Source organism: Phalacrocorax aristotelis, unplaced genomic scaffold (assembly GCF_949628215.1).
Source record: "Phalacrocorax aristotelis unplaced genomic scaffold, bGulAri2.1 scaffold_57, whole genome shotgun sequence".
Classification (NCBI taxonomy): Eukaryota; Metazoa; Chordata; class Aves; order Suliformes; family Phalacrocoracidae; genus Phalacrocorax; species Phalacrocorax aristotelis.
Genome location: NW_027441133.1, coordinates 320699 through 390844, shown reverse-complemented (window position 1 = coordinate 390844; position 70146 = coordinate 320699). Strand labels below are relative to the sequence as shown.

Below are 70146 nucleotides of genomic sequence, written 5' to 3'. Positions count from 1 at the left end.
AGGTAGTGCTGGGGCTGCTCGTTGGCTGAGCCTGCTGACCGAGGAGGAGGTCCTTTTGACTGCTTACCCCTTGCTTTGTGAGGGAGGTGGGCAAGGGAACCCACACAGTGAGAGTAAATGGTTATTCCGTTTTATCATGGCCCTTCCAAGTGAAAATAGAGGGACGCAGTCACCTACTGTGTGTTTTTATAATCCTTAGCTTCCGAACCTGGTACATTACCACCTACAACAATGAGCAAAGCTACAGTTGGATGAGATTTGATCAGATCTGATGTGTAGCCATAGGGCAGTCCTAATTCTTGTGTTGTTTCCTGCAGCCTTCCATGCTGTTAGGACAGAGCCATCTTTTCTGCCCTGCTCTCCTACCTCTATCAGCCACTGCCGAAAGGCTTCTAGGATTTATGCAGAAGGAATTAGTTTCATCCAGTAAAAGGCTTTATCAAGCCTGTGTGATGAAGTTGCATATCTGCAAAGTGAGTTAATCCTCACTTTGCACTTCCTCCAGCACATGGCAGTTTTCAAAATGCCTCGGTCTAGTTCATGTTGTCACTGAGTGGGTGCAGGTATCAGATCTTTTGTTAGCAGGTCACCTTTGTCTCAATTCCGAGCCTAGCAACTGTTCGGCCAGAGTGTTTTGGCCTACAATGCTATCCAAATAGCAGTGCTTCCCACGAATTACGCGAAGTGCATCGTAATTTGTAATGTACTGCGAAAGACCATCCAGGTCTCTCTTCTACATAGAGGACTATGTAGAGCCAGTCTACCAACACATACTCTACAACACCTCTTCTAACATGGTTTGGGGACATCTGGACACAGATCACGTAGCAGATGTACATCTGAGTGCTTGGAGACCCTTTAATGCCCTTTCGATGAAAGCAGCAAGGAGAAGATCCTGGACCCCAGAAAGCCTCAAATACCCTGTACCCTTCTTGCAGCCCAAAAATGAGGCAATAGCAGAAGGTAGCCTGTAAGTCAGATGAATTGTTTCTCTGAATTGTTCCGCATGCTTAGCGGCAGCCATTCCAGCTTCACAGAAACAACACGGGAAGCTCAGCTCAGCCTCTACCGAACCACCGAGCTGTCCCTCTTCACATACCCTCCAGATGTCATTCAGTCCTACATACTTTTGCCGTCATTTTATTTTTATCATTGGTTGCCGCAACAGTCAGTGAGCGTGCACACCCCACTGCTAAGAACTCTGGTGTGTGACACTTCCTAGGATACAACATTCCACAAGAAAAAAATAAAAAATTAAAGGTGCCCACCACAAAATATAGTGTTTGCAAGTCATTGACATAGGCTGAAACCATAAAGCCCCGAACACAGCTTGTTTATTACATGGAAATAAGACATAACTGATGGTTTGGAGAACCAATGAGTGTTGCACTGATGAAATGCAAAAAGCTCTCTAAAAATTAATTATGATTATATTGCCCCTGTGTCCTGATTTTGAAGCTAGATGAATCTGGGCTTTTTGTAAACTTCCGTGCACAGACTAAGGGTTTCTGCTTTCTAATCGGAACGACAACTTCTATTAGTCCCCTCCAAGTTTTGTGGTTGTTAGGTATGAAAATAATTAGCACGTTATAGCACACGTGAAAATCTTTAAAGAACTGTAATTAAACATTCAACATGAAAGGGTTTTGTCTTGCCTTGATGTACAGGCTAAACTCCCGTTAGAATTAATAGAACCTACATGTGTTTGATGAAAAGAAGACGGGACCACAGTCTGTACGGGAAAAACTTGAAAGGAAGTAAGTTCCTTAATTATAAATAAGACGTTACATTAATAGATGTTACAGATATGCCATGAGAAAAAAAATCTGAAGCTCACGTTTTATACTAAGTAAACAAATTATTTTCAATTAACTACTTAGATAGTAGTAGCTTGTTTCTAATGTTTTCATTTTCATGTATTCATCTGTTTTGTAGTACCCACAGATCTTATCTAGGTGGAGTCTTTATACAGCAGCCTCAAGTATAACAAATATGTAATGAAATTACTGCCCCAAAGATATTGCAGTCTTCATGTTATTTATAGCCCAAGCAATCCCTAAAGATGACTAGAACACTGAGTTCCTAAATAAGTATTTGCTATCGATTCCTTATAAGCTTCAGTGAAACATTCAATAAACTAATTTTCCTTACTGGGTCTGCTTATATGAGTTAGCCACTAACATTTGTCCCTGTTTATTAATCAATATTACTAACGTGCCCTTGGATAATCCTGTATAGGGGGAATAGCATCTATCATTTAGCTCAAGGACGTCTATTACATATTAAAAGGTAAAGTGGAGAAAACAAATGCAGTTATTCTAATTGTCAGGGAAATAACCATTTTGATTCTTGCCATTTTTCCGTTCTGTGCTGCCAGAGTAAAACACTTCTTTCTCATCTAACTAAAACTAGCTGAGCAGCACTAATTTCAAGAGTAGGATTTCAAGAGTAAAGAGAATCTGTAGTGTATTTTGCAGGACGTGACAAAATAAAATTCTGGCCCTGAACAATTCTAAGTCATGAATTTCTAGAATCTGAAAATATTTTTCCATGATTGGAATCAAAATCTTGTAAAGATGGAACATTTCTGAGCAGTAAAAAACTGCTTGTCAATAGGTGATGACTAAAAGGACACTTTACTTCTGTAGTATGGAATACTTTTGATTTTTACTATCTTGTGGAACAGCAATTCTTTTATTGCTTCAAATGCAAATGTTTTAATGCCACTACGGTTAATGTTGCCATTTGTGTGTGTATATGCTGATTTACATAATCCATGGAAGGACATCAAACCCGGACCCATAATCCACATGAAATAACGTACCAATTAGCAACACGATTTACCACGGTGGGACGTAAACGTATGATCCCACTTCGATTTTTGTATCAAAGGATGGCGCGGTGGCTTGATCTCTCTGGTGGGGCTTATCGGTGAGTTCCAGCTGGGCAGCGCTGACCCTCCGGACGCACCGAGGCGGCCCCTGCAGGGACGGGACAGGCGCGGTCTGTGCCAGATGCGGGACTTCCACACGTGTTTGCGAAAGACTCTGTAAGGGTCTAGAAACGTGTCCCGAGAGGGCCGGCAGGAGAAGTTTCACCACCACAGCTCAATCACCGCGGCAACCGAGCGGGACGGGCAGGCCCCCGCAGCCGCCCGGCGAGCCCTGCCCGGCGAGCCCCGCCCCGCAGCAGCGCGCGCGTCCCGCGGCCTCTGGAGCGCGCGCCCTCCGCGCGTGCGCCGGGCCCAGCGCCGGCTGAGCGCGGCCCGGACCCTCTAGAACTTTCCAGCCCCCTCTGGTGGCGGTACTGGGCATGCGCGGCACCGCCGGGCGGGAGGCGGGGGAGGGAAACCAGTCACTGACTGTGCAAGAGGGCAACGCTGTAAAAAGGGGAAACCAGCGGCGACCATGAGGAGTGTTCTGGGATGTCCCTCTGCTGCTGGATTTGGAGATACATCGGGCGGACCGCGCGGGGGGGCGGACCGCGCGGGGGGGCGGACCGCGCGGGGGGGCGGACCGCGCGGGGGGGCGGACCGCGCGGGGGGGCGGACCGCGCGGGGGGGCGGACCGCGCGGGGGGGCGGACCGCGCGGGGGGGCGGACCGCGCGGGGGGGCGGACCGCGCGGGGGGGCGGACCGCGCGGAGGGACGGACCGCGCGGAGGGACGGACCGCCCCAGGTCCGTGGTGGTAGCTATTGCAGCGCTCTCGTGCTCGCTTTTTCTCTCTTTTTTTTCTCTCTTTCTCTGCTTTTCTCTCGTGTATTTCTCTTTGGCCAAATGAAGTGACTTGGCACTTTGATTCCGTTTTGAGTCTTAATTCTGTTCCCGAGAATGTAAAAGGAGACTGGTCACGATAACACATTGGAGTCAGTGAGAAGTTAAGCCCAGCCGCCCCCAACCTCCCAGAACTACCTGAGGTCGGTTGGAAAGCAAGGGGGTTTAACCTCTGCCAAATTGTTCAGCCCGACAGTGGATCGTGACAGACTGGTGGGAGCAGCAACAAAGAAGCGGTTTTAGCAGCTTCTCTCCAGCAGGTATGCCCTGCTGCAAGGCCTGGCCTCTCTGCCCAGCGACTGGACTAGAGGCAAATAAAGAGGAAGCCTTCAGCTGCTTCTGTTTTTAAGAAATACCAGGTCAACAGTTGCTAAGCTCTTCCTGTTTCTGTCTCAGGGTCTTTCAGAGAGCTTGACATCTCCGCGTGATGCACGCGTGGCTTTGGCTACCACACTTGCTGTGCCTCACAGCCTCGCAGTTAAATTCCCCTTTCTGCGCTGCAGCTGCTTTGTGCAGTGGCCATAAGCTGCTCTGTTCCTCCTGCGTTTTGCTGGCAAGACGGCTGTATGAGGGCGATGCTGGCGGCACACACCAGCTACGGGGCTGCTCCAGTCCTCCTCTACACCCTTCCCTGTTCCCTCTTGCTCCTTCTAGCAAGAGGTTATAAAAGGAGCAAGTTACTTGAGCAACTCTTCTCTAGCATGCAAGTCCTATCAAACCAGTAATATGATACACCTTAAAGTCTCTGTTCCCTTATGGATTATAGAGCTGAGACAGATCACCAGCAACACCACCATCACCACCCCCCAGCCATGACAAAAAAGATTCGATTTCTTTACAGCCAGCCGCCAGATCAGCCAGTAAGAGGAGTGTGTGCCACTGGGTCACTGAGGCCAGCAGTGGTCCATTTCTGAGCAACTCTGTCCTGTATAGAACCAAACCCGTTCCTGTTTTTCAAAAGCTTTCAATATTAGACATGAAAAAAGTGGTCAGCAAGATATCTAAAAAAGAGGTTCTCTCTAAAAGTGCTCAAGGAACTGAGCTTCTAAAATGTTAGTATTCGTGCCCTTCCTGCTGCTGGTTGTTGACCAGAATCAAGAGAAGCTAATTTGCCCAGTATTTGCTGGAGACAGAAAGTAGTACATGTAAAGTGAGAAGTCCCACCAACCATTCCTGAATTCCCACCAGAGTAGATATTTTTTGCACCTTGTTTATGCTGTTAATTCTGATGCCAATTAACTGAACTGCATAATTCCTATTGATGCTGTTTTAAGTAATATTTTCCCCTCCGGGTATGCACATCTCGGTGTTGTGAGCCTTGGCCATTGCTTTTTTTGGTCTTATTCCATGGGATGACTCGCGTATTTATTTAACACCGTTTGGGATTTTTTTGCTCACACTGTGAGCATGTTTGCATTTAGCTAGACGTACAGATGGTGAAGTGCAAGTTAAACTGAGCTTTTTTTAAAAAAAAAAAAAAAATTGGGCCTAAATCATTGTGATGCAGAGATTCCCTGTCAGTACCATATGGTTAATGAATCTATATAGGTGTCAATTTTCAGTATGGCTATTGAAATCACAGCTCACTAGCTGACCTGCTTACAAGAACTGGCTCTTTAAAAGACAAAACTTCAAAAATGGATTTGGATGATGAACAAAAAGGGTTTCAAAAACATTATTTTAGCAAATGGATTCATGACCCGAGGTACCACAGAGACCTTTTACGCTTCTACAAAAGCAGTTCTTATAAAAATTGCAAGCAAAACAAGCTGAAATTAAAAATGAAAAAAAAAAAAAAAAAGTGGTGGTGGTGACTCAATGTTCACTACTCACTGCAGAGCAGGCTGTCAGAAAGCATTTCTTTCGAATCATATTCGGGTGCTACTTTTCTGGCTCACTGTGCCTTGTAAATGAAGAAGGAAACATGCGCTATATTCATAAGTGCCATGTTATTTAATTCCAGCAATGTCTGGAGTATTTGCTCAGCGACTGAGCCCTTTGAAGTGTTAGACCCTTGCTTAGTAGTAATAGTAGTAACGCATGAGAAAGTTGCTGGTGTTTTAGATATAACTGTGGGAACAAGTGGCACGCTTGAGCAATAATAACAATAACAGCAAAAGTAGTAGTTTATTATAACAGAAATGAAATATATGGCTCCTTTACATAGCTTTCAGACAACTAGAGAAGCACATACACAACACAAAAAAGGGTTTTAGTAGAAGGCTTGCCATGAAAATAATTTCAATCTGGTGCCATTGTGAGTGCTTGGCTAAATGAACAGGGCAACACGTAACTAGCCACCCAGTGAGCAAACATTAAATGTTATTTGTTGTGAGGAATGCCATTTGTTTCAGTACCAATGTTAGCTTTTTTCTAAAGCAACTTGATCGATATCACCTTTTTACATCAGAAAAAGAGAGTTGTAGTTCTGTGGTAGACATTTGTTGAGACGAAATCTAACCTCTTCACATGTAACTCAGGCTTTAGCTATGAAAGTTTTTCCTGGTGGCTATCATTGCAACGTCTGCTCACACCTGGGGGATGTTGAGCATGGCAAGAAGCATCACCCATGTGGAGCAGAGAGAATTCAGAGCTCCTCCAGAGGAGGATCTGGGCCTCCTCAGATCAATTTTGCAGTGTCCTGCCTAGAGTAACAGGGAACTTCTTTGCTCTAGTTTCAGAAACTGCTTATCATTTTACCACAGAATTGTCGGAGATAATGTGCGGAATTTCCACTTTGCTTTTGAAAACTGGCTAGTTTTTTACATTGGTGTTTGAAACAAAATGGCTCTGCTAACGACTTGTATGTTATGTTGGAGAGACAGTCAATGCCTGGGTAGTAATTGATACGTATTTCTTTAAAATTTTCCCCCGAGAACCCTATCAGTTTTTCTCAAGAGCCTTTTCTTTTTCCCCCACACAAACTCTCCACCTCACTTGAATGTTTTTGTCCAAAGTTTAGACTGTTGTCCACAATAGCCAACATGCTGGAAGACAAATTTTTAGGCAGTTTATTTCATTTTGTAAATTCAGCGTATAGATGGAAACTGCAGAACAGATGGAAGAAATGCTCTTACGGATTTGTAAACAGTGCAATCAAAGACATAGCTAGTTAGTGCCTGGCAAGGTTTTGGCTATGACTCTTGTCATTTGAGAGTTCTCTTGCTAAGGATGGGTGAACTGGTTTTAAAAGTGAGAGAAGAACTAGCTCATATAAGATTCTTCGTAAGAGCTCTTAAATTCTTTTCTTGTTTGTTGCCTATTGTCCGTTACACCCTACTGAAGTTCGGTGCAGTGGTTTGGTAACAGATAGCAACGTGCCACAATACAGACCAGCTCCATGAATGGAGTAATTTAGCACAGCCTGTTTACTACAGCGGAGGATGCAGCTCTGAGGACCTTTGGTCTGTTTTCTGTTTGCTTTAGTATTCCCCTGGTGGTGAACTGGGCTCCAGACCGAACATTTCAGAGGCTAATCTTCTCAGCCTCCCCTTCAGCACTATGGATGGTTGGGGTTTGGTAGGTTTTATTTAATTTTGTTTTCCAGTAATTTAAGATAAGTAAATTTAAATCTGGGTAATGCATGTGTGTGTGTATATATATCTATAGCTATTTATATTCAAAAAATACTAATTTGGGAGCTGTATTTTAGCCTAAGACAAGACTAGCATGCAAAGTGGAACCTGAAAGGTAGTATAGGTTAACCTTAAATTTGTTTGAATCTCATTAAGACTGAATGCACATTTTTTAAAGTGCTCTTGAACTTTGGAAATTGACTCTGCCCAATTCTCAGCCAGTAACTTCCACACACAATGTACTCAGTTTAAAATTAAGGCATATTTTTAGTTTGTAGCTTCCAGGTTCTTTACAGTCGCTTCAGCACAAAAAAGTCCATCCGTCTTATTTTGTTTTTATTAATTATTACCGATAATCATCATGTCCCTGGTTAACTGTGGAGCTACGTTGTCTTCTGGTCTCAGTCCCTTCTTATCAGTCTGTTCTCTTTAACGAAAAAGCATTGATGTAATTAACAGGGATTTAGGAAAAATAATTCTACAGCTCACACATGCAGACCCCCCCCCCCCCCCCCCCAAGAAGCTAGCTCTGAGCAATATTGGTTCTACAGACATAAAGGCAATAATAAGAGGCAGCAATCAGCCATTTCAGGCTGAGCAAGCAATTGTGAGAGATTGGAATTGGGACTCTAAAATATGTGTGTTCTTAGCAGAATGCAAGGGCTTCCTGAGGATAGATAATAACAACTGCAGATGTGGAGCTGCAGAAGAATAAGTTTTCTACAAAGATGTTCCAGAAGAGCAAAACTAAAATTCCTGGAGGTGAAATACTTCTCCTCAGACAGTTTGCCTGACATGTTCATAAAGCATTGTTTACTCATTGAAGTTCCTTTAGCTTAGCATTGGAGGCTGGTTTAGTTCCCCAACACTTCTCTTGAGATTAAATAAATATATTTTGCAGAGTGGTTTTTAAATACCTGAGCAGCAGGATCTCAAGAAGTTGTTTCACTTATTTACTTAACTGAAGTTGCTTCAGTTACTTAGTTTTGCTTTTGCATTACTTAATTTCATAAGTTTACTTCTCCCCAAATCCTTCTTTGCCTGCTTCTGTTTCTGTTAAGAATATATGCAAATGGAGCACATCTAGGATGTTTCATGGTGAGAACCTCATAGGGACTAGTCTCTTATTTACCTGGCACAAAGCATGATTTAATCATAATCTATGAAAACAATAGTTTAAAGAAAAGCCTTAGTGCTAGTGTGGAATTTAGCAAAAAATCTATTCTTTTGGTTTGAGAACTGATGCCTTTTTTCATGAAGAGTGTGGTTTAAAGTATTCATCTAGTGCTTAAAGAATTTCAGCTCCCTTGGTCTGTGTCATTGCTCTAAATACATGGATATTTCTTTGGTATGATGGTGAACTTTGTTCCTTATGGATTACAATGAACTCTGTATGAAAATTAAGTGAAAGAGCCTTTTTACTGGTGTAACCATTTAACTTTTTACAAAAGGCTTTACCATTCTTTTCAGCAAACACTTAAAAAATTTGGTAGAAGCCTGTGCCTTCAGACAGTCAATGTTCATGGCCTGTTTTCTCCAATAGTGATTGAATTGTGGTTGTTTGTGGTTTTTTTTTTAACCGTTGATGCCAGTTCTTTTGGTTTCAGGAACAGTTATGCATTACTTCAATCTAAACCACAGATTCTGATACATGGCACATAGGTATAACCTGTAATGTGAATTCTCTGTGGTTATAGGAATGTCTCATAATGGGGAACTTGCCCTTTGAGAGGATAATTTTAATCTTCCTTCCAACCAAATTCCTATTCTAGGTCTCCAGAACGGTTGCACACTGATGGTCTTAAAATGATTCTTCTCCCCCCATATTGGGGAAGTGGCTTTCCCTGTGAAATCTACCTCCTCTTCAACATACTTGCAGACTCATTTTGTCTCTTAAAAAAAAAAACAACACTGAAACAAACCCCAAGCACCCACCACAACCAACAAACCACAGCCCCCACCGGCAACAAAAAAGCAACAAACCATGCAAAACCACCTCCCCACAAAAAACCAACCAAACAAAAAAACCACGCACCCACCCACCATTAGCTTCTCCTTTGGCAAGGTACTCTTCATAGAAGGTTAGTGCTTGCTGATAAAAGGCAAGCAGAAGCTGCTTATGATGCATCTTCAGTGCCTGGGCTTCAGAAGTTGCTTTGACTCTCAGCTTCTTCCTTTGGGCTCTGCAAATAATGGAGCAGTTATTGCTGTGCTAGGGCTGTCTATATTCCACACTGGATATGTGGAAGGCCATGGATGCATAGCCTTTGCCCATGGAAGCAAAAATGCCAGCATTGCTACTGTCAGTAGTCTTTTATGCTGAAATAAATCTTTGGTTCTACCACTCTGACACCTGAGCTTTGGCTTTCTAGTTTTATCTGACTTCACCACTGACTCTGAGACTTCCTCTCATAAGGGGTGAACTGTGTGGGACCACACTCTGTTTTCTGCTGCTGAAAAAGTTCATAGTAAAATGTCACAGTGGAGGTTTTTAACAGAAGTATCGTTCAATGTGATGAATAATAGAAACATCACCGCTGGGAAGACAACAGCACTAGAAAGGGTGCTCATGTTTAAAATGGAAAAAAAATCACAGTGAATGCAAATAGCATTTATTGGAAACAGGGAGTCTTAGCTGTCTTGTTAGGCATTTCTTAAACATGAGAATGAAATAACTTTGTCATTGTTGGTCTTAAGATGTGAAGGTTGAAAATAATTGAGATAGAAAAATATCCTAATACAATAACTCTGGTATTTTCAGCACTTGTCATAGTTACAAAGAATTAGACCAAGTGAGGAATTAAAGCTCATAACTAACAAGCAAGAACACCCAAAAGGCAGGAGCAGAGTTGAGAGATGCGGGAAGCTTGGAGAGAGATGTACTAGGACAGAACAGGTCCGGATGGCAGTTTTGTACTCTCTGGGATGGAAGTACAGCTAAAATGGTTGGCTAGGGACAGGAGACAGAACTATTCAAGGACAGAAAGGTAGGTCAGACAGAATTATTCCAGAATGTGAGAATTCTAACAGCCAGGGGAAGCAGTGCTGCTTCTCGAGTAATTACTCTTTGGTCACTGAGCAGCACTGCCAGGCATCCTGCAGCAGGGGTATGTAGATTACTTTATTTTGTCTTGGGATTAGATGAAGTCATCAACAGCACAGAAAACCTTTTCATGTTGGAAACAGTGGTGCTCTTTCCTCAAAAACTCCCGTCTAGTGCCCCCCACATCCCACATATTGCACGGGTTTTTTATTATTATTTTGGTCAGCTCTTCATAATTTGTGCTACAGTGGAAAATCAACAGCTCAGATTGCTGTCTGTAAGAGAAAGGGGGGTCAGCTCATGGTCAAAAGTTGCTTATTTACTCAGCATTTCAATTTAGAAGTGTTATTGCTGCCAAGAGAGTGAGTTTTCTAAGAATATTCACATTTTCTTTTATGATTCAATTCTTCTAACACCTCTGTGGCTTAACCCCAGCTGGCAGCTAAGCTCCACCTAGCCACTCGCTCGCTTCCCCCTGGTGGGATGGGGAAGAGAATCAGAAGAGGAAAAGTGAGAAACCTTATGGGTTGAGACAAAGACAGTGTAACAGGGAACGCAAAAGCCGCGCACACAAGCAGAGCAAACCAAGGAATCCATCCCCTCCCCCCGACGGGCAGGCGTGGCTCAGCCACCCCCAGGGCAGCAGGGCTCCATCACGCCTAAAGGTGACTGGGGAAGGCAAACGCCATCCCTGCCAACGTCCCCCCTTCCTGCTTCTCCCCCAGCTCCGTGTGCCGAGCATGACGCCGTGTGGTGTGGGAGAGCCCTGAGGGCAGTGGGGGTCACTGTCCTTGCCTGTGTCCCCCCAACCCCTTGTGCCCCCCAGCCCCTTGCTGGTGGGTGGGGTGAGGAGCAGGAAAGGCCTTGGCTCTGTGCAAGCCCTGCTCAGCAGGAGTGAAACCACCCCTGGGTTATCAGTGCTGTTCCCAGCACAAATCCAAACCACAGCCCCATCCTAGCTGGTGTGGAGGAAATTCTCTCTATCCCAGCCGAAATCAGCACACCTTGAACATGTGAGGCTTTTCACAGGTACAAACCAATGGACAAGATCCCCATTTGTCTACTGGCTGAAACATGCCTGGCGCTTTAAGAATTATTTGCAAAAAAATGTAACTGGCAAAATACAGATTTCTTGCAAAATGTCCTTTTTAAGCTGAGGACTAGTTTGGGAATGGAAGAGTGGTTTTCACTGCCAATTTCTATTGGTTTTTAAACACACTAGGGGTGGTTATTCTTCCCTCGGTGGATATTGAGTGAGAAGCAGTGGCAAGTAACACAAGGTAAAAATGTCTGTGTGACACCACGCCAAAAGTGCGTGTGCATATATATCTTAAGCTGCCTTCTGCTCTGCGAGGTTAACTCTTCTTGCCTTTCCTCCAGAGAAAACCTGTGCCATTTAGAAGGTCTGTCCAATGCTATTGCAGGAAAATTTTAATGGATAGATCTCTTTTTCCTGCTTCCCCCTTTCCCTGTGCAACCCCCACCCCCAGGAGTAACTACCGTAGCTTTTCAAATCTGTGGCCACAAAAGTACCATATTGCATACTGCGAAAGCATACTACATTTATAAAAGTATAATGTTAAATTTACCTTGCAATATCCATGGAATTTTCTCTTATACTTTGTTATTCCTCATACTGGAAAATTCCATGGTATATCTTCAAAGACTCCTGTTAAGAGAGAGGACATTGATATAATTTCTGGTTAGGTGACAACCAGCGGTCAGTCAACACAGTGACATTACTAACCTAATGTCACTCTGTAGAGATAATCCTCATGGAGTGTGTCATTAGAGACAAGTTTTGCCTGTAGAAGTGTTTTTACAAAGAATGCTTTTGTGTGCTGTGAATAAGTGACATAAACACATCACTGGTGGGTGACTTAACAGTTGACATGGTAATAAATAATGTGGAAATCACTGTCAGGGAATTCTGCATCATTTGTTGCAGTCATGTATGTGACACTGTGTTAGTTTGTTACCCTCTGGCAGGAGTAACTTAGAGACCTCTCTGCGTCTAGCTTTGTGACTACCCTCAGTCGTCTTATTAATTGTGCGTTCCTTGTTTCGTGCTGCATCTTAAGCTGGACAGATACAGTTACACGGCGAGATTTTTAATCCCACTTGTGCTGTATTATCAGTATTTTTTCATTGTTGAGGATTCTTAATTTTAGGTCAAAGACCGTGTTACTCTGACTTGGTCAACGGTTAGCTAGTCAATTTTTGACAGCAAAAATGATTACCTAGACTGAAGGTCAATACTACAGAAGTAGTGGAGCTCACATTGCCCTGTCCTAATCAATTGAACTATACTAGACAATTCAAGGTTGTAATAATACTCAATCATGTTTAAGATGTAAACAAAGTGGAATTTGGGAATTAAGCTACATAACTGTGATGGGATAGATAATTCTGTGTTTTATTCAGGGGTGTGAAGAAAGTGCAAGTAGACTGCCACTGCACCCTGCTGTAGACTGTAATTGCACACAGGCATTGGCCAAAGACTGACAGCCCTGCCAGTATGTCGGTGTGTCGCCACCGGCTGCGGTGGAATTCCTACTAATTTGCACCGGCACGAGTAAAGGGGAATTTGACCCACATTTCTTGGTTAGTTAACTAGTCTGCTACTTAAAGGCTGTCACCTGCCCTGTTGAATTCGTTGCTGCTGCACAACAGTAAGAACTGCTGTTATATTTTGTTCCCGCGGTCTTTCATGACTAGTTGCTTGTTACTGCTCTTGGGTGTTAATCTACGGTGGGCCTCAGTTAACTTCACAGCTGCCAAGGTGAAAATATTGCTTGCAAAAGCAATTCTGATGGTTATGAAAGAGCAGTCACTTCTTTTAAATATATTTAAAACTTTTAATTTCAGTGCAAGTACAGCAATTTACTTCAGCTGAGAATGTGGCTAATTGTTGTATTTGTGTTCTATTTGTACAGTCAGAAATGATGCTGCAGTACCGTGTCTCGGGGAGAAAAGCCATCCACGGGAAACTTCCATGCAATATTCCTTGAAACATTGTCAGAACATTGTTTCAACTGTTCTGTTCTTTAAGAACCACATGTTTCAAAGACCTCTCTAAACTTTCTAATCTCCTTATGTGGAGCTTTGTAGCACTTTACATTACCTGACTTTTGTGTAGAAGATTCATTTAAAGCACACAAAAATAGAGGGGGTTTCCCTTTTTTTACCAGTGACTTTCTTCAGGATCCTGTGTTTCACTAGTTTTAATACTGTCTAGGCATCGCTGTTTATCTCTTAAAGCTGGCTCTGATAGATAGCTTGCTGCAGACAGATGTAGATTACTTAAACTTTTCCCTACTAGTATTTTCTTACAGCTTTTTATGTTCACTGCGAAGTCTGACTTGGACTCAAACCTAGAAATTACAAGAGTCAAGGAAGTCATCAGCTGACTGTCAGTTTTACGTATGTGTTTGCTGAAGCTCGCTCTCAAAATGAAAAACAAATTCTTTTCCAGGTATCCTGCTTAATAGTCATTTGCAAAGCAGTAAAAATAGATGCCCTGTTTAGAAATTAAATAGCTCCAGAGTCTGGCCTGGCTTTACAGACCAGCCTGCACATGAATCTTCAGGTAAACAGAATAACTTAAGTAAACATACTTCTCTGAATGGGTAAACTTCAAAAAATTAATTATAACCACAATGTGATTTAAAATTTTTTCATGTTGTTAAAATAGTTGATATTCATACCTTAAACAATGATACTTGCTCCAATCTCTTGCCCAGTTTGCTGTTACTCAGGGACTCACTTAATTGTGTTGCTTTGTCAAGTGTTTTCTCCCAGTTTGTTCTGTAAATGAAACCTATAGTGTACAGCCGTGCTTATGTCTGTAGTGTCTTGCCTATATGTGAGGCTTTATTTATATTATACTTTTCTTTCCTCTGAGAGATTAAATCTGTGACAATTAAAACTGATGCCAGCTTTGGTCTGTGGGTTAGCTGAGGTGTTTGAAGTATGCAAGGGGAGGTGATACACCAAATGGCCAAGCTGCCAGGTAGCCTGTTCATTGGATGCTGTGGGCCTGGGTTCCAGCACCCATCAGAGGAATCAGAGGTCTCTTAATCCCACTCTTCCCCACCCCACCTACTTTTTGTGGAAGTGATGGGGAATGTTTGCTGGCATGAGTTTCATGTGGGAGGCATATATCGTAAAATATCACTTTAAATTGTATAAGAAATTAAACGGGAACAATTACTCGTGAAGTCAACATCGATTTTAGATTTAAGTCTGCCATAATTTTGAGGAACTCAGGTTTTTTTGTTTGTTTCCTTCAATATGGACTGGAGGTGGAGTGATAAATGTGAACTCGTCTGTTATTGGGGAGGGTAATGTCATATTGCCTTGAAACTACGTAATGTTCTTTAATTTGAATTATAAGCAGATATTATTTCTGTAGCTATGATTTGGTCTCCTTCCCACTATGGATGCAGTATGTGAAGACCCTGAATCTACCTGGAAAATCACATTATAGATCAGAGTTAAGTGCTTTGTTACCTTTCACAGAGACTTCTGCATTACATTCAGTCGTCGTTCTTCATTGTGTTGCTGTGGGTTGTGGTTTTTTTTTAGTGCTGTGAAAGATTCCAGCATGCTTTTTAGCCACTGGTGAAACTGGTTAAGGTAATTAGCGATGAGTGGTTTTGGTTACTTGGATTATTTATATCTTTCACTTATTGTACAGATATAAACATAAAAGCCTTTAAGCCTAACACCTCTGTAATAAAAGGATCTTGATTTAAGTAATATTTTTAAGATGGGGCCTCCGTAGTTATAAAGGAACTCAGGGGTAAGAATTGCAGATGATTCTTTTCTGTTCTAATAGGAGCTCTTCTAATTTTTTTGACACGGTTGTGGTGTAATCATGCAGGCAGGTGCAGAGTATGCTGGCATGTACATAAGGAACCCATTTACTGAGTCACTGTCACTTTAACAGCAGGGAGCTTGACTCCCTGAGGTGCCTCTAAAGCATTTCGGGATCACTGAGTCAGGACTAAATAACACCCAGCTGCGTAAGAACAAACACCTGTCAGATAATGCAGCTAATAGCTGGCTTAGTTATCAGTGCCCTTCTCTATCTGCCTCCTCTTCCCCCTGTCTTTCTGAATGTATGATGCATTTCCCACAACGTCATGTTTAAAAGCCTCAATAATCCTGTAATGGCAGCTGATGGACACCTTTTATATGTTGATTCCTTCTTGCCGCGGTTTCAGAAAGATGGTGAAAGTTTGCATGATGAAATCTTTGTTTCAAGTGAGAGACCTCAAAAGACCCCCCCTGCAGCGCTGCGTCCAGCTCTGGGGTCCTCAGCACAAGAAGGACGTGGACCTGCTGGAGCGGGTCCAGAGGAGGGCACAAAAATGCTCCGAGGGCTGGAGCCCCTCTGCTGTGAGGCCAGGCCGAGGCAGCTGGGGTTGCTCAGCCTGGAGAAGAGAAGGCTGCGGGAAGACCTTGTTGCAGCCTTTCCGTACTTAAAGGGGGCTAATACGAAAGACGGGGACAGACTTTTTAGTAGGGCCTGTGGTAATAGGACAAGGGGTAACGGTTTTAAACTAGAAGAGGGTAGATTTAGACTAGATATAAGGAAGAAATTTTTTTATAATGAGGGTGGTGAGCCACTGGCACACGTTGCTCAGAGAAGTGGGAGATGCCCCATCCCTGATGATGAGGCCGGGGCTTTCCGACTGCTGGAGCAGAGCAGCCACTGCTGCTGTTCGCACCCTTACTTTGGCACCCTTGCTGCCTTGCTGTGAGCGCTGTCACGTGCACAGTTGCCGACAGACAGAGCCCTCGGCAACAGGGAACGGCCATGACCATCTATGACCACAGGTCAGATTCGATTAGGATATAGCGGAGTCCTGCCGGGGGGCCGATGAAGTCGGTCCTCCTCGAGCAGTGGTTCCTGCAGTCAGGGGCTCTCCCGTTACATCGGGATGCCACCTAAGGCAACTCCTTGAGGTGGAGACCCCTCAGCTGCTTTGGTGAGTGACTGCGCATTCTGGATCCTCATTCTTAAGAATAACCTTAAAAATTCCCAAGTCAGATGAGCAGTGATAGTTCCCGCCTGGCGTCCTGACCCTGTGATTACCTAATGTTTCCTGGAGAGTTAAATCGCCTCATCCTGCCCTAGCAGCTACTTGGCCGCCTGGGACATCACAGGTGCCTGCACATGCTGGGCTCCCGTTCCACTCCTGCCTTCAAAGCCACTCAGCTACAAGTGGCATCACAAGCCAGGCTCAGAGTCCTGCCCTAGCACCTACTCAGCCACCTGGGACTTCGCCTCCACCGGAGAGACCAGGTGCCCTCGAGGTTACACGCTGCACTACTAAGTGTTGTACAGCCAGAGCTACTTCTAGGTTTCTAGCTTTGAACTTGTTTGCAGTAAGAACAATGATGGTAATTACAATAATGATGATGCAAAGAAGAACCCGGGTTTTAATAAATGGGCTGATATGGCTATCAAAGAAAAGGCCAAAGTCCCAGACCCGTGAGCTCTCCCAGCGTAATGTATTCCTCCTCCTTACCAACCCTGCCGACTGCATTCTTGCCACTGGCGCAGTCTCTCCAGGAGACTCGGAATGGATCTAAAAATAAAGAGTTATCATTCTTTTTTAAGTAAATTGGGCAGAGCCAGGTTCTGCCTTAGCACCTAGGTTTGTCACAGCTCTTGGCCATTCCTGGATGCTGCAACACACAGGTAATGCCATTCCGGCAAGGCCTGGTGGGGTGGTGGGATGCCCCGACGGTCAAGGAGCGACCTACGCTGCTTGTACTTGGCGGGGAATGTGCTGGGATTTCCGCAATATCTGTGCCCCACTGCTAGGAGGAAGCCCTGTGGTCTGCTCTGAGGGCACAGGGGTGCAGTTCATTTCCACTGTGAGGATGCTAAAGGCAGCGTTTGTGACGGATGCATGTCCCAAGGGTCCTTAAACACGCGTTTGGGGGGGGCAAGGGTGCTCTGCCCTGGGCGTGGATGGCAAGGGGTGAGCAGCGGGAGCTGCAGCGGGACCTGCGTGGGAGCAGCACAGGTGCTGCTGGGGCCGGTTGGAGACGGTTCCCACCAGCTCCAAAAGAGATGTGAACAGCCATCGCCTGCCAAACCTCTGCCAGTCGGGGCAGCCCGCTGCCCCCCGCTCCAGACATGTTGGGTGAGAGAGGCAGGAAGAAGCAGGGAAGGGCAGAAGGAAGCCCCTAAGCACTTACAGCCTGGTGTCGCCATGTGGGGAGATGGCGGGGGTGAGCCCCAGCGTGGGGAACCCCCTCCTGGTCAGGAGACAGTGAGGTGGGGGCAGCCCCCTGGAGCCCCTGCCCACTGCAAAGCCCCCTGGCAGGGCCTGGGCGGGTGGGGAGGGGGTGGGCTGTGTGCAGCCCCTCTGTGACACGGTCTGGGGTCACAATGGGAAAGCCCCCTTTTCCCGGGTCGTGACCAGCATCCACCCCACACACCCCGGCGAGGCAGAGGTGACTCCAGGTGCTGGGAGCTGCTCTCGCCACCGCGCTGCTCCGGAGGAGCTGCTCTGCAGCGAGGAGGAGAAGGCGGAGAGAGGCAGTGCCACAGCACTGGGGCTGGTGAAGGGCACACGAGGAAGAGGAGGAGAGCAGAGAGGAGGCGGCTTTTTGCAGGAAGCAAGAACGCCACTGGCCAGCCACCTGCTGCAGTTGTTGACCTGGAGCAAGGGTGGAACTAAGATGGCAGACGACCGCTTCTTGCGGCCTCACTTGTGTCCAACGATTAAGAAGCTCAAGAGTTCTGGTAAGGCCTTCGGACCCAATTGCGTAAGCGTTGCCGGGTCAAGGCCATCTCTGAAAACAGGCGTGGAAAGCCCGAGGGCTGTGGGGGTGTCTGCTCAGGGCTGGTGACTGCAAGGAGGGACCAGCCTGACCATGCCTAAGGGCTGGGGGGCTGATCCGGCAGCTCCTGGTTCTCTTCCTGACGTGGCCCCTGCCTTCCTGGGGCACCCCGGGCAGAAGTCCGTGGCCCCAAAGGGCTGCTCCTTGCCGGGTGGTGGGCGGTGCCACCCTGAGCTCGTGTGTGAACGGGAGAGCTGAAGGTGCTCGTGGGCCGTGTGGAGTTGGTCTGTTTGGAGGTGCGACACAGGGAAACTGGCCCCTGCTGGGGAGCCACCAGGGCCTGCCCTGAGTGTCTGAGGTTCTGTGGAGCACAGCACCCTGCCCTCGCTGACGTGGCAATGCGCTGCTGGTTTCCCATGGCAGCGGGTCACAGCCTGGAGAGCTGCGCCTGAAAGGAAAGGAGCCATCTTGGAGGCAGGCTGAGGTGTCCTTTGGTTCTTGCCGGGCTCTAGAGAGGCCATCTGAAATGCCTGTGCTCAAACTGCTTCGGTCCCTGGGCAGGAGCGGGCTGAATGGTTTTGAGGTTGCTGCTTCAGAGCATGACATATCTTCCCCTTGTTTTTCCAGAGTTTGCTAAGATTTGGGCCAGCTCCTCATGGTACCTCAGCCAACAGCTGGCTCTCCACCAGGTGGGGCTTACCTCCTTCTCCTCCCCTCACATCCTGATGAAGGCCAATGAAGTCCTGACAGCCCTTTAAAGGCCTTGGAGTGCAATTTTTCTTGCCCTTCCTTGAAAGCAGAAACGATGCCCCAGCGTGATGCTGCGATGCGCAGATGTGCCACGCACCGACACCTCTGCCTATTCAGCTGTGCAATAAGGTCCAGGCCTAGGGTCAGAAAAAGCGCTAGGCTTCTGGAGTCCCCATGGTCAGAGTTGCATGACAAAACCTGGGAGACTTCAGGGTTTATTCCAAGTGTGGGAATTCCCCGCCCCGCCTTTCGTCTTCTTGAGCCAAAGGATGGCTGTCAGCTTTTCCTGCACTATTGGGTTCTTCGTGAAGGTGAAGGTGAAGGGGAGTGAGAGGGAAAAGTGCAGATGCAGTTTGTCCTCTCCCAGGGTTTCCAAAGAGCCCGTCTCGCTCCTTTGTGCCTAGGCCTGGCCAGGGCGCTAAGCACCATCCCCATTCTCTGACAAGTCATCCCTCTGTCCCTCCAAGACTTCTTCTGATCCGCCATGTCACCTGTTTCAGGCTGTCCGCATTCCTGGACTTGGGACTTTTGTGGTTGTCAGACAGCGAGTAGCCAGCAAGGAGAAGGGCCTGGTGGTTGTGGAGAGACCCGTGTTTCATCTTGCAAACACTCTGGCGCGGGATCATGACCTCCGATACGGCTGCGTAGACATTCCTGGTAAGCAGACAGACTGAAAGGGGGGAAAGCAGGGGAAACCCAGGGCAGAAAGAGGGGTTGTTCCAAAACCCAGCAACCACGATGCCTGTGCTTTCCAGTCACTGCTGCCATTGCAGCAGCTGTCGTAGGAGCCTGGGGGGCACCGAGAGCTTGGGTCTGTGCCTGGGGTGCATTTCTCTGATGTCCAAGAGAGCACCGAATGTGGGCACGGCTCCAATGGCCTGGCAGCCTCCAGCTTGCCGTGAGGCCTGTCACCTGTCTCCCCACCTTGTCCTGCGTCATGGCTCTTCTTCCTGCCAAGCACCTAAGACTCTCCCTTCCCCTGTCTGTATTGGAGAAGCCAGAGCCGCCTGTATCGCAGAAACCAGAGCTGTCCGTCCCGCACCTCACTTTCCACTTGGAACAGGAAGGGACGATGCGAGCTTCTCCTCGGAGCGCTGTCCCAGCTAGGCAACTCAGCAGCAATGTATTGCCTGAGGGCCTGGAAGCTGCAGACCTTTGACGGCAGCCTGCCTGGCAGCTCTGCAAGCTGGTGTGTTCCTCTTCTCTTGTTTTTCAGGTCATCAACATTTTGAGCAGCTGCCGTACGCTCGGATAGCGTCCGACAACGCTGTCTCTGAGGGCACGGTGCAGCTTTGCATGGAAAGGACCATCTTTCTTCTCCGTGCCTGCCTAGAGAAGAGCAAGAACGTTGCCCTCATTTGGAGCGACGTGGGCATGCTGATCATAGAGGGAAAAGACGTAAAAATGAGATTTTACAGAGACTTTTTGAGAAGGCTGAATGGGACTGGGCAGATGTTCCAGGCTCTTCTTGAGGTAGGATTTTCATTTTCCCAGGGCCACCCCTGGTTCTTCTGGAACGTGTCCTGGGGACTGGGGGGCTGCTTTCTCCCGCCCTGCCACGCCTTGTTCAGCCCCTTGGGCTCCTCGCGGTGCACAGTATAGCACGCTCTCTGTGGAGCGCTTCCCTTGCGTGCAATGGTCTGGCTTTGCAAGAGATACCCCCAGAGGGGCCTCACTGTGTGGCAAAAGGCCAGCGCTGATGGTGGGTGGGGAGTGCCGCTCGCCCCACTCTTCGGGGTAGGGAGCAGAGGCACAGGCAGAGCAAGGCTTGCAGAGGCCAGAGCCCTTTGCCTGCTCTGGCCCTGTGCTTGCGTTGGCCTAAGGTGGGCTGAGCAGCCAGCCCTTCCCAGCGGCCCCATCTCCCGCCATCTGTCTCCGTCCTCGTTGCAGATGTCGGAGGTGAGGGACTCGGTCATCTCACGCCATGACACCGCTGCTGCCCAGACCTCTTCTGGACGTGTTATCGTCCTACCACGGTATGTTTGCTCCTGCAGCCCTTGGCGGAGCAGGCGAGCAGCTTCTCACCTCGTGCTTGGGACGCCTGCCTTGCCGGGCACTGAGAACTGTACTCGTGATGGCATTGAGGAGGGAGTGTTTCAGAGGCCTCGTTGGCAGGGAGCTCCCTGCTTGCTCTCGTTCAGCTTGACTTCATTTGGAGGAAGACGGGACAGCGACAACGCTTTATGCCTCTGTCCTACTGTGGCCCAAGAGAGGCATTTAGGCAACATTTTCCAGCAGGCTTCTCCAGCTCTTTCTCGTTCCCATGCATGAGAGTGCCTTCTGCTTGGGGCCAAGGGGCAGAGGGGTCCAAACGGGAGCTTGCGTCTGGTGGGATTCTGCAGAGCTCTGTCTGGTACCAACATTGCTGTGCAGTGCCATCGACGACTGAGGGGAGGGAGGTGACTCCTTAAGAGCAGGAATCTGTGAGGCTCTACAAGAAACTTGGAGGACAAGATTCGCAATCTAGAGATTAGTCTGCTTGCCACGTGCACTAGGAGTAGGAGAGGTCTCATTTTCCCCAGAAGCAGCAAGGGCGTTTTGTGGGAAGACGACCATTCTCAGAGGGAGGATGGAAACACTGGCACGGGCCGACGGGGCGTCGCCTGCCCCTCCAGGCACTGGAGTTCCTGCTATGGTCCTCGTGGTTGGGCTGTCGTGGGAAACCACGCGGTGTCCTTTCTTCAGCCCGGTGCTTTCTTCCTCTTTCCAGGTACAAGCTTGAGACCGTGCCTAAAACGCCAACAGCAAAAGTGGAGCTGAGCGCACCTGTGAAGGCCACCCCAGAGCAGGGCTGGGGAAAAGGTGAAGGCACTGGAAAGAAAGGTAAGGGACCAGCGGGTTGCTGGCAGGGGGCTGTAGGTTTTCCTTCCTCCGTGTCTGCAGGGGATTAGGGCGGAGGCTACCCAGGATGCCTGGAAGAGGGAGAGGCACTTCCTGTGACTCTCTGTACCCATGACGGTAAAACTCCAGCAACCCATGGTGGAACAAGGCCTCAGGACAGCCCTGCCCCACAAACGGCCACTGGGACTGCTGACGGGCCCCTTCCCGGAGGCCTCCGCTCCCCAGCCTGTGCTGCAAACGGTGCAAGGCTCTGACCCTGCTGCTGTCCCAGGAAACACGGCTTTCATCCAAAGGGGTGAAAAGGACCACCTTCAGCAGTGTTACCACAGGCCTGAGCAGACCTGCACGTTGCTCTCGTTGCAACTGGGACATGAGAGGCACCCAGTTCCCCGACCAACACCAGGTTAATGTTCTGAAGAATCGTCTCATTTCCTCTCTCTAGAGGCTCTTGCTGAGAAGCGCCTCCTCCACCGAGCAAGGCTTTCCCCACAGCGGTTACCTGCAGTGACTGTGAAGTCAGAGCAGAGTCACAAAACTGAGAGGAGTGAGCCTCGTGCCAGGTGAGACACTTGCACAACGCGATGAGGGTGACCCCGTGCTCCCACCTCTCTGGGAGCGAGGCGCTTCTCCTGGACACAGAGGCTAGATGACCTCAACGCGTGGTTATCCCACGTTCCACTAACTCATGGTTTCTTGGTGCATGGCAAGCCTCTCGTAGCTCCTTGGGACGCTGCTGGCAGCATCGTTTCTTTCCTTGCTCCTAGCGTGCAGATCTGTTGAGGAACTAACTGCCAATGCTCACTCCAGGAGCGGAAGGCCTGTGTGGCTTTCCCTTCAGATGGAAATGACCCCGACCTTTCTGTTGGCTGAGAATAGTGTTCTGCAGTTAGGTTCTGCAGAGGGTTCCTCTGATTAACCAGAAGCCTCTTCTATGCTAACACCAGGCTTATGGCCTTGCAAAAGGGAAGGGCCCAGGAGAGCTCAGTGGCACGATTGCTTTTCACATGGGGTCGTGTCCTCCCCCTTTTTGACGCTGCATCCCCAGCACCCAACCTGCCTGTCCAGCCCGTGAGCACTCTGGATTTGGACCACTGAGCAGACTTCAGTGCGCTGACCCGGAGGGCGGAGCGGTATCTCCGGGCATAGGACGCTGTTCCTCTCATTGGTCCAGCAAGAGAGGGCCTAGACCTGGGCATCCTGAGTTACAGCGGGGCTGTTGGGCACATCTGAGCCTGACAGCCTGGGGGGTCTTCTCTGTCTCTGCGCACTTGATCACAAGGCGGCAAGCAGAGCGCATGCTGCTGCAGAAGCAGGTGCGCCACTCGGAAGCACAAGACGCAGAAGCAGCTCCTCCTGCGCTCCTGCCAACGCACCCTGTTGTGTCTTTGCAGGCAGCTGCCGCCCATCCAGGGGAGCTCCTTGAAGGAAATAGAGGCGAAAGAGAAAGTAATTCCTCTGGTTCAACCCAGAACAGTCGACTTCATTGCCAGAACGATTGAGAGCAGAGAAAAGGTACCTGACACAGGCTGCTGCAGTGAGTGTGTCGTAGCGGGCTGTAGAGAGGCCTCGCTCCATGCCTGCCGATTCTCCCAGGAGTCACTTAGCTCCCTCTTACTGGAGACGGGCTCTTGGGTGGAGCCTGCAGAAGCCCGGGAGCAAACCGATGTGGATAGATAGGCAGAAGAGAAGGGGCAGAAGGGAGGGCGGGAATGAGAAGAGCTCAGCCCTCTGCAGGGCAGACTAACGCTGCCTGCTGTTGCATTTTGGTCGCCCTGCAGAATAACCACTTGCAGAGCAAGGAGAGGCTTCCAAAACACATCAGGAAATTCTTGGGTGAAGAGGAAAAGAAGAAAAAGGAGCTGGCGAAGGCAAAAACAAGTCGAGGGCAAACCCCACCAGCAACTGAATTGAAGGCCAAGAGACAAAAGGAGACGCCCGAGGCGAAAGCTGAGCGAGAAAAGGAGACACAGAGGAGCCAGGTATTTTGAATTTGTGCCGAGAAAGAGCACTTTCTCCTCCAGGTGGGGCTGAGATTGCACGGTACCTCCAGCACCCCAGCCGTCATAGCAGCGTTGCTGCAGCGGAGCTGGGCGGGTGACGGCTGCCTTTCCTGAGCAAGAGGGGTGCCAGGGGGTTGTAGTGAAACCCTGGTGACAAGCAGGCGTCACCCCAAGGGTGTGCTGAGGTCCTGCTCCTGGTTTTCCCCATCGCACTAGGGTCCCTGCCAGAAGTGGTCTGGGGGTTTGCACGCTGGGAAGCAGCACCCTCCGGGTGTGGGGCCGTTGCATGAGAGTCTCTTCCTGTGCAGGAATCCAGTTCCTCTGACGAATTATCAGCCAGCGACCTGACGAGCACAGAGACGGAGGAGTCCAGCCTCGACCTCCTGGAAATGATGACGATGCAGGAGTGGGAAGGGGATAGCGAAGGTCCACCCACAGTCCACGAGGGTGACACTGTTCCCCCTAAGCGGTAAGAGTGCACCAGCTCCAGCCAGGGCCTGGGGCAGGGGGGTGGTGGTGGTGAGCCACCGGCAGTGGGTCAGGGAAGCCAACCCCTGAGAGCCAAGGGGCCGCAGAGCGTGCCCAGAGATTTCTCCAGCCATGGGAATGAGCTGGGCTGGAGCCCGACAGCAGGGAGCAAAGCAGGGCTTGAAACTCCTCCTGCCTCAAAGGGGCTGTGGGGCCGAATGGGGCCATGTATGTGTGGGTCTGGGTGCAGGAAGAGGCAGGAGGGTCAGAGAAACTTTGTCCTTGCTGTTGCAGGAGCTTGTCCCCACGGACACACCGGTCCCTGCAGGAGGTGGTGACGTGCATCCTGGGGCAGGTTGAGCGCAAGCGCAGCGGGCAGTGGGACGAGGAGGTGGATCTGCAGGACAAGCTCAAGTGGTAAATCTCTCCAGAGGCGGGCAGTGCTTCCTCTCCTGCAGTGCCCTTCCTCCTGCCCCCCGAAGCACCCGGGCAGAGAGGCGCTTTTCCTGGCACCCGCCTCTCGGCAGAGCCGCCTTCAGCGGCTGCGGTGGGCGCCCAGCTTGGGAGCCCCGGCTGGAGAGCAGTCTGCCCGCGCTCACACCACCTCCTCCTACTGTGTTTCTGCAGCGAGCTGGCAGTGCTGCGGTGGCATCGCTCGCGGAAAGAGGAACGCAGCAGCCAACAGCTGCGGGAAGCTGGACTCCAGCCTGCACCCCCTGCTAGGCCAGGGAAGAGGAGGGCACGACCGGTACGTGAGCTCCTGGAGGGACGGCGTCATAGCCGCCTGTAGAAAAGCAATGTTATATGGATGTCACGTCTTGCAAGACCCCCTACCGTGTGCTCAGCTGAAGGCTGAAGCACTTCTCCCATGGCTTTCTCGAGAGGCCGCGGGTTGTTCTGTCCACTTAGAAGGCAGCCTTCACTTGTGTCATCTCCAGAAACACCCCAAGGCTTGATTGGCGGTGTTTCTGATGACGATGGCACTGCCAGGCTTCTTTGGGATAGCAGGCATCTGGGTCGCTTTCAGTCCCATGGTCACTTGTCTCAGGGGTCATTGCAAAAAGGCTCTGCAGTCAGGCCTGAGAGGGCTGTGAGGGAACCGGGGCTGGTGGAGATGCTGAGAAGAAGGGGCAGGAGGGAGGGGGAGAGCTAAAATTGCACCAGCCCTGCCTGCTATGGCATTGCCGTGGTCCTGCAGGCACAGTCCCGCGTGTGCACAGAGGAGGAACGATGCAAGCTCTGGGACTCCTTGCGCAAGAAGTACCAGCAGAAGGCAAGGGCCAAAAGTGGCACCCAAGAAGCCTTGGCAAGAAGAGCGAGACCAGTGGAGGCCCAGGTACCACAGGCAGGGAAAAACAATTAGGAAACAAGCATTGCTTTCCTGCCAGGGAGCCAGGGTGGGACGGTCCCCAAACCCGAGGAGCGTGGGGGCTGACTGTCCTTGTGTGGGGCCGTCACAGCTCGAGGCGCCTTCCCTGCTGCCCAGCAACATCTCCTGTGCTCACCCCTCTCTCTCTGTGCAGGCCTCCTGCATTTGTGGCACTGCAGAGTGGTGGGGAGAGGGCAGAGAAGAGCCCTCCGTGGATCCTGAGGAGAGCCCAGAGCACAAGTGGAGGCTTTGCCTTTGGGAGTCCTCAGCTCTGAAAAGGTGAGTGTGAGCCAGGTTCGGGGCAGACCCAGGCCAGCTGGGCCAGGCTGGTGACCCAGCTGTGGGCGGGGGAAGGAAGTCCCGGCGCGACGGGGCTGGACACGGACAGCGTCCTCTCCTATCTCATGCCATGGGAATGGCATGGGTCAGTCCTCGATGCCAGGTGCCTCTCTGCAGCCCCAAGCACAGCTGGCCCTGAGCAGTCTGTGGGGTTGAATGGGACCGTGGGGGTGACTGGGAGAGGGGAGAGGCAGGTCGAGATGTGAGGCTTTGTCCTTGCCGCGGTAGGAGCCTTTCCCCAGGAGGATTCCCCCAGCTAAGGATCTCCAAACATGCCCCGTGTTTACCCCTGCCCGGCAGCACCCTCCCTCCCTCCCTCCCTCCCTTCGACTCCCCGCAGCCCCTGGGCAAAGAGGGTGTCTTCCTGGCAGCCCTCGTGGCGTGGAGAGCAGCAGGCTGGGATTGCATTACAGGGACCATGGGGGCTGCTCTCTCCGGGCAGCAGCAGATCCCACCACACGTATCCTGTCTAGCCTTGTAGTGTTGCTCTGCCCCAATCTGTGCATACAAGACTACAGAGCTTTGTATTCCACTCCGCAGCTCTGGGGAAGCCGATGCAGTCCACGTTGGCATAGTCCCAGGAGAGCTTCTCGGGCACAGAATATTCCGAGAGAGGGGTCCAGCAAGAGCCTCCTCCAGCATGACGAGCACCAGTGCCGGCCAGCCAGGCCGCTAACACCAGTGCTTCCTTCTGTTCCATAAAGCTCCATCTGCAAACCACTGTGTCTGACACTGTGGGTCTCTTCTTGGTGGCTGTGAAAGCTGCACTGGGCAGTGGGTGAGTGTTGGTGGGGCAGGGAAAGGCCAGTGCAGGAAAGAGGGCTGCAGATCCCTGCTGGGCAGGGGATTATCGCTGGGGAGAGAGGAGGGAGGAGGAGGAAGAGTAGTGCTGGGCACCCAGGGGAGCAGACCTGAAGGGGGAAGCATCTGGAGGCTCGCACAGCCCGGGCACTGCGGGGTGCCCAGGCCAGAGCTGTGCAGGCACCACCGTGTGCCGTGGGGACACTGAAACCCCAGGCAGGACCCGTGCCGGGGGAGAGGGAAGTTATGGGGGGCAGCCTTCCAGGTGCATAGGCTGACTGTGCCAAAGCTGTGCCTGGGCTCCCGAGCCATTTATTCAACACCTCCTGGTTAGAAAGGAGGGGTGAAGCTGAGGTGAGATGGGGACACCTCCAAAAGCTCCTCTCCACACACCTGAGCTGGCATAACGCATGCTATAGGGGCCAGAAAGCAGGTTACGCATAGGAGGGAGGGAAGCCCGAGCTGCTGCTCTTGGGCACCCACACCTTGCCCAGCCTCCACGGGGACTCCATGCAGGTGGTGGCAGCGATGTTTCCAGAGCCCAGGCAGGCTTAACAGTGCTAAAGGAGGTTGGGTCAGTCAGTTAATCCCCTGTGGGCTACTTTTTCCTGAAAAGCCCTGAGTCTGTGGAGACCTGACTTTGCCCACATTGAAATATACCATTTCCTTTTTACCATGCAGGATTGTGGTGCCATCTCATGGCACCCAGGGAGCTCCCCATGCCTTTCTGTGTGTCCCAGGGCCTCCGAGGGCCGGCAGCAGGCAGCCAGCGGCCTCTCCTTGGGCACTGCCACCCCTGAGGAGCAGCAGGGTCTCCTGATGGGCAGGGGGCGTCAGGCACACTCATTCCTCCTTTGCAGCTCCCAGCACTGCCCTACAAAGCACCTCTGCACCCACCTCTCCCTTTGTCCTGGCCAGGAAAGCTCTTTCCCTTGGTCCCGAACATTGATGCGCCAGCAGGGCGGGGTAGGGACTAGCTGGGCTGCAAGCAGAACGAAAGGCTGGGTGAGATGCCAAGCCGCTGCTGTGCCTCACCACGTCTGATGCCCCAGCGCAGGGGCAGAAGCCTTCCGGAGGCATCCATGGCCCCAGGCAGACATAGCCAGGATGGAGGCAATTTAGCTATGTTGGCTATTCAATCGTCGGATTCAAGGTCCTTGAAGCCTTTTGTCTGGAAGTTGCTTGTGCCTGAGAACAGATAAAACTCATTACGCCTCTCGGGCTGCCTCAGCAGGAGGAAGCCTCTTCTCTTGGGCACCGGCCATCTTGGCCTCTTCCTCCACATCTGGTGGGGAGTTTGGACGGACTTGCTAGATCGGAGCGTCTTCCAGTTACTTCCAGCTCCTCCCTTTAAAAAGCAAACAACTGACAACTTGACAAACCTCTGTCACCGTTCTCCAGCTTGTTGGAATATATTTTTCTGAAGTCATCGGTGGTGCTGCCCTGGGCGCTCCTGCCCCAGGCAGGATGGGTGGCGGGAGGGTGAGGAGGTGCGGGGCCAGCCCCCGCATCGCATCGGCTGATGCCTCCTGGGCCAGCAGCAGGGCCGGCTGGCCTCCGGCTGGTGGGGCCGTACTCCACAGCGTGCTGGGAGCTGTACTCCCTGCCCTGGGGCTTGCCGGGGGGGTGTAGTCCTCCACCGCCAGTGGCATGCGGGCAGCTGTAGTCCCCATCCCAGCAGCTGGCCGGGTGTGCTGCTCTGGGCTGTGACAGAGTGGATTTCCTTGATCGTAGCTGGTCTGGGACTGTGCTTTGGATTTGTGCTGAAAACAGCGTTGATAACGCAGGGATGTTTCAGTTATCGCTGAGCAGCGCTGACACGGTGTCGAGGCCTTTTCTGCTCCTCACGGTGCTGTGCCAGGGAGGAGGCTGTGGGTGCCCCAGAACCTGGCAGGGGACCCTGCTGGGACAGCTGACCCCAGCTGACCAAAGGGATATTCCATACCGCATGACGTCGTGCTCAGCAACACCAGCCAGAGCATGTCAGAGGTGGCCACGTCTGCACACCAGGATGAAACCTCCAGGCTTTGCAGCCCAGCAGGGCAGCCGGGCCTTTCTTGCAAGGACACCCTGGCTCAGTGTGTGCTGTGCTGCCATGGGCTGCTGGAAAGCCTGGCCATCCGGCAGCTCTCAGGGCTGTTCTGAGAGGCTCTGCCTTTTCCCTTTTGCCCTCTGCCTGCCCAGAGAGAGAAGACTTCCATGGGAGGTGAACAAACAGGCCTTCTTCTGAGGGAAAGCCTAACAGAGGGGTGACATGCTAAACCGATAATGGGGCCAGGGTGTGCCGAGGGGCGAGCTGTCCCGCACATAGTGGTAGAGGCCCAGAGGAATGCTGTCTGCTCAGCATGCTCACGGTGGTTCCCCTGTGAAGGACACCATGGCCTTGGGCTTGTGGTTCCAGCTTGAGGCAAAGACATCAATTTTCTTGAAGAGAGTTTCACCGCTGCCTGGCTGTGCAGAGCCATCAGCACAGCGCCCACAGGGTCCATCCCGATGTTGGCTGCTCCCTTGGAGATCTCAGGATCAGCACGGTCTGAGCTGCCAGGGACGAGACTGAGGGTTCGGCGTCTTTCTCCAAGAGCTGAAGGGCTGCAAGAGAAGGAAAGAGAGCAGAGCTGATACCCACCTATCTGCAGAGACCCCAGGCATCCCCTCCAGAGTATGCCAGACCTACCTATCCCCTTCCCTGGCCAGGAGGAGCAGGTGGGACAAATGAATTACTTGAAGGCTGCTGCTCAGGAATGCCCCAAATGGCCCTGACCTGTTCCTCTGCCCCTGAAGCGTTTCTCAGGAGCAAGGGGCAAGGCATAGCTGTACCCAGCCCACGCTCTGCCCCCTGCCCTACCACCCCGGTGCAGGGAAGGCCAGGAGGGGAGCTCTGCCCTGTCCTCAGTGACTCAAGCACCTGGACCCCAAGGTGACAGAACTCTCTGTCACCTAGATTCTTGAAGAATCTAGGTAAGAATCTAGGCAAGAAGTTAACTAATTTCAAGTTCATTGCACGGATCTCTCGGTGCTATTTCAAGTTAGTGAATACGTTTCCTCTACAGGTGCAGCAAAATACACCCACTGCACAGAACAGCAGCAGGTTCTGCCCATTAGCGCACACCAGCTTTACCCGGAATTTTTAGCCAAGTGGGAGCAAGACTAGAATAATAACAGAACCTACAACTTTAAGTTAAAACCATTCCCGCACTCTGCAGAACCTCATTCTGACACACTTGTCAGCACCCACAAGTTTCACGTGGCTGACAAAACAGCAGCCTTGCCCTTGTTTTTCCTGAAACGCCACTGCCCCAGGTGACTGAATCTCCAGGGCAACGGCGGGTTACGTTGGACAAAAGGAAGTGCGTATTAAAATGAGGAAGAGAAAGCTACCTACACACCCCTTCCCCCTGGATTAAAGCTTTCAAATGCAGGCCCTAACCTTCCAAAATCACCCTATAAGTTTGCTTCCCTGGAAAAATCTGGTTCCGGAAAACAGCAAATGTATCACAGAACCACAACAGAAGTTCACATAACGCAAAATTTGACCTGGCTATTTTGAGATACAGAAGTTAGGTAGGAATTTCTGTCCTAAAAGTGGTAGAATGAAAGCTGTGGAATTGCAGACCTCGCGCTATAACTTCAGGAAATAATAAAAAGAACACCCCACGGTGCAAATTTTGCCTGTGGATTGGCACCCAGAGCTGCGTGCGAGATACAAGAGATGACATACAACACACTCTTCATTCCACAGTGACCCAAACAACATCCAATAATCCAAACCCTACATAATGTAGGTCTGTGGATAACTGAATGGCAAGAGTAGCTGACAGGAAAGATACTTATTTAATCCTCAGACACAAACAAACAAATTGAAGTGGAGTCAACAACAGCCTGTAACATTGAATTTCCAACTTCAAAGGGTAGCTTTGGAGTAGTGACGTCTTTTGTTCAGCTTTTAGGTTCAGCTGTAATGTAAGGTATAGAGGCTTATTCCAAGTGTTTCAAAGAATGGTGTGATAAAGAAAGCAGGATTCTTATTGAGTACTGGTAAAACCAGTTAGTAACCCCTGAGAGAAACTGGCACACTTGGCAGAACTTTTACACTTAGCATGAGATGAACGTTCATCGCCTGGTTCAGCCGTAGTGCTGCCATACAGCTGGCACGCTGCAGATGCTGGACTAAAAGAATTTCATGAGTCCGTAAAAATTTCTCCAAACACTTCTACGAGAAATAACACATTTTAAAACATATATGATGATACTGCTTCTTCTCTTGGCAAAGAGGGGAATAAGATTTTTTTCTTGCCCACACTTACTTGTTTGGCATCTGTGAAAGGCAGCTTCAGGAAGTCTTCCACTAGTCCCATCCCCTGAGAGATGTCATACATGTCTTTTAATAGCTCTTCCACCTTTAACTTAGTGGTGTGTTCCTGCAGCAGACCTCAAGCCTCCACCATGCACCTGTAATTCATTTTTTGAGACATAAAGGCATATTAATAGTATCACCAAAAAGATGCCCCACAAATGTTGTATTCAAAGTTTAAAGGAAATTTAGGGGATTGTGATTTCTAGTGTTTGTTCTCCACCTCTCACAGTATTTGGATGCCAAAATGGTGGCAGATATTTCTTTACCTATTGGACAACAGCACAGTGAGGAAAAGCTGCACTTCGCTACAGCTGGAGACCGATAGCTTCATAACCTGTGTGTATCTGAGGGCTCGCCTATGCTCTCCTTGGCACATGAGGGACTGAAGAATTCTCACGTCTTGCCACGACACAGGTTTGATTGCAGCTGGTTCAATGCGCAGGGCCAGGGAGTTCTGCAGAAGGTAGAGATCAGGTTTATTAAAATATATAGACACACACACAAAACTATTCAAAAGTGTCTTCAGTAAGGGTGAATGTCTGTTAAATAAACTTAGATGATGACTAATGAAGGACTTGATACAGGACAGGTAAATATAAATCCTGAAGTATCTGCAGGAAAAAAAATTCAGTGAGCCGTACAGAACAAAGGGAGTCTTTTGAAAAGAGTGATTCTCACTTTTCTAGGATCACCAAATCTCCATATGCAAACATCACCTTTTATAAATGCAAGTTATTCTCCCAGGCAAACAGGTTATACTGACATCGTGACAGGCAACAAACAACCTTTAGCATCAGAAGGAACATGAATTAGATTGAAAAGTCACTTTTGCGGTCTTCTGTCTCAAATCTTGCTGCCAGGATGGTAGTTTAATATTTAAAGTACCCAAACCACTGCTTTTGAGAAAGTGCTCGACTGCTCTGCTGAAAACAACCTGAACAGACGGATTTGGCAATTCATGTGTCAAGCATTATTAATGTTGACTTCTTCATTGTCTTAATCCATTTCCTGTCAACGTAATTAAAACCAAATTGCAGATCGTCACGTATTGCTGAAGGTGCTGCTGAAGCAGGATTACAAAAAAAGCTTCCAATGTTTTATCACCATTATTAGCTAAGCACCGATTTTTTGAAGTCATTTTATAGATCATAGCGTTGTACTGCAATGTTTGCCTAACTAAACTGTCACATACTTACTTCATAGTCCTTGTGGTCTAGAAGCCAAAAACCTTGAATAAACTTAACGAGACTCCAAGGGATGGCAAAGGCAGCTGTGAAGGAGTCGGCTGAAGTTTCTGTTTTATTTGGAAAGGAATGTATGACGTCTAGCAGCAAGTAAATTGTCTGATATCAGGTATCTAATTAAGGCTAATAAATTTGCAAGACCAACAATTTATCACATGAAATAATAATATTACTCTTATTAATATAATATTAATAAATAATAAAGTGAAATAAGAATATAATAGTGGTAGGACGCAGAAAATACTCATGGACTAGTCTTGCCATTTTATGCTGTTGCAACCTGAAGATAGTCAGGCCCTAACAACAAAATTGCATTCTGAATAAATAACCAGAAAGACAGACTCTCTGATTTCTCTAAGGCATTCAGGAAGGTTGCCTTTCGATATTTAAACAGTTCCGTTGGAAACTCAGGCTCCCTCTTTAGTCACTGGAGCCACCGGCTGGACATTCAAAACACGGGAACGGCCAATGCTCGATTATTAAAGCAAACAAGTTCTACAGCTGGTTTTTCCTCTCCTTTCCAGTGAATACAAAACAATTGAAATTAGGGCGTCCTTACAACACAGCTTAGCTCTGAATGATTAAAACTGGATTTAAACCAGTATGTGGATCACTCATCGGCAGTGTCCCCTTCTCTTTCTGACAGCTGGTTTGGGGGGTGTATTCTCATCAGAGAGCTCCGGGGTGCAACAGCTTTTCAAACCCTTGCTCTCTAGGCTCCCCTCTCGGGTCAGGCAACAAACAACCAAAGTAGCACAGGGTATTTCGGCAGCTTAAAAATTCAGTTTCTGCCCAATTACTTTTCTCTTCTCTCTGTTTATTATTCTGTGTGCCTGCACTTTTAAGAGAACAAATGCAAGCCCTCTTAGCTGTCCTGGAAAATGGATGATTTCAGCAAAATCAGGTCCTGGTAAACCGCTGTCAGAAATCCTTTTGCTCTGAAGCAGCACGTTTTAGTGCATTGCTCTAGGAAGCAGCCGTTTGCTACAGCTGTGGGTGCTTCAAAAATGAAAAACAGTTTACATTTTGAGAAGATCTCAGGGAGCTTTCTACCTTTAACATTGCTTAGTAAACCTGTTCTCTCATATCAGAAAAGACTTTGCAACAAAACATTTTAAAAATTCCTAAAAAATCTACAGTACAAAGAAATAAAACAATGCTTCTGTCTATGACTTAATTCTTAACTAAACGTGTTCACCTGCAGTGTGTTTGAAGCATAAATTAGAAAATGTATGGAACACATAGGTGACAAACATTTCAGAACACCGATGCGCGTATACTGAAGGTGTAATAGAAATAACTCAGAGGGATACAATTGCATGTTTGTAGATTTCTTCAACGGCTTCTAGCAAATAGAGCTCCCGCAGTGCCTGGAATGAAAAGGTAAAAGTTTTTTAAAAACTCCTCCCTTTGAGAAATCATTGGCTTTGGGGGAGGGCTGGGCTGGGGCTGGGGTTTGTGGTGGTTGTTGTTGTCTTCAGCGAACACAACACTCACACGTAAACTAGGAAGTGGATATTTCCCAGCTCCTCCTTCCTCTCTCCGCCACAACTTCTCAGCCTGGTCTCCTAACTGGGAAACCATCCCATCGACCGTCAGGCAGTCAGAATCCCATTTTCCTCAGGAACAAAACGTAGCAAGGATTTGGACAGAGGAAAACACTAATTCCACCCTCTCAGTGTCACAGATTTCCTCCAGCCAAAACAAAACAAAATGAAACAAAACGAAACCAAACAAAATGCTCACGAGTCCAAGAAAGTAACAAACATACAAAGGCACGATCGTGACTTGGAGTAGACTTGAAAGAAATTTCTGAGTCAGATGAAAGGTGTTCATTAGATCATTATGAATTATTAAAGGAGTTCTTGTGCTTGGCGGTTGCCAGAGGTAATTTTTGCATGTTTTAAGAGACCAGCCTACAGCAAGAACTTGATTGCCTAAAACAGATGTTTTTGTACCTGCTATTACAAATATTATTACCCTTTGTATTAATTACCTGATTTAGCAAGTTTTGGGTGTGGGAATGGCAGTTACAGTTCGATGCTGAAAAAAAAACCCGTTTGTGATTTTTTCATTTATTTGGCTTCTCTGTTCAGTGTCTTCTTTCCTACTTCTCAGGCATCGAGCAAAATGCCTGGGAAGCGTGGAACATTGCGTACACAGGAGTGCCACGTTGGCTATAATTCTTAGTATCGTAATATTCTTCTGGGTATTGAATCATTTTGATGTGCAGGAATTTGCATGCGTAACTCCTTACACATGATGTTGAGAATATACCCCTAAATTTTAGTGACAGATGGATGGCTCAGATTGATCCAATTTGCATGATGATGATGATGTGCTAATTTGAATAAAATGCATCATGCATGATGCAGAAAGGGTATGTTATATTTGTTGCTGGAGAGGAAATAGTCACATGGATGGTATCTCAAATACATTTCTTATGCAGGAGTATGCTTTGTGAGGTGAAAATCTGCAGGAATGACAACACGTTGGTATGTAAGAGTTGTGTTAATAACCCGTTCACAGTCCTTATGTGTATCTTGGATGGGTAAACCCTTTGCCTCAGTTTCTTTATTTGCAAAAAATATATCTAATTATTCAGTTAGACTTAATAACAGAGTGCAAATGCAAACCAACGTTAAATACCTTGCCATTAAACAAAACGCAGCCTGTGGGGTTTTGATACTGATAAAATGGATAAATCACGTCATCCAAAGTTTAGTATATTTCTAGCTGAATTTATTTAATTTCTGGATAGATTTTTGGAGCTTTGTGTAACTAGGGAAGCGCACCACTGGCATGAAGATTTATTGCATCGCTTAACTCTTAAATGTCTGGCAGCGTAGTAAAGTCCACAGAGGGGAAAGAAGCGTAGCCAGCCCATAGGGAGGAGCTGAGGTGCCCACCCGGTGCGTGGGAGACCCGTGCGCTGTGACTTTTGCCATTCCCCCGAGTCCCCGACAAGCACCCTGCCCACGCCCCACTGATACCCTTGGAGCTCTCCTACGTCCCGGGTTAACCCCAGTCTCCCAGGTGTCACATGGATGTCAACCACCACTCCATTTTATTTTGTTCTAAGGAGAAAAAAGCAAAATTTCCACTTTCTGCACAAGTGGGCAAGGTGCTGCAGGTCCGTACAGAAAATTTGTCATAACGCTCTGATTCCTTGGACAGGATTAGAGCGGACTCCTTTTGTCATGACTGGTGCTTGTGATCTGGGAACAAAAGCTCTTTTGTACTTAGGCTGTGTTAGAAGTTTGTTGGGCCACGGTTGCAAACGTGTAGGTCAGGGAATAAAGCTAACCGTGCAATAGCTGTGCACCCATCAGAAGCGCCTGTTAACACCACCTGGAACATCAATGAAGTGTAAAATTGAGGATGTGGCTGTTTGTAAATTGAGAGGTCACGGAAGTTTTTGTAGTGACAGCTTTTATTCTCCTCTCCTTCTCTTGTAGGTGACAAGGGAGCGGTAAAATATGTTTAAGCAATAAGAGCAAAGATAAATAAGTAGTAAACATGAAGTGGAAATAATTTTATAAAAAATACTGAAATAGAAATACAATTAGATGTTGGGATGTGTCTACCTTAGATGACTTATAAGTGGTGATCTAGAAGCAACCTTTTTGAATCCTAACGCATTATACGTGCTTAGGTTCCTCCTTTTCTAATTTCAATTAAAGCTTGTGTTAATCTGAAAGATCTTAACATTGTGCTTCAATGTTACATCAAAAATATGGTAACACTGCACATTTCACTAATGTGCCTTCTCAAATAGGAGTTGTATTTTGTCATATGGTGTTTTCTGTCAGGAAATAGTAGGTTTCAACAGATGAACAAAATGTTTTAAAATGTTTGCTTAAAAGAAATCCCAACAGAGGTAAAAAAATATACACATAAGGAGCCCATTTCAAGTTACTGAAATGCAGACAGGAGGGAAAAAAATCCTATGGGAAATCTACTTTTCAGGTATTCATGAATAGTATCTCAGCTTCTGAAATGGTTAGTAACATTGGTTTCCCATTGCAAAGATGTGAATCACAGCCCTGTTTCTGTTGACAAATGGAAATGATATGCTGATGATATCAGCCTTCCTTTCCTTTGCTCAGCTATGGAAATCAGATCTGTCATACCTGCCGGTATGGACAAGTGATTACAGCACAAGTGTGGGATGTGGTGTATTTTCTGAGCTGTGGGGAACATTGTGCCACTACTTACAGTCTAGTGTTTCCTAACTTTGCTGATCACAGGGGAAGTATTTTTTCATGGGGAAAAAAATGAAAAGCCGTTTGTCTTCAACTGACTTGGCATAGTGAAGTTGGCAGGATCAGACATTTTTGCCTCACCAAGGAAGATGTTTTAGGCTGAATTGGAAAGAGCGAAGGTTAATGCTTGGAAGCAAAAGGAAATGCAGCAGCGGATTTGGTTTGATCTTCATTTGTGTAACATGTTTATTTGGTCCTCAGAAGTTGTTCTGTTCAGCTTGAATGATTTTGTGCTGAAATAGACAGGCTATTTCATACGCGGGCTTGATGGGTCCAGAAGGAGGAGAAAGGAGTAATGTTTTCTGAGAGTGTGTTTCCCAGTGGAAGAGCACTTCTGGTCCTGCTTAAATCCATGAGACTTGACTTGGTGTGGCAGGAATCATGTTCTTGAGTTGTACGGGCTGCCCAGTGCACTTAGTCTGCCTTTCACCAAGTTGGAGAGGAGGAACTCCATTTAGTAATACTTGCAGCAGGCAAAGGTATAATTTTAATTGTGATTTCTTTGAGAATAAACAGCTAATTTCAAAAATTAATCAGATCCTATGATCATTCTTCCAACCTTTGAAAATCTTGGGACTAAATGAAAGATAGTCTGCATGTTAACATCTGTTTTCTGGAAGCCAGTGTTATCACTTACTGAGCAAATTGGTTTGGTCAGGATGTGTAACTTATGTAAACAGACACAAAATAAGGAAAATAAATATATTTGAACTGGTGATACTCTTAACCTAAATAATTAATGTGTCAGTTTTGAGGAACTGTGGTGGGAAGTGTCAGTAAAACCAAGCATCTCGGTAGAGCCCAGCAGATATTCATACCAAACACATGACTTTTCCTAGGATTGTTTTATTTCCCTTTTGTTTAAGTATTAGACCTATTGTTTGATATGTTGCACAATTAAGATAAAAAGGAAGACAAATATTCAATGTTCAGGTAACATATGAATGTTGTCCTCTATTCTAGTGAGTTGAGAATGAATTTTATATTAGTAACATGCATGTCTCCATTCTCAGGATCCGGTATGACGGTTCTCTAAGTAGCCTGATCCAAACCAGAAAAAAACAGCCTAGCCTACCTCCTGAAGTAATTTCACATTATTCTCAAATTATCCGTAACCTTATAATCCCTGCTTTATGACTGCTGTGCACAATTACTGGTGTAGCTGTGAAGTCTGTTTCATTCCTTCATTTCAATTCAACAATGAAAAAATTTAAATTGTATGATTAATCAAGATACATTACCCAATCTATTTTGTTGTTATATCCTGCTTTACTGGCAGCTTAATGAGTGTTGTTAAGCATTTGCTTAAGTTATCCGATCAAAGCGTCTCTTGTTAGATTTTCAGCATCAGTGCTGTGCCAATATCTGGTCAAGCACTAATGCTTTGCTGTTTGAACTAGCAACAGAACTGCAACAGATGTTTATTTTCCTTTAACTGCCAAGTGCATGGAGAAGGGCTGAACTTATTAACTAAATGGTTTAAGTATAAGTTAACTCACCTACAAAGCGGTTTGGGTTCTTCTCAGGTCTTTCAGATTTGAATGCAAACAAGATGTTCTCTTGCACTTGAAAGGCAGGCTGGTGGGTAGATACGGCACGGTCAGATGCCTGGAGGAACAGGAATTATCCCCCTAGTATTGTTTTGCACAGGCTGTTTTCTAACACGATAGCAGAAAATGAAATCTGTTCTCGTTATATTTTTGTCACTACAATTTGAAACACTCATCTCATGCGCTTCTCCACATAAAACCATCAAGCATTTTAAAATGTTAATCTTAAAAGGGATAATTTGATATAACCTATTTGTGGTTTCTTTGAAAATTAACTATCGTTGGGTTCTGTAGATTGCTTGTATTGTTTGCTTTGGCAAGTGCCTTATACCGAGCCTACAGCTAATAATACCACTTTTAGTTCTTCATCCTGTTACAAGGAGTTTTTCTGATATTGACCTAAATCTGCATCCTTTCCAGGTGGTGAAAATTGCCTTCTGCTCCCTGTTTGTCTCCCTCACTAGAGACCTGAGATTTTGAGTTTGGTAAATTTGCATATTGCTCTTTTATTCCTTTGACATTTGATGGCTTGATCACCTTTTGGATAGAGGAGGAACATGCAAATTCTATGAAAGTATTTGCTATTCTGCTAGGTAGGCCCTTACAAACACCCGATCTCCTGTGCTTTCCCCACCAGGGCATGATTCTAAGCAAGCACGTGGGGTATTCTCTGTGTTTTCTGTGCTAAAATAGACTTGTGGTTTCTGTCAAGGAAAATGCTATACATTGATGCTGTTATGTATCTGAACATCAAACTCTCATCAGCTGTCTCTTCTGTTGCAATTTTTTTTTTAAGGAAAGGAGAAAAGATACTGCAAATCATGCTAAAAAGGGTTTCCATTTTCTTTCTGCTATTATGTCTCTGGCAGAGTGTTTCTGCTGTCCGCTTTGTATACATGCTTTTGGGCATATCCTGTCACATGAAATGTTAACGTTTGGTAGAGTGTTGTAAATTTAATCTGGTTTTCCCATGGGATGTGGAAATTAATAGGGAAATATATCTGTGTTTACCTAAAACGTTTTAGCATCAAATAACAAAGGTCTACTGATAGGGGAAATGCAGGGCAAATTCAATAAGAAATGCAGAAGGGTAGGATAAGGATTTGAAAACATTCTCATGTTGCACAATGCTGCGTTAAATCCTATTTCATAATGAAAGAGTAATGCAATGATAGCTGCAGTTGATGTCCCACAAGGTAGGCGATTTAGAAGCAAGTACTAGCAAGGCTGTCTTGTCAATACTATTTCGTCCTACTGCCAGTTCTGAGGAGAAAATATAAGCCAGGTTAGGGTGTATGTACGATTGGTATTTGGCAAACGAATATTTTGCTGGTTTTAGCTGGGAGACAGTTAATGTTCTTCCCTGCAGCTGGTGCGGTGCTGTGCTTTGGACTTAGTATTAAAACAATGCTGATAACACACCGATGTTTTGGTTGTTGCTGGGCAGTGCTTGTACTAGTCAAGGGCTTTTCCAGCTTCCCAGGCTCTGCTGGGAGCACAAGCAGCCGGGAGGGGAGGGGGCACAGCTAAGAGAGCAGATTCAAACTGGCCAGAGGGACATTCCATATCATGTAACGTCATGCCCAGTAGGTTAACTGGGAGGATCTGGCCGGGGGAGGGAAGGGGCAATCATGGCTCGGGGACCAGCAGCGTCAGTTGGCGGGTGGCGAGTGGTTGTGTCATTTGTGTTTCTGGTTTTTTTTCCCCTTATTATTATCATTATTATTTTATTTTAATTATTAAACTGTTCTTATCTCAACCCACAAGTTTTTTTCCTTTTGCTTTTGCTCTTCCGATTCTCTCCCCCGTCCCACAGGGGTGGGGGGAGTGAGCGAGTGGCTGCGTGGTGTTTAGTTGCCGACTGGGGCTGAACCACGACACAGGTATAACTCTTCTTCTGTTACTTGCTGCCAAGCTTACAGTCGTTTCATTTCTGGATTTGATAGAACTGCTGTAGGAAATAACAGATCGGCTATGATGTTATATTCCAATTTTACGCTTCGTTTTCTCTGTCCATTACAATGACTGCAGTTGAAGTTTATGGGCATCCTAAGGATGCATAGGTAGGAAAGGTGAAGATAAGCAGTACAACAGGGACAAATGAGAACTTAACTCCATCACATGCTGCTTTTCTGATTTAAACAGAAAAATAAAACAAGAATTGCAAGCAATATCATTTTAGTTACTTCAGTTGTTCTTCCCCTGTAAAATGCCTTTATCCCTTTTCTTCTCCCAGCCAGTTCCATTTCTTTACTGAGGATCAGATTTGAGCTTTGCGAACGCCTAAATCTTCCTTCTTGAGTCTTCAAATGTTTTCTTGTAGCTGTAAGTGTCTGTTCAGATACACACTCAGGCAGAGAGCGTTATGAAAGTGAAACTCCTTCATAAAGTGAAATTAAACTGTTTTGTGCAAATGCTTGGAATGATCATGGTCCACTTGGATCCAAGCTGGGAACGAAACTGCACATTATTGGCAGTGCTCTCTTGCTCTTTTTATTTGCTTTGTTTGATTTAGTCTTTTGTTCCATTTATTTGTGTTTGGTTATACTGAACTGTGCCATAAAAGAGAAAATGAGTTTCAATATTGAGCAGCTATGTTTCTGGCAGTCAGAACTACAGCAACATAATGAGACTCTCGTATATTATGTAATACCTTTGATTTCACATGTTCCCCCAGTGCTTTAGTAACTTAAACTTTAGAATAGGGTTGGTTCGGCTCCTCCTGGATAAAGCTTCCACTAGGACTGAATAAATAATATCCTTACAGGTTTAAAACAAAAAAGGAAAACATATATTATTCAGATGGGAACTTACCAGGGAATTTAGAGGAGAAAGGGAATTTATTTCATTATTTAAAATTCAAGTAAGATGTTGCTCTCAGCGCACACACTCTGAAAATGCCACAGACAGTTTTTAACGATCATGGAAGCGCACGTTCTCATGGGATGTCTTTCCCAGCAACTGCGCAGAGCACCCATCCCAGCTGTGGGGCACCCAGCTGCTTGGCACCGGGGAGCAGGGAGGACTGCAGCCTGGCTACCTTGTGCTTCTGTTCAGTCCTTTAAAAGAGTGATATACAAACCTATTTGAGCATCAACTTCAAAGTAGAGATGTGCAAGCTGATACAGGTTGGGCTGAGAAGCGTAATAGCCGCAAAAAGGCAATGTATTACAGAAAGTGCTAATACTTAAGTATACAGAGGAGATGCCAACCTAAAATTAGGCTGAATTATAAAAGAATAGCAAATCTTTCTAAAGCTTCACATAGATTATTTTTCAATTTCTGACTCTTTCAGAACTGGAGACTGTACAACAGCCAGATCCCCAGCTTGACCTGCTATTATTTCCTTAAGAGCATTCTATTTGAACACAGCATCCTTCAACCATTCAACAGAAGACCTTGAACTCTGCTCCTTCTCATAGCAGGGGTTATGCTGAGAACACTTTTAATAACACTTCTTTTCATCTAGGGATGCTTCTGGAATATATATGCTACTAGTTTCCTTGGAGACTGACATGCAGTCAGCACAATGGCTTTATAGCACCTGTAAATCAAACTTCAAAAGAAGGGACTGTCCTTGCTAGTGGAAATGGCAGGCATGGTGGTGAAAGAAGAGTGTTTTGCTTTCTACTTGTCTTCCAGAGGATGAGATGGCAGTGGTCCCATGTAGAGGTGGAGGTCTAGGGACTGTGAGATGGCGTCAGATGGTGAAGGCTGGCCAGACTGTCTGTGTAGCAGAGTTCAGACTGCCCAGAGATTTTATCAAAACATAGCACAGGGCCTCATTTAATTTGTGGACTACAAGGCCTTGTTTTGCAAATGGTTTTGTGGATGCAGCAGTTACAGAGTAACTACTGTCTAGATATGAAAAGATATTTTAGTAATTCTAATCAGCTCGAGCATCCCTTTAGCAATTTCTTTCATGCTATCACAGATCTTGCAGTCTTCCGAAGTCCCTTGTATCTAGCCTTCCTGCGTGAAGAGATAAGGCCCATTCACTGTGAGGAGAGGAGTTTGGATCTGTTTTCTGCAACCCAAACGCTTTCCAGCATGGTTAAGGGGTATGTCCTGATGGTTTCCTATTCCTTTCCCTTATGTCGATGTTTTAAAATGTTATGAGTTTTGGCAGTTAAAAATCTGGTCAACATTTAGCTTCCCAGATTTGCTCTCACACAGAAACAAAATCAAAGGATATATTTGCTTTTAGATTAGCTACAGATTCCAAAAGGCTGAAAATAAATAATTGGAGCCTCAACTGGGGAAGAGACGAGGTACTACAGGTGAGGGGAAAAGGCTTCCCATTGGGACAGACACATGGGAATTCAGTCTAACAACACTTGGTCAAATAACAATAATATATATAATCCTTACTATTCCCGCTTTAGAACCAGTGCTGTTCCTGCCGATGTCAACGTGCAAATTTCCTGTGACTTCACTCTGAGGGACAAGTTCTCTAGAGCAAATCCACAGCTAAAAATTGCCAGCTGTAGGTACAAGCAATTTCACAAACATAACAAATGCCCTTCACAGTCTGTACAGATTCTGAGACCATGGTGCTCAAATGTTTGATTAGGTAGTGCTGGGGCTGCTCGTTGGCTGAGCCTGCTGACCGAGGAGGAGGTCCTTTTGACTGCTTACCCCTTGCTTTGTGAGGGAGGTGGGCAAGGGAACCCACACAGTGAGAGTAAATGGTTATTCCGTTTTATCATGGCCCTTCCAAGTGAAAATAGAGGGACGCAGTCACCTACTGTGTGTTTTTATAATCCTTAGCTTCCGAACCTGGTACATTACCACCTACAACAATGAGCAAAGCTACAGTTGGATGAGATTTGATCAGATCTGATGTGTAGCCATAGGGCAGTCCTAATTCTTGTGTTGTTTCCTGCAGCCTTCCATGCTGTTAGGACAGAGCCATCTTTTCTGCCCTGCTCTCCTACCTCTATCAGCCACTGCCGAAAGGCTTCTAGGATTTATGCAGAAGGAATTAGTTTCATCCAGTAAAAGGCTTTATCAAGCCTGTGTGATGAAGTTGCATATCTGCAAAGTGAGTTAATCCTCACTTTGCACTTCCTCCAGCACATGGCAGTTTTCAAAATGCCTCGGTCTAGTTCATGTTGTCACTGAGTGGGTGCAGGTATCAGATCTTTTGTTAGCAGGTCACCTTTGTCTCAATTCCGAGCCTAGCAACTGTTCGGCCAGAGTGTTTTGGCCTACAATGCTATCCAAATAGCAGTGCTTCCCACGAATTACGCGAAGTGCATCGTAATTTGTAATGTACTCCGAAAGACCATCCAGGTCTCTCTTCTACATAGAGGACTATGTAGAGCCAGTCTACCAACACATACTCTACAACACCTCTTCTAACATGGTTTGGGGACATCTGGACACAGATCACGTAGCAGATGTACATCTGAGTGCTTGGAGACCCTTTAATGCCCTTTCGATGAAAGCAGCAAGGAGAAGATCCTGGACCCCAGAAAGCCTCAAATACCCTGTACCCTTCTTGCAGCCCAAAAATGAGGCAATAGCAGAAGGTAGCCTGTAAGTCAGATGAATTGTTTCTCTGAATTGTTCCGCATGCTTAGTGGCAGCCATTCCAGCTTCACAGAAACAACACGGGAAGCTCAGCTCAGCCTCTACCGAACCACCGAGCTGTCCCTCTTCACATACCCTCCAGATGTCATTCAGTCCTACATACTTTTGCTGTCATTTTATTTTTATCATTGGTTGCCGCAACAGTCAGTGAGCGTGCACACCCCACTGCTAAGAACTCTGGTGTGTGACACTTCCTAGGATACAACATTCCACAAGAAAAAAATAAAAAATTAAAGGTGCCCACCACAAAATATAGTGTTTGCAAGTCATTGACATAGGCTGAAACCATAAAGCCCCGAACACAGCTTGTTTATTACATGGAAATAAGACATAACTGATGGTTTGGAGAACCAATGAGTGTTGCACTGATGAAATGCAAAAAGCTCTCTAAAAATTAATTATGATTATATTGCCCCTGTGTCCTGATTTTGAAGCTAGATGAATCTGGGCTTTTTGTAAACTTCCGTGCACAGACTAAGGGTTTCTGCTTTCTAATCGGAACGACAACTTCTATTAGTCCCCTCCAAGTTTTGTGGTTGTTAGGTATGAAAATAATTAGCACGTTATAGCACACGTGAAAATCTTTAAAGAACTGTAATTAAACATTCAACATGAAAGGGTTTTGTCTTGCCTTGATGTACAGGCTAAACTCCCGTTAGAATTAATAGAACCTACATGTGTTTGATGAAAAGAAGACGGGACCACAGTCTGTACGGGAAAAACTTGAAAGGAAGTAAGTTCCTTAATTATAAATAAGACGTTACATTAATAGATGTTACAGATATGCCATGAGAAAAAAAATCTGAAGCTCACGTTTTATACTAAGTAAACAAATTATTTTCAATTAACTACTTAGATAGTAGTAGCTTGTTTCTAATGTTTTCATTTTCATGTATTCATCTGTTTTGTAGTACCCACAGATCTTATCTAGGTGGAGTCTTTATACAGCAGCCTCAAGTATAACAAATATGTAATGAAATTACTGCCCCAAAGATATTGCAGTCTTCATGTTATTTATAGCCCAAGCAATCCCTAAAGATGACTAGAACACTGAGTTCCTAAATAAGTATTTGCTATCGATTCCTTATAAGCTTCAGTGAAACATTCAATAAACTAATTTTCCTTACTGGGTCTGCTTATATGAGTTAGCCACTAACATTTGTCCCTGTTTATTAATCAATATTACTAACGTGCCCTTGGATAATCCTGTATAGGGGGAATAGCATCTATCATTTAGCTCAAGGACGTCTATTACATATTAAAAGGTAAAGTGGAGAAAACAAATGCAGTTATTCTAATTGTCAGGGAAATAACCATTTTGATTCTTGCCATTTTTCCGTTCTGTGCTGCCAGAGTAAAACACTTCTTTCTCATCTAACTAAAACTAGCTGAGCAGCACTAATTTCAAGAGTAGGATTTCAAGAGTAAAGAGAATCTGTAGTGTATTTTGCAGGACGTGACAAAATAAAATTCTGGCCCTGAACAATTCTAAGTCATGAATTTCTAGAATCTGAAAATATTTTTCCATGATTGGAATCAAAATCTTGTAAAGATGGAACATTTCTGAGCAGTAAAAAACTGCTTGTCAATAGGTGATGACTAAAAGGACACTTTACTTCTGTAGTATGGAATACTTTTGATTTTTACTATCTTGTGGAACAGCAATTCTTTTATTGCTTCAAATGCAAATGTTTTAATGCCACTACGGTTAATGTTGCCATTTGTGTGTGTATATGCTGATTTACATAATCCATGGAAGGACATCAAACCCGGACCCATAATCCACATGAAATAACGTACCAATTAGCAACACGATTTACCACGGTGGGACGTAAACGTATGATCCCACTTCGATTTTTGTATCAAAGGATGGCGCGGTGGCTTGATCTCTCTGGTGGGGCTTATCGGTGAGTTCCAGCTGGGCAGCGCTGACCCTCCGGACGCACCGAGGCGGCCCCTGCAGGGACGGGACAGGCGCGGTCTGTGCCAGATGCGGGACTTTCACACGTGTTTGCGAAAGACTCTGTAAGGGTCTAGAAACGTGTCCCGAGAGGGCCGGCAGGAGAAGTTTCACCACCACAGCTCAATCACCGCGGCAACCGAGCGGGACGGGCAGGCCCCCGCAGCCGCCCGGCGAGCCCTGCCCGGCGAGCCCCGCCCCGCAGCAGCGCGCGCGTCCCGCGGCCTCTGGAGCGCGCGCCCTCCGCGCGTGCGCCGGGCCCAGCGCCGGCTGAGCGCGGCCCGGACCCTCTAGAACTTTCCAGCCCCCTCTGGTGGCGGTACTGGGCATGCGCGGCACCGCCGGGCGGGAGGCGGGGGAGGGAAACCAGTCACTGACTGTGCAAGAGGGCAACGCTGTAAAAAGGGGAAACCAGCGGCGACCATGAGGAGTGTTCTGGGATGTCCCTCTGCTGCTGGATTTGGAGATACATCGGGCGGACCGCGCGGGGGGGCGGACCGCGCGGGGGGGCGGACCGCGCGGGGGGGCGGACCGCGCGGGGGGGCGGACCGCGCGGAGGGACGGACCGCGCGGAGGGACGGACCGCGCGGAGGGACGGACCGCCCCAGGTCCGTGGTGGTAGCTATTGCAGCGCTCTCGTGCTCGCTTTTTCTCTCTTTTTTTTCTCTCTTTCTCTGCTTTTCTCTCGTGTATTTCTCTTTGGCCAAATGAAGTGACTTGGCACTTTGATTCCGTTTTGAGTCTTAATTCTGTTCCCGAGAATGTAAAAGGAGACTGGTCACGATAACACATTGGAGTCAGTGAGAAGTTAAGCCCAGCCGCCCCCAACCTCCCAGAACTACCTGAGGTCGGTTGGAAAGCAAGGGGGTTTAACCTCTGCCAAATTGTTCAGCCCGACAGTGGATCGTGACAGACTGGTGGGAGCAGCAACAAAGAAGCGGTTTTAGCAGTTTCTCTCCAGCAGGTATGCCCTGCTGCAAGGTCTGGCCTCTCTGCCCAGCGACTGGACTAGAGGCAAATAAAGAGGAAGCCTTCAGCTGCTTCTGTTTTTAAGAAATACCAGGTCAACAGTTGCTAAGCTCTTCCTGTTTCTGTCTCAGGGTCTTTCAGAGAGCTTGACATCTCCGCGTGATGCACGCGTGGCTTTGGCTACCACACTTGCTGTGCCTCACAGCCTCGCAGTTAAATTCCCCTTTCTGCGCTGCAGCTGCTTTGTGCAGTGGCCATAAGCTGCTCTGTTCCTCCTGCGTTTTGCTGGCAAGACGGCTGTATGAGGGCGATGCTGGCGGCACACACCAGCTACGGGGCTGCTCCAGTCCTCCTCTACACCCTTCCCTGTTCCCTCTTGCTCCTTCTAGCAAGAGGTTATAAAAGGAGCAAGTTACTTGAGCAACTCTTCTCTAGCATGCAAGTCCTATCAAACCAGTAATATGATACACCTTAAAGTCTCTGTTCCCTTATGGATTATAGAGCTGAGACAGATCACCAGCAACACCACCATCACCACCCCCCAGCCATGACAAAAAAGATTCGATTTCTTTACAGCCAGCCGCCAGATCAGCCAGTAAGAGGAGTGTGTGCCACTGGGTCACTGAGGCCAGCAGTGGTCCATTTCTGAGCAACTCTGTCCTGTATAGAACCAAACCCGTTCCTGTTTTTCAAAAGCTTTCAATATTAGACATGAAAAAAGTGGTCAGCAAGATATCTAAAAAAGAGGTTCTCTCTAAAAGTGCTCAAGGAACTGAGCTTCTAAAATGTTAGTATTCGTGCCCTTCCTGCTGCTGGTTGTTGACCAGAATCAAGAGAAGCTAATTTGCCCAGTATTTGCTGGAGACAGAAAGTAGTACATGTAAAGTGAGAAGTCCCACCAACCATTCCTGAATTCCCACCAGAGTAGATATTTTTTGCACCTTGTTTATGCTGTTAATTCTGATGCCAATTAACTGAACTGCATAATTCCTATTGATGCTGTTTTAAGTAATATTTTCCCCTCCGGGTATGCACATCTCGGTGTTGTGAGCCTTGGCCATTGCTTTTTTTGGTCTTATTCCATGGGATGACTCGCGTATTTATTTAACACCGTTTGGGATTTTTTTGCTCACACTGTGAGCATGTTTGCATTTAGCTAGACGTACAGATGGTGAAGTGCAAGTTAAACTGAGCTTTTTTTAAAAAAAAAAAAAAAATTGGGCCTAAATCATTGTGATGCAGAGATTCCCTGTCAGTACCATATGGTTAATGAATCTATATAGGTGTCAATTTTCAGTATGGCTATTGAAATCACAGCTCACTAGCTGACCTGCTTACAAGAACTGGCTCTTTAAAAGACAAAACTTCAAAAATGGATTTGGATGATGAACAAAAAGGGTTTCAAAAACATTATTTTAGCAAATGGATTCATGACCCGAGGTACCACAGAGACCTTTTACGCTTCTACAAAAGCAGTTCTTATAAAAATTGCAAGCAAAACAAGCTGAAATTAAAAATGAAAAAAAAAAAAAAAAAGTGGTGGTGGTGACTCAATGTTCACTACTCACTGCAGAGCAGGCTGTCAGAAAGCATTTCTTTCGAATCATATTCGGGTGCTACTTTTCTGGCTCACTGTGCCTTGTAAATGAAGAAGGAAACATGCGCTATATTCATAAGTGCCATGTTATTTAATTCCAGCAATGTCTGGAGTATTTGCTCAGCGACTGAGCCCTTTGAAGTGTTAGACCCTTGCTTAGTAGTAATAGTAGTAACGCATGAGAAAGTTGCTGGTGTTTTAGATATAACTGTGGGAACAAGTGGCACGCTTGAGCAATAATAACAATAACAGCAAAAGTAGTAGTTTATTATAACAGAAATGAAATATATGGCTCCTTTACATAGCTTTCAGACAACTAGAGAAGCACATACACAACACAAAAAAGGGTTTTAGTAGAAGGCTTGCCATGAAAATAATTTCAATCTGGTGCCATTGTGAGTGCTTGGCTAAATGAACAGGGCAACACGTAACTAGCCACCCAGTGAGCAAACATTAAATGTTATTTGTTGTGAGGAATGCCATTTGTTTCAGTACCAATGTTAGCTTTTTTCTAAAGCAACTTGATCGATATCACCTTTTTACATCAGAAAAAGAGAGTTGTAGTTCTGTGGTAGACATTTGTTGAGACGAAATCTAACCTCTTCACATGTAACTCAGGCTTTAGCTATGAAAGTTTTTCCTGGTGGCTATCATTGCAACGTCTGCTCACACCTGGGGGATGTTGAGCATGGCAAGAAGCATCACCCATGTGGAGCAGAGAGAATTCAGAGCTCCTCCAGAGGAGGATCTGGGCCTCCTCAGATCAATTTTGCAGTGTCCTGCCTAGAGTAACAGGGAACTTCTTTGCTCTAGTTTCAGAAACTGCTTATCATTTTACCACAGAATTGTCGGAGATAATGTGCGGAATTTCCACTTTGCTTTTGAAAACTGGCTAGTTTTTTACATTGGTGTTTGAAACAAAATGGCTCTGCTAACGACTTGTATGTTATGTTGGAGAGACAGTCAATGCCTGGGTAGTAATTGATACGTATTTCTTTAAAATTTTCCCCCGAGAACCCTATCAGTTTTTCTCAAGAGCCTTTTCTTTTTCCCCCACACAAACTCTCCACCTCACTTGAATGTTTTTGTCCAAAGTTTAGACTGTTGTCCACAATAGCCAACATGCTGGAAGACAAATTTTTAGGCAGTTTATTTCATTTTGTAAATTCAGCGTATAGATGGAAACTGCAGAACAGATGGAAGAAATGCTCTTACGGATTTGTAAACAGTGCAATCAAAGACATAGCTAGTTAGTGCCTGGCAAGGTTTTGGCTATGACTCTTGTCATTTGAGAGTTCTCTTGCTAAGGATGGGTGAACTGGTTTTAAAAGTGAGAGAAGAACTAGCTCATATAAGATTCTTCGTAAGAGCTCTTAAATTCTTTTCTTGTTTGTTGCCTATTGTCCGTTACACCCTACTGAAGTTCGGTGCAGTGGTTTGGTAACAGATAGCAACGTGCCACAATACAGACCAGCTCCATGAATGGAGTAATTTAGCACAGCCTGTTTACTACAGCGGAGGATGCAGCTCTGAGGACCTTTGGTCTGTTTTCTGTTTGCTTTAGTATTCCCCTGGTGGTGAACTGGGCTCCAGACCGAACATTTCAGAGGCTAATCTTCTCAGCCTCCCCTTCAGCACTATGGATGGTTGGGGTTTGGTAGGTTTTATTTAATTTTGTTTTCCAGTAATTTAAGATAAGTAAATTTAAATCTGGGTAATGCATGTGTGTGTGTATATATATCTATAGCTATTTATATTCAAAAAATACTAATTTGGGAGCTGTATTTTAGCCTAAGACAAGACTAGCATGCAAAGTGGAACCTGAAAGGTAGTATAGGTTAACCTTAAATTTGTTTGAATCTCATTAAGACTGAATGCACATTTTTTAAAGTGCTCTTGAACTTTGGAAATTGACTCTGCCCAATTCTCAGCCAGTAACTTCCACACACAATGTACTCAGTTTAAAATTAAGGCATATTTTTAGTTTGTAGCTTCCAGGTTCTTTACAGTCGCTTCAGCACAAAAAAGTCCATCCGTCTTATTTTGTTTTTATTAATTATTACCGATAATCATCATGTCCCTGGTTAACTGTGGAGCTACGTTGTCTTCTGGTCTCAGTCCCTTCTTATCAGTCTGTTCTCTTTAACGAAAAAGCATTGATGTAATTAACAGGGATTTAGGAAAAATAATTCTACAGCTCACACATGCAGACCCCCCCCCCCCCCCCCCAAGAAGCTAGCTCTGAGCAATATTGGTTCTACAGACATAAAGGCAATAATAAGAGGCAGCAATCAGCCATTTCAGGCTGAGCAAGCAATTGTGAGAGATTGGAATTGGGACTCTAAAATATGTGTGTTCTTAGCAGAATGCAAGGGCTTCCTGAGGATAGATAATAACAACTGCAGATGTGGAGCTGCAGAAGAATAAGTTTTCTACAAAGATGTTCCAGAAGAGCAAAACTAAAATTCCTGGAGGTGAAATACTTCTCCTCAGACAGTTTGCCTGACATGTTCATAAAGCATTGTTTACTCATTGAAGTTCCTTTAGCTTAGCATTGGAGGCTGGTTTAGTTCCCCAACACTTCTCTTGAGATTAAATAAATATATTTTGCAGAGTGGTTTTTAAATACCTGAGCAGCAGGATCTCAAGAAGTTGTTTCACTTATTTACTTAACTGAAGTTGCTTCAGTTACTTAGTTTTGCTTTTGCATTACTTAATTTCATAAGTTTACTTCTCCCCAAATCCTTCTTTGCCTGCTTCTGTTTCTGTTAAGAATATATGCAAATGGAGCACATCTAGGATGTTTCATGGTGAGAACCTCATAGGGACTAGTCTCTTATTTACCTGGCACAAAGCATGATTTAATCATAATCTATGAAAACAATAGTTTAAAGAAAAGCCTTAGTGCTAGTGTGGAATTTAGCAAAAAATCTATTCTTTTGGTTTGAGAACTGATGCCTTTTTTCATGAAGAGTGTGGTTTAAAGTATTCATCTAGTGCTTAAAGAATTTCAGCTCCCTTGGTCTGTGTCATTGCTCTAAATACATGGATATTTCTTTGGTATGATGGTGAACTTTGTTCCTTATGGATTACAATGAACTCTGTATGAAAATTAAGTGAAAGAGCCTTTTTACTGGTGTAACCATTTAACTTTTTACAAAAGGCTTTACCATTCTTTTCAGCAAACACTTAAAAAATTTGGTAGAAGCCTGTGCCTTCAGACAGTCAATGTTCATGGCCTGTTTTCTCCAATAGTGATTGAATTGTGGTTGTTTGTGGTTTTTTTTTTAACCGTTGATGCCAGTTCTTTTGGTTTCAGGAACAGTTATGCATTACTTCAATCTAAACCACAGATTCTGATACATGGCACATAGGTATAACCTGTAATGTGAATTCTCTGTGGTTATAGGAATGTCTCATAATGGGGAACTTGCCCTTTGAGAGGATAATTTTAATCTTCCTTCCAACCAAATTCCTATTCTAGGTCTCCAGAACGGTTGCACACTGATGGTCTTAAAATGATTCTTCTCCCCCCATATTGGGGAAGTGGCTTTCCCTGTGAAATCTACCTCCTCTTCAACATACTTGCAGACTCATTTTGTCTCTTAAAAAAAAAAACAACACTGAAACAAACCCCAAGCACCCACCACAACCAACAAACCACAGCCCCCACCGGCAACAAAAAAGCAACAAACCATGCAAAACCACCTCCCCACAAAAAAACAGCCAAACAAAAAAAACACCCACCCACCATCAGCTTCTCCTTTGGCAAGATACCTTTGATAGAAGGTTAGTGCTTGCTGATAAAAGGCAAGCAGAAGCTGCTTATGATCCATCTTCAGTGCCTGGGCTTCAGAAGTTGCTTTGACTCTCAGCTTCTTCCTTTGGGCTCTGCAAATAATGGAGCAGTTATTGCTGTGCTAGGGCTGTCTATATTCCACACTGGATATGTGGAAGGCCATGGATGCATAGCCTTTGCCCATGGAAGCAAAAATGCCAGCATTGCTACTGTCAGTAGTCTTTTATGCTGAAATAAATCTTTGGTTCTACCACTCTGACACCTGAGCTTTGGCTTTCTAGTTTTATCTGACTTCACCACTGACTCTGAGACTTCCTCTCATAAGGGGTGAACTGTGTGGGACCACACTCTGTTTTCTGCTGCTGAAAAAGTTCATAGTAAAATGTCACAGTGGAGGTTTTTAACAGAAGTATCGTTCAATGTGATGAATAATAGAAACATCACCGCTGGGAAGACAACAGCACTAGAAAGGGTGCTCATGTTTAAAATGGAAAAAAAATCACAGTGAATGCAAATAGCATTTATTGGAAACAGGGAGTCTTAGCTGTCTTGTTAGGCATTTCTTAAACATGAGAATGAAATAACTTTGTCATTGTTGGTCTTAAGATGTGAAGGTTGAAAATAATTGAGATAGAAAAATATCCTAATACAATAACTCTGGTATTTTCAGCACTTGTCATAGTTACAAAGAATTAGACCAAGTAAGGAATTAAAGCTCATAACTAACAAGCAAGAACACCCAAAAGGCAGGAGCAGAGTTGAGAGATGCGGGAAGCTTGGAGAGAGATGTACTAGGACAGAACAGGTCCGGATGGCAGTTTTGTACTCTCTGGGATGGAAGTACAGCTAAAATGGTTGGCTAGGGACAGGAGACAGAACTATTCAAGGACAGAAAGGTAGGTCAGACAGAATTATTCCAGAATGTGAGAATTCTAACAGCCAGGGGAAGCAGTGCTGCTTCTCGAGTAATTACTCTTTGGTCACTGAGCAGCACTGCCAGGCATCCTGCAGCAGGGGTATGTAGATTACTTTATTTTGTCTTGGGATTAGATGAAGTCATCAACAGCACAGAAAACCTTTTCATGTTGGAAACAGTGGTGCTCTTTCCTCAAAAACTCCCGTCTAGTGCCCCCCACATCCCACATATTGCACGGGTTTTTTATTATTATTTTGGTCAGCTCTTCATAATTTGTGCTACAGTGGAAAATCAACAGCTCAGATTGCTGTCTGTAAGAGAAAGGGGGGTCAGCTCATGGTCAAAAGTTGCTTATTTACTCAGCATTTCAATTTAGAAGTGTTATTGCTGCCAAGAGAGTGAGTTTTCTAAGAATATTCACATTTTCTTTTATGATTCAATTCTTCTAACACCTCTGTGGCTTAACCCCAGCTGGCAGCTAAGCTCCACCTAGCCACTCGCTCGCTTCCCCCTGGTGGGATGGGGAAGAGAATCAGAAGAGGAAAAGTGAGAAACCTTATGGGTTGAGACAAAGACAGTGTAACAGGGAACGCAAAAGCCGCGCACACAAGCAGAGCAAACCAAGGAATCCATCCCCTCCCCCCGACGGGCAGGCGTGGCTCAGCCACCCCCAGGACAGCAGGGCTCCATCACGCCTAAAGGTGACTGGGGAAGGCAAACGCCATCCCTGCCAACGTCCCCCCTTCCTGCTTCTCCCCCAGCTCCGTGTGCCGAGCATGACGCCGTGTGGTGTGGGAGAGCCCTGAGGGCAGTGGGGGTCACTGTCCTTGCCTGTGTCCCCCCAACCCCTTGTGCCCCCCAGCCCCTTGCTGGTGGGTGGGGTGAGGAGCAGGAAAGGCCTTGGCTCTGTGCAAGCCCTGCTCAGCAGGAGTGAAACCACCCCTGGGTTATCAGTGCTGTTCCCAGCACAAATCCAAACCACAGCCCCATCCTAGCTGGTGTGGAGGAAATTCTCTCTATCCCAGCCGAAATCAGCACACCTTGAACATGTGAGGCTTTTCACAGGTACAAACCAATGGACAAGATCCCCATTTGTCTACTGGCTGAAACATGCCTGGCGCTTTAAGAATTATTTGCAAAAAAATGTAACTGGCAAAATACAGATTTCTTGCAAAATGTCCTTTTTAAGCTGAGGACTAGTTTGGGAATGGAAGAGTGGTTTTCACTGCCAATTTCTATTGGTTTTTAAACACACTAGGGGTGGTTATTCTTCCCTCGGTGGATATTGAGTGAGAAGCAGTGGCAAGTAACACAAGGTAAAAATGTCTGTGTGACACCACGCCAAAAGTGCGTGTGCATATATATCTTAAGCTGCCTTCTGCTCTGCGAGGTTAACTCTTCTTGCCTTTCCTCCAGAGAAAACCTGTGCCATTTAGAAGGTCTGTCCAATGCTATTGCAGGAAAATTTTAATGGATAGATCTCTTTTTCCTGCTTCCCCCTTTCCCTGTGCAACCCCCACCCCCAGGAGTAACTACCGTAGCTTTTCAAATCTGTGGCCACAAAAGTACCATATTGCATACTGCGAAAGCATACTACATTTATAAAAGTATAATGTTAAATTTACCTTGCAATATCCATGGAATTTTCTCTTATACTTTGTTATTCCTCATACTGGAAAATTCCATGGTATATCTTCAAAGACTCCTGTTAAGAGAGAGGACATTGATATAATTTCTGGTTAGGTGACAACCAGCGGTCAGTCAACACAGTGACATTACTAACCTAATGTCACTCTGTAGAGATAATCCTCATGGAGTGTGTCATTAGAGACAAGTTTTGCCTGTAGAAGTGTTTTTACAAAGAATGCTTTTGTGTGCTGTGAATAAGTGACATAAACACATCACTGGTGGGTGACTTAACAGTTGACATGGTAATAAATAATGTGGAAATCACTGTCAGGGAATTCTGCATCATTTGTTGCAGTCATGTATGTGACACTGTGTTAGTTTGTTACCCTCTGGCAGGAGTAACTTAGAGACCTCTCTGCGTCTAGCTTTGTGACTACCCTCAGTCGTCTTATTAATTGTGCGTTCCTTGTTTCGTGCTGCATCTTAAGCTGGACAGATACAGTTACACGGCGAGATTTTTAATCCCACTTGTGCTGTATTATCAGTATTTTTTCATTGTTGAGGATTCTTAATTTTAGGTCAAAGACCGTGTTACTCTGACTTGGTCAACGGTTAGCTAGTCAATTTTTGACAGCAAAAATGATTACCTAGACTGAAGGTCAATACTACAGAAGTAGTGGAGCTCACATTGCCCTGTCCTAATCAATTGAACTATACTAGACAATTCAAGGTTGTAATAATACTCAATCATGTTTAAGATGTAAACAAAGTGGAATTTGGGAATTAAGCTACATAACTGTGATGGGATAGATAATTCTGTGTTTTATTCAGGGGTGTGAAGAAAGTGCAAGTAGACTGCCACTGCACCCTGCTGTAGACTGTAATTGCACACAGGCATTGGCCAAAGACTGACAGCCCTGCCAGTATGTCGGTGTGTCGCCACCGGCTGCGGTGGAATTCCTACTAATTTGCACCGGCACGAGTAAAGGGGAATTTGACCCACATTTCTTGGTTAGTTAACTAGTCTGCTACTTAAAGGCTGTCACCTGCCCTGTTGAATTCGTTGCTGCTGCACAACAGTAAGAACTGCTGTTATATTTTGTTCCCGCGGTCTTTCATGACTAGTTGCTTGTTACTGCTCTTGGGTGTTAATCTACGGTGGGCCTCAGTTAACTTCACAGCTGCCAAGGTGAAAATATTGCTTGCAAAAGCAATTCTGATGGTTATGAAAGAGCAGTCACTTCTTTTAAATATATTTAAAACTTTTAATTTCAGTGCAAGTACAGCAATTTACTTCAGCTGAGAATGTGGCTAATTGTTGTATTTGTGTTCTATTTGTACAGTCAGAAATGATGCTGCAGTACCGTGTCTCGGGGAGAAAAGCCATCCACGGGAAACTTCCATGCAATATTCCTTGAAACATTGTCAGAACATTGTTTCAACTGTTCTGTTCTTTAAGAACCACATGTTTCAAAGACCTCTCTAAACTTTCTAATCTCCTTATGTGGAGCTTTGTAGCACTTTACATTACCTGACTTTTGTGTAGAAGATTCATTTAAAGCACACAAAAATAGAGGGGGTTTCCCTTTTTTTACCAGTGACTTTCTTCAGGATCCTGTGTTTCACTAGTTTTAATACTGTCTAGGCATCGCTGTTTATCTCTTAAAGCTGGCTCTGATAGATAGCTTGCTGCAGACAGATGTAGATTACTTAAACTTTTCCCTACTAGTATTTTCTTACAGCTTTTTATGTTCACTGCGAAGTCTGACTTGGACTCAAACCTAGAAATTACAAGAGTCAAGGAAGTCATCAGCTGACTGTCAGTTTTACGTATGTGTTTGCTGAAGCTCGCTCTCAAAATGAAAAACAAATTCTTTTCCAGGTATCCTGCTTAATAGTCATTTGCAAAGCAGTAAAAATAGATGCCCTGTTTAGAAATTAAATAGCTCCAGAGTCTGGCCTGGCTTTACAGACCAGCCTGCACATGAATCTTCAGGTAAACAGAATAACTTAAGTAAACATACTTCTCTGAATGGGTAAACTTCAAAAAATTAATTATAACCACAATGTGATTTAAAATTTTTTCATGTTGTTAAAATAGTTGATATTCATACCTTAAACAATGATACTTGCTCCAATCTCTTGCCCAGTTTGCTGTTACTCAGGGACTCACTTAATTGTGTTGCTTTGTCAAGTGTTTTCTCCCAGTTTGTTCTGTAAATGAAACCTATAGTGTACAGCCGTGCTTATGTCTGTAGTGTCTTGCCTATATGTGAGGCTTTATTTATATTATACTTTTCTTTCCTCTGAGAGATTAAATCTGTGACAATTAAAACTGATGCCAGCTTTGGTCTGTGGGTTAGCTGAGGTGTTTGAAGTATGCAAGGGGAGGTGATACACCAGATGGCCAAGCTGCCAGGTAGCCTGTTCATTGGATGCTGTGGGCCTGGGTTCCAGCACCCATCAGAGGAATCAGAGGTCTCTTAATCCCACTCTTCCCCACCCCACCTACTTTTTGTGGAAGTGATGGGGAATGTTTGCTGGCATGAGTTTCATGTGGGAGGCATATATCGTAAAATATCACTTTAAATTGTATAAGAAATTAAACGGGAACAATTACTCGTGAAGTCAACATCGATTTTAGATTTAAGTCTGCCATAATTTTGAGGAACTCAGGTTTTTTTGTTTGTTTCCTTCAATATGGACTGGAGGTGGAGTGATAAATGTGAACTCGTCTGTTATTGGGGAGGGTAATGTCATATTGCCTTGAAACTACGTAATGTTCTTTAATTTGAATTATAAGCAGATATTATTTCTGTAGCTATGATTTGGTCTCCTTCCCACTATGGATGCAGTATGTGAAGACCCTGAATCTACCTGGAAAATCACATTATAGATCAGAGTTAAGTGCTTTGTTACCTTTCACAGAGACTTCTGCATTACATTCAGTCGTCGTTCTTCATTGTGTTGCTGTGGGTTGTGGTTTTTTTTTAGTGCTGTGAAAGATTCCAGCATGCTTTTTAGCCACTGGTGAAACTGGTTAAGGTAATTAGCGATGAGTGGTTTTGGTTACTTGGATTATTTATATCTTTCACTTATTGTACAGATATAAACATAAAAGCCTTTAAGCCTAACACCTCTGTAATAAAAGGATCTTGATTTAAGTAATATTTTTAAGATGGGGCCTCCGTAGTTATAAAGGAACTCAGGGGTAAGAATTGCAGATGATTCTTTTCTGTTCTAATAGGAGCTCTTCTAATTTTTTTGACACGGTTGTGGTGTAATCATGCAGGCAGGTGCAGAGTATGCTGGCATGTACATAAGGAACCCATTTACTGAGTCACTGTCACTTTAACAGCAGGGAGCTTGACTCCCTGAGGTGCCTCTAAAGCATTTCGGGATCACTGAGTCAGGACTAAATAACACCCAGCTGCGTAAGAACAAACACCTGTCAGATAATGCAGCTAATAGCTGGCTTAGTTATCAGTGCCCTTCTCTATCTGCCTCCTCTTCCCCCTGTCTTTCTGAATGTATGATGCATTTCCCACAACGTCATGTTTAAAAGCCTCAATAATCCTGTAATGGCAGCTGATGGACACCTTTTATATGTTGATTCCTTTTTGCCGCGGTTTCAGAAAGATGGTGAAAGTTTGCATGATGAAATCTTTGTTTCAAGTGAGAGACCTCAAAAGACCCCCCCTGCAGCGCTGCGTCCAGCTCTGGGGTCCTCAGCACAAGAAGGACGTGGACCTGTTGGAGCGGGTCCAGAGGAGGGCACAAAAATGCTCCGAGGGCTGGAGCCCCTCTGCTGTGAGGCCAGGCCGAGGCAGCTGGGGTTGCTCAGCCTGGAGAAGAGAAGGCTGCGGGAAGACCTTGTTGCAGCCTTTCCGTACTTAAAGGGGGCTAATACGAAAGACGGGGACAGACTTTTTGGTAGGGCCTGTGGTAATAGGACAAGGGGTAACGGTTTTAAACTAAAAGAGGGTAGATTTAGACTAGATATAAGGAAGAAATTTTTTTATAATGAGGGTGGTGAGCCACTGGCACACGTTGCTCAGAGAAGTGGGAGATGCCCCATCCCTGATGATGAGGCCGGGGCTTTCCGACTGCTGGAGCAGAGCAGCCACTGCTGCTGTTCGCACCCTTACTTTGGCACCCTTGCTGCCTTGCTGTGAGCGCTGTCACGTGCACAGTTGCCGACAGACAGAGCCCTCGGCAACAGGGAACGGCCATGACCATCTATGACCACAGGTCAGATTCGATTAGGATATAGCGGAGTCCTGCCGGGGGGCCGATGAAGTCGGTCCTCCTCGAGCAGTGGTTCCTGCAGTCAGGGGCTCTCCCGTTACATCGGGATGCCACCTAAGGCAACTCCTTGAGGTGGAGACCCCTCAGCTGCTTTGGTGAGTGACTGCGCATTCTGGATCCTCATTCTTAAGAATAACCTTAAGAATTCCCAAGTCAGATGAGCAGTGATAGTTCCCGCCTGGCGTCCTGACCCTGTGATTACCTAATGTTTCCTGGAGAGTTAAATCGCCTCATCCTGCCCTAGCAGCTACTTGGCCGCCTGGGACATCACAGGTGCCTGCACATGCTGGGCTCCCGTTCCACTCCTGCCTTCAAAGCCACTCAGCTACAAGTGGCATCACAAGCCAGGCTCAGAGTCCTGCCCTAGCACCTACTCAGCCACCTGGGACTTCGCCTCCACCGGAGAGACCAGGTGCCCTCGAGGTTACACGCTGCACTACTAAGTGTTGTACAGCCAGAGCTACTTCTAGGTTTCTAGCTTTGAACTTGTTTGCAGTAAGAACAATGATGGTAATTACAATAATGATGATGCAAAGAAGAACCCGGGTTTTAATAAATGGGCTGATATGGCTATCAAAGAAAAGGCCAAAGTCCCAGACCCGTGAGCTCTCCTAGCGTAATGTATTCCTCCTCCTTACCAACCCTGCCGACTGCATTCTTGCCACTGGCGCAGTCTCTCCAGGAGACTCGGAATGGATCTAAAAATAGAGAGTTATCATTCTTTTTTAAGTAAATTGGGCAGAGCCAGGTTCTGCCTTAGCACCTAGGTTTGTCACAGCTCTTGGCCATTCCTGGATGCTGCAACACACAGGTAATGCCATTCCGGCAAGGCCTGGTGGGGTGGTGGGATGCCCCGACGGTCAAGGAGCGACCTACGCTGCTTGTACTTGGCGGGGAATGTGCTGGGATTTCCGCAATATCCGTGCCCCACTGCTAGGAGGAAGCCCTGTGGTCTGCTCTGAGGGCACAGGGGTGCAGTTCATTTCCACTGTGAGGATGCTAAAGGCAGCGTTTGTGACGGATGCATGTCCCAAGGGTCCTTAAACACGCGTTTGGGGGGGGCAAGGGGTGAGCAGCGGGAGCTGCAGCGGGACCTGCGTGGGAGCAGCACAGGTGCTGCTGGGGCCGGTTGGAGACGGTTCCCACCAGCTCCAAAAGAGATGTGAACAGCCATCGCCTGCCAAACCTCTGCCAGTCGGGGCAGCCCGCTGCCCCCCGCTCCAGACATGTTGGGTGAGAGAGGCAGGAAGAAGCAGGGAAGGGCAGAAGGAAGCCCCTAAGCACTTACAGCCCGGTGTCGCCATGTGGGGAGATGGCGGGGGTGAGCCCCAGCGTGGGGAACCCCCTCCTGGTCAGGAGACAGTGAGGTGGGGGCAGCCCCCTGGAGCCCCTGCCCACTGCAAAGCCCCCTGGCAGGGCCTGGGCGGGTGGGGAGGGGGTGGGCTGTGTGCAGCCCCTCTGTGACACGGTCTGGGGTCACAATGGGAAAGCCCCCTTTTCCCGGGTCGTGACCAGCATCCACCCCACACACCCCGGCGAGGCAGAGGTGACTCCAGGTGCTGGGAGCTGCTCTCGCCACCGCGCTGCTCCGGAGGAGCTGCTCTGCAGCGAGGAGGAGAAGGCGGAGAGAGGCAGTGCCACAGCACTGGGGCTGGTGAAGGGCACACGAGGAAGAGGAGGAGAGCAGAGAGGAGGCGGCTTTTTGCAGGAAGCAAGAACGCCACTGGCCAGCCACCTGCTGCAGTTGTTGACCTGGAGCAAGGGTGGAACTAAGATGGCAGACGACCGCTTCTTGCGGCCTCACTTGTGTCCAACGATTAAGAAGCTCAAGAGTTCTGGTAAGGCCTTCGGACCCAATTGCGTAAGCGTTGCCGGGTCAAGGCCATCTCTGAAAACAGGCGTGGAAAGCCCGAGGGCTGTGGGGGTGTCTGCTCAGGGCTGGTGACTGCAAGGAGGGACCAGCCTGACCATGCCTAAGGGCTGGGGGGCTGATCCGGCAGCTCCTGGTTCTCTTCCTGACGTGGCCCCTGCCTTCCTGGGGCACCCCGGGCAGAAGTCCGTGGCCCCAAAGGGCTGCTCCTTGCCGGGTGGTGGGCGGTGCCACCCTGAGCTCGTGTGTGAACGGGAGAGCTGAAGGTGCTCGTGGGCCGTGTGGAGTTGGTCTGTTTGGAGGTGCGACACAGGGAAACTGGCCCCTGCTGGGGAGCCACCAGGGCCTGCCCTGAGCGTCTGAGGTTCTGTGGAGCACAGCACCCTGCCCTCGCTGACGTGGCAATGCGCTGCTGGTTTCCCATGGCAGCGGGTCACAGCCTGGAGAGCTGCGCCTGAAAGGAAAGGAGCCATCTTGGAGGCAGGCTGAGGTGTCCTTTGGTTCTTGCCGGGCTCTAGAGAGGCCATCTGAAATGCCTGTGCTCAAACTGCTTCGGTCCCTGGGCAGGAGCGGGCTGAATGGTTTTGAGGTTGCTGCTTCAGAGCATGACATATCTTCCCCTTGTTTTTCCAGAGTTTGCTAAGATTTGGGCCAGCTCCTCATGGTACCTCAGCCAACAGCTGGCTCTCCACCAGGTGGGGCTTACCTCCTTCTCCTCCCCTCACATCCTGATGAAGGCCAATGAAGTCCTGACAGCCCTTTAAAGGCCTTGGAGTGCAATTTTTCTTGCCCTTCCTTGAAAGCAGAAACGATGCCCCAGCGTGATGCTGCGATGCGCAGATGTGCCACGCACCGACACCTCTGCCTATTCAGCTGTGCAATAAGGTCCAGGCCTAGGGTCAGAAAAAGCGCTAGGCTTCTGGAGTCCCCATGGTCAGAGTTGCATGACAAAACCTGGGAGACTTCAGGGTTTATTCCAAGTGTGGGAATTCCTCGCCCCGCCTTTCGTCTTCTTGAGCCAAAGGATGGCTGTCAGCTTTTCCTGCACTATTGGGTTCTTCGTGAAGGTGAAGGTGAAGGGGAGTGAGAGGGAAAAGTGCAGATGCAGTTTGTCCTCTCCCAGGGTTTCCAAAGAGCCCGTCTCGCTCCTTTGTGCCTAGGCCTGGCCAGGGCGCTAAGCACCATCCCCATTCTCTGACAAGTCATCCCTCTGTCCCTCCAAGACTTCTTCTGATCCGCCATGTCACCTGTTTCAGGCTGTCCGCATTCCTGGACTTGGGACTTTTGTGGTTGTCAGACAGCGAGTAGCCAGCAAGGAGAAGGGCCTGGTGGTTGTGGAGAGACCCGTGTTTCATCTTGCAAACACTCTGGCGCGGGATCATGACCTCCGATACGGCTGCGTAGACATTCCTGGTAAGCAGACAGACTGAAAGGGGGGAAAGCAGGGGAAACCCAGGGCAGAAAGAGGGGTTGTTCCAAAACCCAGCGACCACGATGCCTGTGCTTTCCAGTCACTGCTGCCATTGCAGCAGCTGTCGTAGGAGCCTGGGGGGCACCGAGAGCTTGGGTCTGTGCCTGGGGTGCATTTCTCTGATGTCCAAGAGAGCACCGAATGTGGGCACGGCTCCAATGGCCTGGCAGCCTCCAGCTTGCCGTGAGGCCTGTCACCTGTCTCCCCACCTTGTCCTGCGTCATGGCTCTTCTTCCTGCCAAGCACCTAAGACTCTCCCTTCCCCTGTCTGTATTGGAGAAGCCAGAGCCGCCTGTATCGCAGAAACCAGAGCTGTCCGTCCCGCACCTCACTTTCCACTTGGAACAGGAAGGGACGATGCGAGCTTCTCCTCGGAGCGCTGTCCCAGCTAGGCAACTCAGCAGCAATGTATTGCCTGAGGGCCTGGAAGCTGCAGACCTTTGACGGCAGCCTGCCTGGCAGCTCTGCAAGCTGGTGTGTTCCTCTTCTCTTGTTTTTCAGGTCATCAACATTTTGAGCAGCTGCCGTACGCTCGGATAGCGTCCGACAACGCTGTCTCTGAGGGCACGGTGCAGCTTTGCATGGAAAGGACCATCTTTCTTCTCCGTGCCTGCCTAGAGAAGAGCAAGAACGTTGCCCTCATTTGGAGCGACGTGGGCATGCTGATCATAGAGGGAAAAGACGTAAAAATGAGATTTTACAGAGACTTTTTGAGAAGGCTGAATGGGACTGGGCAGATGTTCCAGGCTCTTCTTGAGGTAGGATTTTCATTTTCCCAGGGCCACCCCTGGTTCTTCTGGAACGTGTCCTGGGGACTGGGGGGCTGCTTTCTCCCGCCCTGCCACGCCTTGTTCAGCCCCTTGGGCTCCTCGCGGTGCACAGTACAGCACGCTCTCTGTGGAGCGCTTCCCTTGCGTGCAATGGTCTGGCTTTGCAAGAGATACCCCCAGAGGGGCCTCACTGTGTGGCAAAAGGCCAGCGCTGATGGTGGGTGGGGAGTGCCGCTCGCCCCACTCTTCGGGGTAGGGAGCAGAGGCACAGGCAGAGCAAGGCTTGCAGAGGCCAGAGCCCTTTGCCTGCTCTGGCCCTGTGCTTGCGTTGGCCTAAGGTGGGCTGAGCAGCCAGCCCTTCCCAGCGGCCCCATCTCCCGCCATCTGTCTCCGTCCTCGTTGCAGATGTCGGAGGTGAGGGACTCGGTCATCTCACGCCATGACACCGCTGCTGCCCAGACCTCTTCTGGACGTGTTATCGTCCTACCACGGTATGTTTGCTCCTGCAGCCCTTGGCGGAGCAGGCGAGCAGCTTCTCACCTCGTGCTTGGGACGCCTGCCTTGCCGGGCACTGAGAACTGTACTCGTGATGGCATTGAGGAGGGAGTGTTTCAGAGGCCTCGTTGGCAGGGAGCTCCCTGCTTGCTCTCGTTCAGCTTGACTTCATTTGGAGGAAGACGGGACAGCGACAACGCTTTATGCCTCTGTCCTACTGTGGCCCAAGAGAGGCATTTAGGCAACATTTTCCAGCAGGCTTCTCCAGCTCTTTCTCGTTCCCATGCATGAGAGTGCCTTCTGCTTGGGGCCAAGGGGCAGAGGGGTCCAAACGGGAGCTTGCGTCTGGTGGGATTCTGCAGAGCTCTGTCTGGTACCAACATTGCTGTGCAGTGCCATCGACGACTGAGGGGAGGGAGGTGACTCCTTAAGAGCAGGAATCTGTGAGGCTCTACAAGAAACTTGGAGGACAAGATTCGCAATCTAGAGATTAGTCTGCTTGCCACGTGCACTAGGAGTAGGAGAGGTCTCATTTTCCCCAGAAGCAGCAAGGGCGTTTTGTGGGAAGACGACCATTCTCAGAGGGAGGATGGAAACACTGGCACGGGCCGACGGGGCGTCGCCTGCCCCTCCAGGCACTGGAGTTCCTGCTATGGTCCTCGTGGTTGGGCTGTCGTGGGAAACCACGCGGTGTCCTTTCTTCAGCCCGGTGCTTTCTTCCTCTTTCCAGGTACAAGCTTGAGACCGTGCCTAAAACGCCAACAGCAAAAGTGGAGCTGAGCGCACCTGTGAAGGCCACCCCAGAGCAGGGCTGGGGAAAAGGTGAAGGCACTGGAAAGAAAGGTAAGGGACCAGCGGGTTGCTGGCAGGGGGCTGTAGGTTTTCCTTCCTCCGTGTCTGCAGGGGATTAGGGCGGAGGCTACCCAGGATGCCTGGAAGAGGGAGAGGCACTTCCTGTGACTCTCTGTACCCATGACGGTAAAACTCCAGCGACCCATGGTGGAACAAGGCCTCAGGACAGCCCTGCCCCACAAACGGCCACTGGGACTGCTGACGGGCCCCTTCCCGGAGGCCTCCGCTCCCCAGCCTGTGCTGCAAACGGTGCAAGGCTCTGACCCTGCTGCTGTCCCAGGAAACACGGCTTTCATCCAAAGGGGTGAAAAGGACCACCTTCAGCAGTGTTACCACAGGCCTGAGCAGACCTGCACGTTGCTCTCGTTGCAACTGGGACATGAGAGGCACCCAGTTCCCCGACCAACACCAGGTTAATGTTCTGAAGAATCGTCTCATTTCCTCTCTCTAGAGGCTCTTGCTGAGAAGCGCCTCCTCCACCGAGCAAGGCTTTCCCCACAGCGGTTACCTGCAGTGACTGTGAAGTCAGAGCAGAGTCACAAAACTGAGAGGAGTGAGCCTCGTGCCAGGTGAGACACTTGCACAACGCGATGAGGGTGACCCCGTGCTCCCACCTCTCTGGGAGCGAGGCGCTTCTCCTGGACACAGAGGCTAGATGACCTCAACGCGTGGTTATCCCACGTTCCACTAACTCATGGTTTCTTGGTGCATGGCAAGCCTCTCGTAGCTCCTTGGGACGCTGCTGGCAGCATCGTTTCTTTCCTTGCTCCTAGCGTGCAGATCTGTTGAGGAACTAACTGCCAATGCTCACTCCAGGAGCGGAAGGCCTGTGTGGCTTTCCCTTCAGATGGAAATGACCCCGACCTTTCTGTTGGCTGAGAATAGTGTTCTGCAGTTAGGTTCTGCAGAGGGTTCCTCTGATTAACCAGAAGCCTCTTCTATGCTAACACCAGGCTTATGGCCTTGCAAAAGGGAAGGGCCCAGGAGAGCTCAGTGGCACGATTGCTTTTCACATGGGGTCGTGTCCTCCCCCTTTTTGACGCTGCATCCCCAGCACCCAACCTGCCTGTCCAGCCCGTGAGCACTCTGGATTTGGACCACTGAGCAGACTTCAGTGCGCTGACCCGGAGGGCGGAGCGGTATCTCCGGGCATAGGACGCTGTTCCTCTCATTGGTCCAGCAAGAGAGGGCCTAGACCTGGGCATCCTGAGTTACAGCGGGGCTGTTGGGCACATCTGAGCCTGACAGCCTGGGGGGTCTTCTCTGTCTCTGCGCACTTGATCACAAGGCGGCAAGCAGAGCGCATGCTGCTGCAGAAGCAGGTGCGCCACTCGGAAGCACAAGACGCAGAAGCAGCTCCTCCTGCGCTCCTGCCAACGCACCCTGTTGTGTCTTTGCAGGCAGCTGCCGCCCATCCAGGGGAGCTCCTTGAAGGAAATAGAGGCGAAAGAGAAAGTAATTCCTCTGGTTCAACCCAGAACAGTCGACTTCATTGCCAGAACGATTGAGAGCAGAGAAAAGGTACCTGACACAGGCTGCTGCAGTGAGTGTGTCGTAGCGGGCTGTAGAGAGGCCTCGCTCCATGCCTGCCGATTCTCCCAGGAGTCACTTAGCTCCCTCTTACTGGAGACGGGCTCTTGGGTGGAGCCTGCAGAAGCCCGGGAGCAAACCGATGTGGATAGATAGGCAGAAGAGAAGGGGCAGAAGGGAGGGCGGGAATGAGAAGAGCTCAGCCCTCTGCAGGGCAGACTAACGCTGCCTGCTGTTGCATTTTGGTCGCCCTGCAGAATAACCACTTGCAGAGCAAGGAGAGGCTTCCAAAACACATCAGGAAATTCTTGGGTGAAGAGGAAAAGAAGAAAAAGGAGCTGGCGAAGGCAAAAACAAGTCGAGGGCAAACCCCACCAGCAACTGAATTGAAGGCCAAGAGACAAAAGGAGACGCCCGAGGCGAAAGCTGAGCGAGAAAAGGAGACACAGAGGAGCCAGGTATTTTGAATTTGTGCCGAGAAAGAGCACTTTCTCCTCCAGGTGGGGCTGAGATTGCACGGTACCTCCAGCACCCCAGCCGTCATAGCAGCGTTGCTGCAGCGGAGCTGGGCGGGTGACGGCTGCCTTTCCTGAGCAAGAGGGGTGCCAGGGGGTTGTAGTGAAACCCTGGTGACAAGCAGGCGTCACCCCAAGGGCGTGCTGAGGTCCTGCTCCTGGTTTTCCCCATCGCACTAGGGTCCCTGCCAGAAGTGGTCTGGGGGTTTGCACGCTGGGAAGCAGCACCCTCCGGGTGTGGGGCCGTTGCATGAGAGTCTCTTCCTGTGCAGGAATCCAGTTCCTCTGACGAATTATCAGCCAGCGACCTGACGAGCACAGAGACGGAGGAGTCCAGCCTCGACCTCCTGGAAATGATGACGATGCAGGAGTGGGAAGGGGATAGCGAAGGTCCACCCACAGTCCACGAGGGTGACACTGTTCCCCCTAAGCGGTAAGAGTGCACCAGCTCCAGCCAGGGCCTGGGGCAGGGGGGTGGTGGTGGTGAGCCACCGGCAGTGGGTCAGGGAAGCCAACCCCTGAGAGCCAAGGGGCCGCAGAGCGTGCCCAGAGATTTCTCCAGCCATGGGAATGAGCTGGGCTAGAGCCCGACAGCAGGGAGCAAAGCAGGGCTTGAAACTCCTCCTGCCTCAAAGGGGCTGTGGGGCCGAATGGGGCCATGTATGTGTGGGTCTGGGTGCAGGAAGAGGCAGGAGGGTCAGAGAAACTTTGTCCTTGCTGTTGCAGGAGCTTGTCCCCACGGACACACCGGTCCCTGCAGGAGGTGGTGACGTGCATCCTGGGGCAGGTTGAGCGCAAGCGCAGCGGGCAGTGGGACGAGGAGGTGGATCTGCAGGACAAGCTCAAGTGGTAAATCTCTCCAGAGGCGGGCAGTGCTTCCTCTCCTGCAGTGCCCTTCCTCCTGCCCCCCGAAGCACCCGGGCAGAGAGGCGCTTTTCCTGGCACCCGCCTCTCGGCAGAGCCGCCTTCAGCGGCTGCGGTGGGCGCCCAGCTTGGGAGCCCCGGCTGGAGAGCAGTCTGCCCGCGCTCACACCACCTCCTCCTACTGTGTTTCTGCAGCGAGCTGGCAGTGCTGCGGTGGCATCGCTCGCGGAAAGAGGAACGCAGCAGCCAACAGCTGCGGGAAGCTGGACTCCAGCCTGCACCCCCTGCTAGGCCAGGGAAGAGGAGGGCACGACCGGTACGTGAGCTCCTGGAGGGACGGCGTCATAGCCGCCTGTAGAAAAGCAATGTTATATGGATGTCACGTCTTGCAAGACCCCCTACCGTGTGCTCAGCTGAAGGCTGAAGCACTTCTCCCATGGCTTTCTCGAGAGGCCGCGGGTTGTTCTGTCCACTTAGAAGGCAGCCTTCACTTGTGTCATCTCCAGAAACACCCCAAGGCTTGATTGGCGGTGTTTCTGATGACGATGGCACTGCCAGGCTTCTTTGGGATAGCAGGCATCTGGGTCGCTTTCAGTCCCATGGTCACTTGTCTCAGGGGTCATTGCAAAAAGGCTCTGCAGTCAGGCCTGAGAGGGCTGTGAGGGAACCGGGGCTGGTGGAGATGCTGAGAAGAAGGGGCAGGAGGGAGGGGGAGAGCTAAAATTGCACCAGCCCTGCCTGCTATGGCATTGCCGTGGTCCTGCAGGCACAGTCCCGCGTGTGCACAGAGGAGGAACGATGCAAGCTCTGGGACTCCTTGCGCAAGAAGTACCAGCAGAAGGCAAGGGCCAAAAGTGGCACCCAAGAAGCCTTGGCAAGAAGAGCGAGACCAGTGGAGGCCCAGGTACCACAGGCAGGGAAAAACAATTAGGAAACAAGCATTGCTTTCCTGCCAGGGAGCCAGGGTGGGACGGTCCCCAAACCCGAGGAGCGTGGGGGCTGACTGTCCTTGTGTGGGGCCGTCACAGCTCGAGGCGCCTTCCCTGCTGCCCAGCAACATCTCCTGTGCTCACCCCTCTCTCTCTGTGCAGGCCTCCTGCATTTGTGGCACTGCAGAGTGGTGGGGAGAGGGCAGAGAAGAGCCCTCCGTGGATCCTGAGGAGAGCCCAGAGCACAAGTGGAGGCTTTGCCTTTGGGAGTCCTCAGCTCTGAAAAGGTGAGTGTGAGCCAGGTTCGGGGCAGACCCAGGCCAGCTGGGCCAGGCTGGTGACCCAGCTGTGGGCGGGGGAAGGAAGTCCCGGCGCGACGGGGCTGGACACGGACAGCGTCCTCTCCTATCTCATGCCATGGGAATGGCATGGGTCAGTCCTCGATGCCAGGTGCCTCTCTGCAGCCCCAAGCACAGCTGGCCCTGAGCAGTCTGTGGGGTTGAATGGGACCGTGGGGGTGACTGGGAGAGGGGAGAGGCAGGTCGAGATGTGAGGCTTTGTCCTTGCCGCGGTAGGAGCCTTTCCCCAGGAGGATTCCCCCAGCTAAGGATCTCCAAACATGCCCCGTGTTTACCCCTGCCCGGCAGCACCCTCCCTCCCTCCCTCCCTCCCTTCGACTCCCCGCAGCCCCTGGGCAAAGAGGGTGTCTTCCTGGCAGCCCTCGTGGCGTGGAGAGCAGCAGGCTGGGATTGCATTACAGGGACCATGGGGGCTGCTCTCTCCGGGCAGCAGCAGATCCCACCACACGTATCCTGTCTAGCCTTGTAGTGTTGCTCTGCCCCAATCTGTGCATACAAGACTACAGAGCTTTGTATTCCACTCCGCAGCTCTGGGGAAGCCGATGCAGTCCACGTTGGCATAGTCCCAGGAGAGCTTCTCGGGCACAGAATATTCCGAGAGAGGGGTCCAGCAAGAGCCTCCTCCAGCATGACGAGCACCAGTGCCGGCCAGCCAGGCCGCTAACACCAGTGCTTCCTTCTGTTCCATAAAGCTCCATCTGCAAACCACTGTGTCTGACACTGTGGGTCTCTTCTTGGTGGCTGTGAAAGCTGCACTGGGCAGTGGGTGAGTGTTGGTGGGGCAGGGAAAGGCCAGTGCAGGAAAGAGGGCTGCAGATCCCTGCTGGGCAGGGGATTATCGCTGGGGAGAGAGGAGGGAGGAGGAGGAAGAGTAGTGCTGGGCACCCAGGGGAGCAGACCTGAAGGGGGAAGCATCTGGAGGCTCGCACAGCCCGGGCACTGCGGGGTGCCCAGGCCAGAGCTGTGCAGGCACCACCGTGTGCCGTGGGGACACTGAAACCCCAGGCAGGACCCGTGCCGGGGGAGAGGGAAGTTATGGGGGGCAGCCTTCCAGGTGCATAGGCTGACTGTGCCAAAGCTGTGCCTGGGCTCCCGAGCCATTTATTCAACACCTCCTGGTTAGAAAGGAGGGGTGAAGCTGAGGTGAGATGGGGACACCTCCAAAAGCTCCTCTCCACACACCTGAGCTGGCATAACGCATGCTATAGGGGCCAGAAAGCAGGTTACGCATAGGAGGGAGGGAAGCCCGAGCTGCTGCTCTTGGGCACCCACACCTTGCCCGGCCTCCACGGGGACTCCATGCAGGTGGTGGCAGCGATGTTTCCAGAGCCCAGGCAGGCTTAACAGTGCTAAAGGAGGTTGGGTCAGTCAGTCAATCCCCTGCAGGCTACTTTTTCCTGAAAAGCCCTGAGTCTGTGGAGACCTGACTTTGCCCACATTGAAATATACCATTTCCTTTTTACCATGCAGGATTGTGGTGCCATCTCATGGCACCCAGGGAGCTCCCCGTGCCTTTCTGTGTGTCCCAGGGCCTCCGAGG

General features: G+C 48.1%; 2 protein-coding genes across 2 annotated transcripts; both read left to right on the top strand.

Annotated features, from left to right (window-relative positions):
• The first annotated feature begins 17633 nt into the window (after positions 1 to 17633).
• Positions 17634 to 26685, top strand: LOC142050918 (uncharacterized). The gene is made up of 16 exons (XM_075080128.1): positions 17634 to 17683; positions 17837 to 18159; positions 18825 to 18886; positions 19448 to 19604; positions 20164 to 20345; positions 20838 to 20923; positions 21658 to 21770; positions 22231 to 22348; positions 23180 to 23300; positions 23567 to 23767; positions 24097 to 24257; positions 24551 to 24673; positions 24884 to 25004; positions 25455 to 25592; positions 25780 to 25904; positions 26505 to 26685. The coding sequence occupies exons 1-16, from the start codon at positions 17634 to 17636 to the stop codon at positions 26638 to 26640; spliced, it is 2217 nt and encodes a 738-aa protein (XP_074936229.1). The 3' UTR covers positions 26641 to 26685.
• Positions 26686 to 60263: 33578 nt separating this feature from the next.
• On the top strand, positions 60264 to 69315 carry LOC142050917 (uncharacterized). The gene is made up of 16 exons (XM_075080127.1): positions 60264 to 60313; positions 60467 to 60789; positions 61455 to 61516; positions 62078 to 62234; positions 62794 to 62975; positions 63468 to 63553; positions 64288 to 64400; positions 64861 to 64978; positions 65810 to 65930; positions 66197 to 66397; positions 66727 to 66887; positions 67181 to 67303; positions 67514 to 67634; positions 68085 to 68222; positions 68410 to 68534; positions 69135 to 69315. Exons 1-16 carry the CDS (start codon positions 60264 to 60266, stop codon positions 69268 to 69270), a joined length of 2217 nt encoding a protein of 738 aa, XP_074936228.1. The 3' UTR covers positions 69271 to 69315.
• The last annotated feature ends 831 nt before the right edge of the window (positions 69316 to 70146 follow it).

Excerpts from the sequence above, each read along its gene's own strand:
- LOC142050918 (XM_075080128.1), top strand. The coding sequence starts at position 17,634 with ATGGCGGGGGTGAGCCCCAGCGTGGGGAACCCCCTCCTGGTCAGGAGA. Across the intron at positions 20,924-21,657 it reads CGTGTTATCGTCCTACCACG|GTACAAGCTTGAGACCGTGC; the intron begins GTATGTTTGCTC and ends TCCTCTTTCCAG. Across the intron at positions 25,005-25,454 it reads GGAAGAGGAGGGCACGACCG|GCACAGTCCCGCGTGTGCAC; the intron begins GTACGTGAGCTC and ends GTGGTCCTGCAG.
- LOC142050917 (XM_075080127.1), top strand. The coding sequence starts at position 60,264 with ATGGCGGGGGTGAGCCCCAGCGTGGGGAACCCCCTCCTGGTCAGGAGA. Across the intron at positions 67,635-68,084 it reads GGAAGAGGAGGGCACGACCG|GCACAGTCCCGCGTGTGCAC; the intron begins GTACGTGAGCTC and ends GTGGTCCTGCAG. Across the intron at positions 68,223-68,409 it reads CGAGACCAGTGGAGGCCCAG|GCCTCCTGCATTTGTGGCAC; the intron begins GTACCACAGGCA and ends CTCTCTGTGCAG.